The sequence below is a fragment of the Gigantopelta aegis genome, chromosome 2 (assembly GCF_016097555.1).
Source record: "Gigantopelta aegis isolate Gae_Host chromosome 2, Gae_host_genome, whole genome shotgun sequence".
Taxonomy (NCBI): domain Eukaryota; kingdom Metazoa; phylum Mollusca; class Gastropoda; order Neomphalida; family Peltospiridae; genus Gigantopelta; species Gigantopelta aegis.
In genome coordinates, this window is record NC_054700.1 from 45,906,535 (window position 1) to 45,978,623 (window position 72,089).

General features: G+C 39.6%; 1 protein-coding gene and 1 pseudogene across 1 annotated transcript in view; one reads left to right on the forward strand and one right to left on the reverse strand.

Moving 5' to 3' along the window:
- LOC121378592 (TD and POZ domain-containing protein 3-like) overlaps positions 1–1,590 on the reverse strand; it is a 16,374-nt gene extending 14,784 nt beyond the window's left edge. The window contains exon 1 of the mRNA XM_041506847.1: positions 1,420–1,590. Coding sequence (XP_041362781.1) covers positions 1,420–1,514 — 95 coding nt within the window. The 5' untranslated portion in view covers positions 1,515–1,590. The remainder of the gene's footprint in view (positions 1–1,419) is intronic.
- Positions 1,591–31,622: 30,032 nt separating this feature from the next.
- On the forward strand, positions 31,623–38,017 carry LOC121388712 (annotated as a pseudogene).
- Positions 38,018–72,089: the final 34,072 nt, after the last annotated feature.

Sequence of the window (72,089 nt, forward strand, 5' to 3'; positions counted from 1 at the left end):
GTCTTGAGTTACCTCTAGCCCTCCCCTTATTGAGCTACTGATGTTACTACTACTAAGTAGTGCTAGTGCTACTGCTACTATTACTAAGTAGTACTACTGCTACCTTCACCACCACCACCACCACCACTGTGTATATATATATACACATCTGTGTGGTCCTTAACCATATGACCGTAAATAAAATGTGTTGAGTGCGTTGTTAAATAAAATATTTTCTTCATGTCGTTCCAGAGCTAGACGGACATTCGGACGGTTATTTTCGCTTACTCAGCCAGAGATAACTCTGTAGCGAAAACACAAAATGGCTTCTTACAACAGGGTAGGAAAAGGTTCCAGCTCTAATACAACAATGAGAGAGTGATCATAACCGTCCAAATGTCCGTCTAGCTCTCTAATGGCAGAGTTCTCAGGCTATTGGGTTACCACACACATTGCTAATTTCGACACCTGTACTACTATTATTATTGTTACTACTGTTAACACTACTATTACCAACTTGCAGGCCCATAATACTACCACTACTACTATTACTACCACTACTATTACCAAAGTGAAGGCCCATAGTAGTACTACTACTATTACTACTCATACTATTACTACTGCTACTACTACTACTGTTACTACTATTACCATTATCAAAGTGCAGACCCATAGTACTATTACTACTACTACTACTATTACTACTGCTACCACTACTATTACTGAAGTGCAGGTCCATAGTACTACTACTACTATTACTACTGCTACTACTACTACTATTACCAAAGTGCAGACCCATAGGAAATGGAGGGGGGGGGGGGGGGGAGTGGCCTGTGGCCTCCTCAACTCAAGATTTGCACACCCATTTTGTGATGATTATTGCAGTTTGTTGCAAGGGGTGGAAGGTTAATAACATGTCCTTCAAGTAGGAGCTCAGTGGTAAAGTGGTTGCCCGAAGCACGGCCAGTGTGTCCATTGGGCTATTTCTCACTCCTGCCAGTGCATCACGACTGGTGTATTAAAGGCTGTGGTATATGCTATGTCTACTAATAGGTTGGTGCTTATAAAAGATCCCTTGCTACTAGTGAAAACATGTAGCGCATTTCTTCTCTAAAACTAGGCCTGTCAGGATTACCAAATGTTTGACATCCACTAGCCGATGTTTAATAATTCAATGTGCTCTAGTGGTGTCGTTAAACAAAATGAAACTTTCAACTTCGATTATTGCAGTTCGTTGCATGTGTGTAATGGTAGGGGAGGGGTGTGCGACCAGAAGGGGGATTAATAGTATGCCCTAAAACAGGTTTATTAAAAACTTTAACATTGTCACCATTGCGATTTTGTTTGGAGTACAGCAACCTACTAAATATAGTCACTAGCGAAGAAATAAATGAAGAAACTGAATCAATATAATATATGTCGATTCTGATTATTACTCACTTATTGTTGTCGTACTGCGATGAAAAACTAATGATCCTGGATACCCATTGCTTGATGGTTCCACCCGAACCTTTGCTAGCATCCGCTGTTGCCATGGTTACCAATAGTCGTTAATTATTTCTTAAATTGAGGAATTTAGTAAAGACTACTTCGGTACAGGTCACTCGCTTTCTAGCCTGCCTACCCCAGTTTGTTTATTTACGCTGTGACGGTAGTGTTTATGTATACATATTATATGTACAAGCCTATACCTGCTGGCGATTTCTTACCGTGTTGCGATGCGATGTCGGGTTCGATCGGTCAGGCGTGATCAAGTGCGGTAGCTATAGCCTGAGAAGGCCTACTCAGCCGCTCGAGAGCTAGAGGTCATTACGACGATTATAATCGCCCTCCCAGTCAGTGATAACTCTATAGCCAAAACACGGAATTGATGCATTCCACTGGGGAAAATGTAAACAAAATGTTAAAAAAGGAGGCACTTTAATTTTTTTTTTTATTATTATTTTTTTTTTGGGGGGGGGGGGAGTTGGGGGGGGAAGTAGGTTTCCCGCTTTCTACTGTGGAATCTGCTCTTGATCGATAGTCCGTTCCAACCTTAACACGAGCAGTTAAAGCTTCTGTCTCGTGTACATACTTACCAGGGCCGTACCCACCTACCCCCCCCCCCACCCCGAAAAAATCCGGAAAGCATTATAGAAAATTAAAGAAAATTATCTTCTTAACTGTTCAAGGAGTTTTAGACTATTAACTACTCAGTTGCCCCCCCCCCCCCCCCAAAAAAAAAAATCCTAGCTACGGCCCTGCTTACTTGACCCATTCATTTATCTTAAAGAAAGATCCTCCGCCTCAGTGTGAGCACTGTCAGTGTCTTCTGACGGTGCGACACATTTTGGTGGAGTGTAAGCATTCAACAGCAACTCGAAAAGATATATTTGGACAAAGAAATGTGGTGGAATCATTTCGATTCCATCCAGAACTTTTATTGCAGTTTTTACGTGATACGGACTTTTATTCTAAATTTTAATTTTATATATCTGTGATATTTGTATTTTTTGCACAGTTCTTTACACTGTTTTTATTTGACTCTTGAATTTTTATATTCATGTTGATCAACAAATTTGTTTTGAATTACCATAGTTTGACACCCAATAGCCGATGTATTTTTCGTGCTGGGGTGTCGTTAAACATTCATTCATTCATTCATTCATTCATTCATTCGTGTACATATATTTAATTATTAGTGACGGACGTATCCAACGTGAAATCGAACAGGGCCCACAACCTGTTGCAATAATATCTTCTCTCTCTCTTGTTTTTTTAAAGATGTTTTCAGGGTTTTGTGGATATTTTGTTTGCTTTTGTTTTATTGGGGTTTTGTTAGTTTTTTGGAGTGGGGATTCGGGGTGGTAGTGGTTTTCTTTTGTTTGTTTTGTTTTTGTTGTTTTGTTTCGGTTTTGTTTTCCGGGGGAGGGATGGAGGGGGCATGTAATTCAAGGTGTAATCCTTATATTTCACAAAACAAATATGAATATTCAGGTTATTATGCAACCTTCAATCTTCCGTTTTAGGTGAGGGTGTCATAAAGTTGCGATCTCGAGGTTTATAATATAATATTAATATTAATAGGCCTATTATATATATATTAGTGCACCACGACTGGTATATCAAAGGCAATGGTATGTGCTATCCTGTCTGTGGGATGGTGCATATAAAAGATCCCTTCCTACTAATGGAAACAATGTAGCGGGATTTCATTTCTATGACCGTGTCAAAATGACCACATGTTTGACATCTAATAGCCGATGATTAATAAATCGATGTGCTCTAGTGGTGTCGATAAACAAAACAAACTTTCTTAGCGCAGGACGCACATTAAGTCACACTTTGTACGTCCGTTCGGACTGATATAATATTAACCAGTATAGTTAGGGGAGAAAGAAAGAAAGAAATGTTTTATTTAACGACGCACTCAACACATTTTATTTACGGTTATATAGCGTCAGACATATGGTTAAGCACCACACAGATTTTGAGAGGAAACCCGCTGTCGCCACTACATGGGCTACTCTTTCCGATTAGCAGCAAGGGATCCTTTATTTGCGCTTCCCACAGGCAGGATAGCACAAACCATGGCCTTTGTTGAACCAGTTATGGAGCACTGGTCGGTGCAAGTGGTTTACACCTACCCATTGAGCCTTGCGGAGCACTCACTCAGGATTTGGAGTTGGTATCTGGATTAAAAATCCCATGTCTCGACTGGGATCCAAACCCATTACCTACCAACCTGTAGACCGATGGCCTAACCACGACGCTACCGAGGCCGGTAGTTAGGGGAGATGACGACAATATTACTTTGTAACAGGTGGACCAATGTAATTAGTTGAAGCAGGTGTATTAATTATATAGACTAATAGAAGTGGTTGTAGCGGACGTAGCCAAAGTCAGAGAATAATATATAATTAATCATTTAGAACAGACCATCAACATTCATGTTCCAGGGGCGGATTATGCTTTAGATGGGGGGGGGGGGGGGCGAAACAATATGTAAATGTTTATAATTTTAAATTATACATTTTACGTGGACATCAATTTGGATCTACGTGGTGGGGTTGTTGGGGTTTTTTTTTAGCCGGGGGGGGGGGGTCCGTGCAACTGGGGAAACCCCCCATAATCCGCCCCTGATGTTCTCACCGTTTAACGCCATTTTTCGATGTATATACGTCACACAAAACTTGTAAAAGTGAAAAACCGGTTGCTATATCGCTGATTTTGTGTTACAAAGTATTAATAACATGACGACAGTCCAAGATATACCATGAAGGTTTTGTGGTGTGTGTGTGTGTGTGTGTGTGTGTGTGTGTGGGGGGGGGGGGGGGGGGATATAAAACGGTTCAACCTGATATTTATTATGTTATGTAGTTATGTATAGTAAATGTGGAACGTGGTAACTTCGGACTTTGGTAACTTCGGCCTGGTAACTTCGGACCCGAGTAATCTCGGCCCCAGGTAATTTCGGACCGGTAATCTCGGCCTCTGTATTAATGAAAGCAACTTATATCTGGGTTATACGCAAACGAAAGTTTGTTGTTAAACAATCTGATATTATTATTTCAAGATGAGTTTGTTATTTAATTAAACATTATTATATATTCATTGTACATTTTGTTGTGTATTAGTTTATTAACTTTTAAACATTTATTCTGCTCATACCCCGTCCCCTTCTTACTATGGTTTGATTTGGTAGGTGTTCCGGACTCAGTATCCGTACAAATAATAATGTTGAAGGGTGGCACAACAGACTAAATAAACGTGATCGCCCACATATGCCATTTTATATGCTGATTAGCCTGCTATTCGAAGAGGCCAGATTGGTACCCTTGCAAGTTCGATTGGTGAGCGAGTCAAAACTGAAACGTCACCAAGAAAACAAATACCGGGATCTTCAAAGAAAAATCTTTAAGTACTGGGGAGAATATGTGGAAGGCACACGTAGTGCGCTGCAGCTTCTACGTTCATATTCCAAATTAAATGGACCCGTCCGGTAGAATGAGATATGTGGTCTACAATTCTCTGACATCTGCGAACTTTCAGTTTACTTTTAGAAACTGTATGCCTAGATTACTGATTAATAAAAATAGTGCTTAATCGTTTACATAATATTTGATGTTATCACAAATTGTTTTAGTTTATTGATGTAAGCATATAAATTTAAAAAAACGCAACATTTATTTATTCAGGATTTTACTTTTACGTTTGGAATATATATATATAAGTACATGTACATGAGAAAAAAGGAGGATGTAGTGGCCTTACATCTACCCGTTGTGCCCTTGTGTCACTCTGGGCTGGAACCGGTACCGAGATGCGAACCCTGTACCTGTCATCCTTGTAAGACCGACGTTTGCTTAGGCACTGCGCCGTCGAGACCAGTAGAAAAATGTCATCGGAATTCCTCTTAACTAAGCCGATGGGGTCCGAGATTACTCGGGTCCGAAGTTACCAGGCCGAAGTTACCAAAGTCCGAAGTTACCCCTATTCGTAAATGTCACTAAAAAAAACCCCAAACAAACCAGGAAGTACATGTACCAACTTTTCAAAAGAAGTAAGGGAAATAACTACAATATGCACAAATAATAGAAAGCATCAAGAGTTATCTTTCTTGGCATGATGTTGTTTGCTGATACTGCCATGGTCGGTCATGATTAGTGTTTCACCTCATTTTAGGTTATTGGATATCTAGGGATAGGGGACGGATATTAGGAATGTTTTGCTGTCATTGTTGTTTGTTTATTCGGTTTTGTGTTATTTTTTTAATAATCTTTTCTTCTTTCTTTTAATCCTATACCAACTTCCATAATATACATATATTTATAAAAAAGAAAAAAAGAAGAAGTTAAAAGTATATCTCATTGAAAACGTTTCTTAACAAATTATCATCTAATTGTATAGATTAAATCTCGGTTTTAATACAAAGTTAGAGTTCAAGTTTTGTTTTGTTTAACGAGACCACTAGAGCACATTCATTTATTAGTCATCGGCTATTGGATGTCAATAATTTGGTAATTCTGACATAGTCTTAGAGAGGAAACCCGCTATATTTATCCGTTAGTAACAAGAGGTTTTTCATATTATGCACCATCCCACAGACAGAACAGCACATACTGATATAACAGTTGCAGTGCACTTGTTGAGACGGGGAAAAACCAATCAGAGAATAGGTACATTGAGAAGATTCGATCCTACGACACAATCACCTAAGGCGACTGGGCTAGATGCTGCAACAGATAAGGTAGACAGAATGAATTTGTCATTAGTGATCGATAATACACTACACAAATACTAAAGGTAGAATTGTGCATTTTTTTTTGGGGGGGGGGGGGGGGGTGGCATACAAACGGACTATAAAGGGAGCTAACTCTTCAAACCTTGTTATTATAACAAGGCGAAAAACGTTATCGTTTGTGATTTACGTTCGATAACCCGTGTTGCGTTGTGAGATATTCATAGGCGTTGGGGGGGGGGGGGGGGGGGGACCAGGGGGCACTGGCCCCCAACTCTGAAACTAGAGGCCCAAATATGAAATCTCATTTAATATGTTAACCCACCCCCCTCCAGTTGCCGCCATCTTCCGACGCCTATGATATTGCGTGTTTAGTTTTACGTTGTACACTATAACATTAATGTAGACCAGTTAGACGTTGTTGAGGAAATAACAGCTATAGTAATAATAATAGTAGTAGTAGTAGTAGTAGTAGTAGTAGTAGTAGTAGTAGTAGTAGTAGTAGTAGTAGTAGTAGTAGTAGTAGTAGTAGTAGTAATAGTAGCAGCAGCAGCAGTAGTAAACAACTAGTATAACAAAATGTTTTTAAAAAGAACACAAAAAGAACATTCCTATTAGGCTTTCGTTATAAGATGTTATTTAATGTAGTGGTAATCAAGGCAAATATAAGATGTTATTTAATGTAGTGGTAATCAAGGCAAATATAAGATGTTATTTAATGTAGTGGTAATCAAGGCAAATATAAGATGTTATTTAATGTAGTGGTAATCAAGGCAAATATAAGATGTTATTTAATGTAGTGGTAATCAAGGCAAATATAAGATGTTATTTAATGTAGTGGTAATCAAGGCAAATATAAGATGTTATTTAATGTAGTGGTAATCAAGGCAAATATAAGATGTTATTTAATGTAGTGGTAATCAAGGCAAATATAAGATGTTATTTAATGTAGTGGTAATCAAGGCAAATATAAGATGTTATTTAATGTAGTGGTAATCAAGGCAAATATAAGATGTTATTAATGTAGTGGTAATCAAGGCAAATATAAGATGTTATTTAATGTAGTGGTAATCAAGGCAAATATAAGATGTTATTTAATGTAGTGGTAATCAAGGCAAATATAAGATGTTATTTAATGTAGTGGTAATCAAGGCAGACATAAGATGTTATTTAATGTAGTGGTAATCAAGGCAGACATAAGATGTTATTTAATGTAGTGGTAATCAAGGCAGACATAAGATGTTATTTAATGTAGTGGTAATCAAGGCAGACATAAGATGTTATTTAATGTAGTGGTAATCAAGGCAGACATAAGATGTTATTTAATGTAGTGGTAATCAAGGCAGACATAAGATGTTATTTAATGTAGTGGTAATCAAGGCAGACATAAGATGTTATTTAATGTAGTTGTAATCAAGGCAAATGAAACGGCAACGCTGTATATAGCTTTTGGTAAAACAAAAGCAAAACAAACCACTCCAGTATATCGTGATGTTTCGAATCTATTATATTTGCTCTGTTTTCTTTCCCTTAGTCCTTGCTAATCTCTGAATGATTTTCCCTTTACTCTCTCTCTCTCTCTCTCTCTCTCTCTCTCTCTCTCTCTCTCTCTCTCTCTCTCTCTCTCTCTCTCTCTCTCTCTCTCTCTCTCTCTCTCTTCCCCCCACCTCTCTTTCTCTTAGCCTCTCTTTCCCTTTACATCTCCCCTTTATTTTTACCTTTCTCATTTCTTCTCGTCTCAATATTTCACTTCGTTGTATTAGTTTGTTTTCTCTATCTATCCATGTCTGGGGTTTTTTATGTTTATGTTGTACTAACTCCATATAATATCATGGGACATTTTGTTTTAGCGCCCCGCGTGTTTTTTTGTTTTTGTTTTTTTTTGTTCTTTTATTAGGTCACTGCTTTTCTTTTCTCATAACTCCTTCTCCACATTGCCAATATCACGCTACATAAAAAAAAAAAGCCAACAGATCAGCCATTTTGAACCGAGAGATCATTCAACCAATGAAAATCGTTAGAGCTGGAGAACTGAACGGCCATTGGCTGCAGAACCCAGTCTGACCCGGCGAGAAAGCTGATTATTTAGCGTTGACTGAACTGGGAGACTCTTTCCCACTGTTTATTGTATTTCGTTCCCATTTACAGCACCGTCGATCAGGACTGAGCTGGGCGAGAACTAATGCATTTTTACACGCTAGAGTTGGCCATCGTGCCATTGTCCATAAAATTTCCATTTCGATAATTCAAAATGGCGGCGACTCCCCTCGGTTCGTCCGACTCCAGCGAAAGAGTTAATAGCATGGAGGTATAACAATAAAGTCTATAAAACGAATATAAATTAATGGCTCGTGTTCATGGGTGCCCAGCACGAGGATACTTTTGTAGTGTAGTGCTCGAAGTATTTGCTGTGATGGTTGTCGAGAGGATGGGTTATTCGAAATAACCATTTAGTCTGGTTTCAATAGCACGTTCAGCTACAATTGAAGAACTGCGCAGTGACTGCTGGTGTGACTTCCCTCAGATTTTAGTTCTAAACTATATTATTACAGTGCGCTGTGTTTATCTATAATACTTCATGTAAAGAGAAATATGACACTGTTTTGTATTTGTTTGTGTGTTTGTGTGTGTGTGTGTGTGTGTGTGTGTGATTGTGTCTGTGTGTGTATGTGTCTGTGTGTTATTGTATGTGCGTGTGTGTGTGTGTGTGCGCGTGCGCGTGTGTGTATTAACAGGTTTGTGTTGTGTTTGGTGAGAGTGAAAGAACAAGAAAGAGACGAAGAAAGCAAAATAAAAATTAAAATGTGAGAGATGAAGACAGAGAGAGAAAGGGGGGAGAGGAAGGGAGGGACAGATAGAGAGATACACACACACACACAGAGAGAGAGAGAGAGAGAGAGAGAGAGAGAGAGGGCGAGAGAGGGAGAGGAGGGAAGGAAGTGGAGAGAGAAAGAAAGAGATATGGATAGAGAAAGAGAAAGCGAGACAGAGATAGGATAATGGTGGTATGTGTGTATGTTTATATTGTCTCTATAGCCGATCTACTTGTTTAATCAACAGTTCTTTCCGAGTCCAGATAATGAAGCCATTATGTTGAGAAGACTGCCATATGGTAGTTAGGGTTGCCCCAGAGTTCAACATGAAATATAGCCGCATTCAATCAATCAACTAAATGTTATAGTCGCAAACAACTCACAAATACTAGTTAAACCAAAACGAAAGATTTGCATGGGATGCTAATTCTCTACATTCACGACATATTATATGCATTAGCATTGTTTTCTTTAATGACTAGAATACGTACGTTTATATATCTACATGTTTCTTTAATACATCTTTGTGTCTGATATTGGCTGTATTCAAAGGCCTGTTATTAATATTTAAGCACCTCATTAAACTTTTAAATTGAGACCTTATAAAGCTATTCATCCCACTAGACCATAGCATTGACATTGTTAAGCGTCAGAAGTCAATTTAAAATGGGCGGGATCTAGTTCAGTTCAAGCACACTGTCATAGGCACACACATCAGCTATCTGGGCTGCCTGTCCACGACAGTGGGTTAGTTGTTAGTAGTTAGTGAGAGAGGGTGGGGGTGGGGAGATTTAGCTCACTAGGTAGAGCACTCGTCTGATGTGCTCACGTCGTACGATTAAACAGTCTCAGTAGATCCATTCTCTGATTGGGGTTTTCCACCGTCCCAACCAGTGCACCACGACTGGTATTTCAAAGAAAAGTGGTATGTGATATCCTGTCTGTGGGAAAGTGAATATAAAAGATCATTTGCTACTAATGGAAAATAGATCTGGTTTCCTTTCTAAGTGACAAAATGTTTGACATCCAGTAGCCGATGATTAGTAAATCAATGTTCTAAAGTGGTGTCGTTAAACAAAACAAACTTTCGGAATATGTCCGGTTTTTATTTACATATTTTGTATCTGATATCGACTGCAATCACTTCATTAAACTTTTGAATTGAGACCTTATAAAGCTATTCATCCCACTAGATCATGGCGATAAAATTAGTAAGCTTCTGGAGTCGTTCTAAAATTTTCCACTTGCTTTTTAATGGTTTTCATTGTTGTCGATATGGAAACAGTTTTGCGATCATTTAATATCGACTCTCTGTTCGCGGTGTTTTTTTCTTTCTACACGTGTAACAAACTCGTTCTCGGTATCAGCACGATTCTCTTTCACCTTTTGTTCCGGGACAGGATGGCTCTAAACCAGCAGACGGCTTTGTTGGGCACATCTGTTATTTCCCACACGGTTTCAGCTTGCACATTTTCCGCCCGGACGATCCTGCTTTCCGTATTGTTGTAAACGGTTTGAATGCGTGCATATGCATACAGTGTGGCGAGGCGAGTTATTATTTGGAACGTCATTTCAGTGTTGAAAACTGACAATTTATAATAGTTTGTTTTGCTTAACGACACCACTAGAGTACATTGATTTATTAATCGTTTTCCTGTTGGATGTCAAACATTTGGTAATTCGATGACTGGAAAACTGCTACACTGTTTCATTACCGGTATTGGTGCACTGGCTGGAACGAGAAATAGCCCCATGGGTTCACCGAAGTGGATGTATCCCAGATGCTATATTACTATTTAGTGGGTTCCTAGGCCTTTGATAAACCAGTCGTGGTTCACTGGCTGGAAAGAGAAATAGTCCAATCGGCCCACCGATGGTGATCGACCCCACACCGACCGCGCATCGAGCGAGCGCTGTACCACTGGGCTACGTCCCGCCCCTAAATTGCAAATTATATATGTCAGTAGGGGAATGGCGTCCATAACCTAAGATAATTGAATACAGCATCACGCGAACTGCTCTCGGTACTTAAAAAGGACACTTCTAACCTACAAAGGGGCGGGACGTAGCTCAGTGGTACAGCGCTCGCCTGATACGCGAACTGCTCCAGGTACTTAAAAAGGACACTTCTAACCTACAAAGGGGCGGGACGTAGCTCAGTGGTACAGCGCTCGCCTGATACGCGAACTGCTCTGGGTACTTAAAAAGGACACTTCTAACCTACAAAGGGGCGGGACGTAGCTCAGTGGTACAGCGCTCGCCTGATACGCGAACTGCTCTAGGTACTTAAAAAGGACACTTCTAACCTACAAAGGGGCGGGACGTAGCTCATTGGTACAGCGCTCGCCTGATACGCGAACTGCTCTAGGTACATAAAAAGGACACTTCTAACCCACAAAGGGGCGGGACGTAGCTCAGTGGTACAGCGCTCGCCTGATACGCGAACTGCTCTGGGTACTTAAAAAGGACACTTCTAACCTACAAAGGGGCGGGACGTAGCTCAGTGGTACAGCGCTCGCCTGATACGCGAACTGCTCTAGGTACTTAAAAAGGACACTTCTAACCTACAAAGGGGCGGGACGTAGCTCAGTGGTACAGCGCTTGGCTGATACGCGAACTGCTCTAGGTACTTAAAAAGGACACTTCTAACCTACAAAGGGGCGGGACGTAGCTCAGTGGTACAGCGCTCGCCTGATACGCGAACTGCTCTGGGTACTTAAAAAGGACACTTCTAACCTACAAAGGGGCGGGACGTAGCTCAGTGGTACAGCGCTCGCCTGATACGCGAACTGCTCTAGGTACTTAAAAAGGACACTTCTAACCTACAAAGGGGCGGGACGTAGCTCAGTGGTACAGCGCTCGCCTGATACGCGAACTGCTCTGGGTACTTAAAAAGGACACTTCTAACCTACAAAGGGGCGGGACGTAGCTCAGTGGTACAGCGCTCGCCTGATACGCGAACTGCTCTCGGTACTTAAAAAGGACACTTCTAACCTACAAAGGGGCGGTTCCCGTCAGTGGGCCCATTGGGCTAGTTCTCTTTCCAGCCAGTGCTCCATAGCTGGTGTAACAAAGGCCGTGGTATGTACTATCCTCTCTGTGGGATGGTCCATATAAAATATATCTTGCTGCTAATCGAAAGGAATAGCCCATGAAGTGGCAACAGCGGGTTTCCTGTGTCAATATCTGTGCTTCCTTTAACCATATGTCCCATGCTATATAACCGTAAATAAAATGTGTTGAGTGCGTCGTTAAATAAAACATTTCTTTCCTTCCTTCTAACCTTCGGAGGGTGGTGGCTGGGGGGGGGGGGGACTGAATCTGTCTCCGTGTCTTATTGAGTATCTGCTTCAAATCACCATCACATGCTTTGGGGGATGGGGGGGGGGGGGGCTTTCACAATAAGAACTCTTCGAGTGGAAGGGAGACTGAAGAGGAGGGTGGATATACTGTTTGTTTATGATCCGCACGTGTTGCGCCATCGATTGGCACTCTGGGGTGTGATCTCGCATAAAAAAAGCATGTCAAGACCACCACAGAGGGCAAAGAGGCGGGCATCACGTGACACGTGTCGACTAAACATTAAAGGTAAAGTGACAGATGCGTCTTGAATTGAGTTCATTCTGACGCAGATTAGAAACCCGATCCCTTTCAGATATCAAGTAAGCATTCACGAGAATCAGAGTGATAAAATGGAAATAAAATTATTCCCATTAATAGTAGGGTTTTTTTTAATTTCGCCCGCGCGGATATAATTACTGCCGTTTATAAATCTTTTCTATAAATAAATGTCGTAGCATTTTACAGTGCTTTTAATTAATGCAATTGTGAATAAATCTGAAATATGTACCATAAGTTGTAATACACGGATTACTAGTATATATAATTAGCATCTCGTATTATGTGGGTGGGGAAGTTATCAGGTTTTATGTTTGGCATTACTATGGGATGTATATGTTTTCATGGATGCATAGCATAGCATAAAGAAGCTGATATATGTTAATTGAATACAAGAACGAAAATAAATTCATCATCTTAAAGTTTGTTTTATTTAACGACGCTACTGGGGCACATTGATTTTTATCTTATAATCGGCTATTGGACGTCAAACATATGGCCATTCTGACAGTTTTGTTTAGAGGAAACCTGCTGTCGCCACATAGGCTACTCTTTTACGACAGGCAGCAAGGGATCTTTTATTTGCGCTTCGCACAGAAAGGATAGTACAAACCATGGCCTTTGTTGAACCAGTTATGGATCACTGGTCGGTGCAAGTGGTTTACACCTACCCACTGAGCCTTGCGGAGCACTCACTTGGGGTTTGGAGTCGGTATCTGGATTAAAAATCCCATGCTTTGACTGGGATCCGAACCCAGTACCTACCAGCTTGTAGACCGATGGCCTAACCACGACGCCACCGAGGCCGGTCCTCATCATCATCATCATCTTCGTCTTCTTCATCATCATCATCATCATCATCTTCTTTTTTCTTTTTCTTTTTTCTCGTTCTAATCAGTGCACCACAACTGGACAAAGGCCTTGGTATGTACTTTCCTGTCTGTGGTAAAGTGTATATAAAAGATCCCTTAGCTACATTAGGAAAATGTTGCGGGTTTCCTCTGATGACTACGAGTCGTTAAACAAAACAAACAAAATCATATTTTTGCTTCTTCTTCTTCTTTATCTTTATCATCGTCGTCGTCATCATCATCATCACCATCACTATCAACATCTTCTTCATTTTCTTCTTCTTCTTCCTCATTTTCTTCACAATCTTCTTCATCTTGTTTAAATTACCATTATCATCAAAATCATCATCATCATCATCATCATCATCATCATCATCATCATCATCACCGTAATGATGATCGCCAACCTTTTCTTTAAATGGTCATCATTAATGCGTAAAATCAAACTTCTGTCTAGTTTTAAGTATGACCGACTTAAATAATTTGGAGTTTTTGTTTTTTATTATCCTATCCTTATCCTAGCTAGACCCAATACATTTAACGCTCATTTTTAAACAGAGAATAATAGACCAATCCCAACAAGCCATTAGAGATTCCACTAAATGCGCACACTACTTACATTATATTGATATTTATGCTTTGCAATATTACTTGTCTAAGTACATCCCAGAGCGATTTAGGAAAGCCATAACAAGATACCGTCTATCACCACACAATGTAGCTATTGAAACTGGCAGATACAATAATACTGACAGAGCAAACAGATTATGTTTAATTTGTGATAAAGATATTGAAGATGAATTTCATTTTGTACTGGTATGTCCATTTTATAGTGAATTAAGAAGGTCATATATTAAACCCTACTATTGGAAAATCCCATCTGTTCACAAATTTATTCAACTATTTTCTATTAATAACATTAAGCAGTTACGCAATTTAGGAAATTATCTGTATCAAGCTACCCATTTAAGAAACAACACTATGTAGTTATCTCATTTACTTATTTATTTAATTATAAAAAGTATTATTCATTTATTGTTTACTTACTTTCCACTGAACATTATTTCATTGTGTGTCACCATTGTTCACCTGGGTATTTGTGTATTTGTGTATTTATATATTTATATATTGTCTTCTTGTAACTGATGAGCTTTTAGCTCAAAGTCAATAAAGAATGAAAAATGAATGACGAAATCATCAGCGCATTGAAGGCCACGTATCCAATGTGTCACAGTGAGTCGCTGTCACATGTAGGAAGACTGCCACTACCCTGGCGATACGTTCTTCCTACTTCTGTACGGAAGGAAAACTGTCACTCCCTAGACTCGTTTGACAGATCGCTCAGTTATAGTTTTGTGAAATATCATGGTGCAGGAAGAAGGAACAGTTGCAAAGCTTCCTTGTTACTCTTTGGGGGTTTTGTTTTTGTTATTTGTTTTTTCCTACTCTGGAATCAAATAACAACAAAAAAAGGATAGACAGGATAAGCCAAAAACCCAAACAGTCCCCTCGACCCCTTAAAAAAGCCACCAAAGCCAAAAACTAGCCAATAAAAAAAAACCTAGCGAGACCTCTCCCCCCCTCCTCCACATACACACCCGCCCCACCCCCCTCCCACCACGAGACACAGAGAGAGAGAGAGAGAGAGAGAGAGAGAGAGAGAGAGAGAGAGAGAGAGAGAGAGAGAGAGAGAGAGAGTAGGAAGGAAGGAAGGAAGGAAGGAAGGAAATGTTTTAGTTAACGACGCACTCCACACATTTTATTTACGGTTATATGGCGTCGGACATATGGTCAAGGACCACAAAGGTATTGAGAGAGGAATCCGCAAGCAAAATATTGATGTATTTTAACAAAGCCGTATAATCGTAGGTACAATACGAGTAAAGTTATCACCTACAGTTTGTATGTAGTGTTCAAGTATGTTTTGTTCACTGATACAATCACCATTCGCGATGATTCATGTCATAATCCTCAGCTATCTGGAGGTATGTCGTATTTGGTGGTGGTGTGTGTGTGTGAGAGAGAGAGAGAGAGAGAGAGAGAGAGAGAGAGAGAGAGAGAGAGAGAGAGAGAGAGAGAGAGAGAGAGAGAGAGAGAGAGAGACAGAGACAGAGACAGAGACAGAGACATACACACACAGACAGACAGAGGCAGACAGACAGACAGACAGACACAGAGAGAGAGAGACAGAGACAGAGACAACAAAGACACACAGAGAGACGAAAATGGTAAACGACCCAGAATGCACCGAGGGGCCATTTCTTTGGTACACAGTCTACTTCCTTTCAGCAACAAAACAACACGTGATGTTTCTGATAGTGAAGGGACACCTCAGCAAACATTTCAACAGAAGAGAATTACTTTTCCTTGACCTTTGACCCTCTTAACAGTTGACTGTTGCATCTCGGGTACATGTGACGTTGTGCAATCGCCGTGTAGACTGGTACCGCTTGTCTCGGGTACACATGTTTGTGAGTGCCAGATTCAGGGTTAATTTGTTTTGTTTAACGACACCACTGGAACACATAGATTTATTAATTATCGGCTATTGGATGTCAGGCATTTGGTAATTTTGACATATAGTCTTTAGAGAGGAAACACGCTATATTTGTTCATTAGTATCAAGGGACCTTTTGTATGCACCATCCCTCAGGCAGGATTGCACATACCACAGCCTTTGATATACCAGTCGTGGTGCACTGGCTGGACCGAGAAATATCCCAATGGGCCCACCAACGGGGAAGGGTTAACACATACACGTCTGCTAGTTTAGATACATGCGCTCCCATCCTCGCTAGTCATGGGCGTACGACCCGGGGGGGGGGGGGGGGGAGGGGGGCAATTGCACTCCTAAATTCGGGCAAAACAGTGGGAAAACAGAGGGGAAATTCGGGCAGTTTTTATCTGGGTAAAATTTCGGGCAAATCAACCCCGCCAGTCCCCATACGCCCATGTCACTAGTGTAGTGGTTATGCCATCGACTTTTAAAGCCGGTGGATCCATTCAAATGATTCGTTCCAACCAGTGTACCACAGCTGGTCAAAGGCCGTGGAATGTGCTTTCCTGTCTGTGGGGAAAGTCCATATAAAAGATCCCTTGCTGCAATAGGAAAAATGACTACTTGTTAGAATTACCAAATGTTTGACATCCAATAGCCGCCCATTGGGCTATTTCTCGTTCCAGCCAGTGTACCACGACTGGTATATTAAAGGCCGTGTTATGTGATATCCTGTCTGTGGGAAGTGCATATAAAAAAAAAATCCCTTGCTGTATTATAAAAAAATTTCGCGGGTTTCCTCTGTTGACTACGAGTCTAACAGCCGACGAGTAATTAATCAAGGTGCTCTAGTATTGTTGTTATAAAAAAAACTATTTCTTTTTAAGGCTGGTAGGCAATGGGTTTGCGTTCCAGCATCGGCTTCAACCCAAAGGCCATGGTATGTACTATCATGTCTGTGAGATGGTGTGTATGAGAGGGCCCAAGCTGCTAGAATGACGGCAGCGGGTTTCCTCTCTCAGTATCTGTGTTGTCCTCTCCATATAACCGTAATTTAAAATGCGTTGAATTCCTCTTTAATTAAAACGTCTCTTCCCTGTGCTATCTAACACCAGTCCTTTGCTAATCATAACTAGTGGCCAAAAATATAGCAATTTATATAGTCATCATACCATGTCATTATATATAGTGATTGAAAGAAATAAGGGAACACATCAATTTGTAGACCAAATTTAATTCACAACTAGCGTAGTAATGTCTGAATTTCGTACCAAGTTGTAATGTGGGATTGAATGTCTGAAGTGTTGAATGTGCTGCCTACATGTTCCCAGTCAATTTCTGACGATATGAATTGATTTTTGATGCAGTTATTATTTCTTGTTGCTATCTGTGTGATCCTTTATTTCTTTCCATAACTATATATAGTGATTGCAGAATAAATATGCATTTTGTCATAGCTAGAACACAACCAATGGGATATAAATTAAAATAAATTAAAATAAATAAAATAAATAAATAAAATAAATAAAATAAATAAAATAAAATAAAATAAAATAAAATAAAGTAAGTAAGTAAGTAAGTAAGTAAGTAAGTAAGTAAGTAAGTAAGTAAGTAAGTAAGTAAATAAAATAAAATAAATAAATAATGCGAATCCACCAATGGGAATCGATCCTATGACTTATTGCACCTCAGGCCAGTGATCCACCACTGTAATAACAACGACACAGAATTTATAATAAAACTCATCTCGTGTTTTTTACGGGGATGGTGGGTGGGTAGGGGTTGGGGAGATTAAATAAGAGGATATTAATTTTGCTCGTTATTAGATTTACAGATATCAATAAATAATAATTGTGCAATTCATGTTCTTAGCCCCAAGCAGCGAACTGTTATATCAGTATCTAATCTAGCAAATAAAATGAAACAGTCGAGTGATAACGAATTTCTTTTAATCATGTGTACATCCAAACATCATATCATCTAGAACAATACTTTATATTAAAATTATTTTTCTTGCATGTATTATTAATGGGCAGGATCTAGCGCAGTCGATAGAGCGCTCGACTGAAGTGGTTGCATCGTGGGATCAAACCAGCTCAGTGGAGTTAATTATCTGAATGCTTTTTCCCCAGTGCTCCACGACTGGTATATCAAAGGCCGTTGCATATGCTGTTCATGTGTGTAGGAAAGTACATAATTATAAAATATCCCTTTCAGCTAATGGGAAAATGCAGCGGGTTCCCTCTAAAACTAAGGGTAAAAATTAATAAATGTCATACATCCAGCAGCTGATGATTAATAAGTCAAAGTGCTAAAACACGCGACTTTTAATATACATATTCATCGTCATCACCATCATCACCATCATCATCTTCATCATCACGATCATCGCCATCATCGTCGTCATCATCATCACCACCACCACCACCAACATCATCACCACCACCACTATCATCACCACCACCATTGTCATCACCACCATCATCATCATTACCACCACCACCATCACTATAATCGCCACCATCATCATCATCATCACCACCATCATCACCACCACCACCACCACCACCATCATCACCACCACAATTACCACCACCATTACCACCACCACCACCACCACTACCACCACCACCATCATCATCATTATCATTACTACCATCACCTTCATCATTACCACCACCACCATCATCATCACCATCACCATGATCATTATCATTATCGCCATCATTTTCATCAACATTCCCATCACCACCACCACAATCACCATCATCATCACCACCATCATCATCATTATCATCACCACCATCATCCCCATCATCTTCATCATAATTATCATTAATTTATTGTTGGTTTTGTTTAATCAATGAGAGATAGACAGTTAAAATAAATAAATAAATAAATAAGAAAAGAAATTAATATTTTGAGAGAAAAAAAATCTGTTTCATTTTATGAAATTATTTTTAACTAAGCGATCCATTTAATGGCTTTGATGACGGTTCATCCGAGGGGATTAGAAATTATGTCCATTGACCTTTTGATTGCATCCATGCATAATATTGATTTAGAACAACAAAAGAATGGAATGAAAATTATTCCCACCTCTTAATTTAATTTTCTTCTCCCTGACGAATTCCCAGTATGTCCCTGGAGGACAGAATTTAGTTATACATTCTGGTTTTTATTATAAGGCGTCTACTTGAGCGGTACAGATTCAATGCTGATGGCTGAAAGTGAATGTTATTACCTTTTTGTTCATTTAACATGCAGAGCAACTGCCAGTACACGATTCCTGGTGTCAATTTATGAACAATGACTTCTCCCATGACACGTGACTCAATTAGTTACGTCTCCTCGAATACAGGATCAAACCCTCTCGGTGCCACGGTTTGTTGTAAGGTGACAATGATGACAAAGAAGAAGAAAAATGTTTTGTTTAATGACACCACTAGAGCTATTGGATGTTAAACACTTGGTAATTTTGAATAGTAGTCTTCAGAAAAAACTTGGTATTTTTTCATTAGCAACAATACAAGAAATCTTTTATATGTACTTTTCCACAGAAAGGACAGCACACACCGTGGTCTAGTGGGCGGGGGTCACAATGACTAGTGGAGAGGAGGCACAAGTCAGATTTTTTTTTTTTTTATAGAGGCAGACCTTCCCCCCCCCCCCCCCCCCCCCTCCACATACACACCGGTTCCTACGGGCCTGATATGGAAGCAAAAATTTAATTAAAACACCCAAAAGGCCAACAAACAAACAAACAAAAACATTAGTTAATAAACTAGCTAAAATCCATGCCCTCTGCAGGAAGCAATGTAATAACTGAAGAAAGAAAAAATCCGAAATCCGAAATCCGTTCCTTCATTTAATTGCCGAAACAAAACAAAAATAATTCTCTACATTTTGACATCCCAGAGATAGGGGAAAATCTCCCGTTGACAATTATTTTGATGGGCGGGCCGTGAGAAAGGCCATTGTTGTGACTGGGACAGTCCCCGCGTGTCTGACAGGCGTCTGTAATTCGAACATCTGATCGCCTGTGACAGATTGTTAGGCGCGCAGATCAGAGTTCGGCACAGGCCGCCAGTGCTCGACCGGGCGTTACGTTTCCATGGTAATGACGTCTGACTGGCTGAATGTGACACGGCTGAAGGAAACTAATAAAATTTGGAGTCGCGCGAGCATTGGTCGTTTTAGTTGAGAGCGGGGTTTTTTGTTGTTTTTTTGTTGTTTTTTGTGGGGGTTGTTTGTTTGTTTTTTGTTGGGTTTAGTTTTTTTGTTGTTGTTGTTTTGTTGTTGTTTTGTTGTTTTTTTGTTGTTGTTTTTTTGTGTGTTTTTTTTTTTGGGGGGGGGGGGGGGTTGGTGGAGGGGAGTCCTGCGGTATTACGATTTAATGTTTTTATTTGTTGTTTTGGTTTTGTTTTATTGTTTCTTGATTGATTTTGTTTTGTTTTAGTTACAAATTGTTTGCTTACTTCCTTACATACTTTCTTACTTACATACTTTCTTACTTACTAACTTACTTAAATATTTACTTTCTATTATTTGTGTCTGTAGGTGGTTTTCTCTGTTTTTCTTTTACTTGGTGTTGTTGGTTGTGTATTTGTAAGTTACCTCTTTTTCCCCCTTTTGCTTCGTGATGGTGGTGTGTTTGTAAGTCTCTCTCTCTCTCTCTCTCTCTCTATCTCTCTCTCTCTCTCTCTCTCTCTCTCTCTCTCTCTCTCTCTCTCTCTCTCTCTCTCTCTCTCTCTCTCTCTCTATCTCTCTTTCTCTCTCTCTCTCTGTTCATCTGTCTCTCTCTCTCTCTCTCTCTCTCTCTCTCTCTCTCTCTCTCTCTCTCTCTCTCTCTCTCTCTCTCTCTCTCTCTCTCTCTTCCCCCTTAATACTTCCATTTTGATTAAGTAAAACTGCCATTTATCCATCAATTAATAGTCTGACAGATAATTTTTAAAAAGCAGATAATTTTCTTAAATCGATTACTGGCCAACTCACAAGAATACCATTATACAATTAGCCATCAATTTCTACGCGGCTTTGCTCTTTGGAAGAAGTGATTTGGTTACATTGTTATTGGGTAAACATACATTACCGGTACGGATGGAGTGACGGGCTTGACGTCTGTCTAGACTGCCAGCTACAACAGCGCCACCTTGTGGTCATTAACTCTGTCTTAACGAGACTACTTGGACCCATTCTCAAACATAATGTAAAATTTCAGAATCACATTAGGTATGTCTGCTGTTACCAAAGCAGAATACGTACTTAACTATTATATATACTATTATATATACTATTATATATATACTGATAAAAACAATCATGGGATCACAATAACACTAAGAGGAAAGAGTGGCTGCAACTATAACCCGCATCCATAGTGTTAGAAACACACTAATAGAACACATACGTATAGGCTACGCATAGTCGCTTATATATGCATTCACACACATCCCCACGACACACATCAACACAAAACACACGTACTTGTACACACACACACACACACATGCATGCACATAAACACAAAACACAAGTACTTGTACACACTTACTAGTACACACACACACACACGCACACACACACACACATACTAGCACACATGGACAAACAAGCATACGTGCATGCATGCGTGCGTGCGTGTGTGCATGCAAAACAGCATACAAAAAGAAATAAACAAAGGAGAAAGAAAAAAAATTCAAAGCAACCTAAAACTATTACTAGATCATGAATTCAGTAGCCAAACGTTTTACATTAAAACATAATTAGCTGCAAACACCCTCATCGTCTACTTAATGACATCACTTTGATCTTTAGTTAGACCTTTCACCTGCAGCGGGTACAGGCCTACGTTTTTCTAAATTATATTTCTTCAACAGCTTTTCTAATCGTTATCAAAGTGTGTCTCAGTTGCGTGCTCTTAACATCCCCCCCCCCCCCCTTCCCCCATCTCCGCGTGTTATAATAACAAAGGACATTTGTTTGTTCCACCGGACAATAAGCCATTTAAAATTATTAGTCTGTTTCTCCTGGCGTCCAATTATTCATTTCACATCACAAATTATCAGTAGCAGACGCCTGTTCTTCATTATGCTGGTGAGCAGTCGCCATTTTTATGTAGATTTCGCCCCGTATCGACCGTCTTCACTTCCACTTGTCCTAGATCGTTAAGCTTGGGCATCAGCCAATCGCATTATAGATAACACAAACACAGTTATCTCATTGGCTAATTCGGCGGTCGTACTGGCGCTGGCTTTGTTTGGCTTTCGGATGTTTCGCATCAACTCCATTATTTGGCTTTGAAGAGATTTATTGTTGTGTGTTTGAACCTCTGAGAAACGAAAAACACAGCACAATGGTTGCAATTATTCGACCAGAAAATAGCACGTGGCTTTTATGAAATCTCTGAACAACAGTTATTTTAAATGGAATTTATTTTATGCATCATTTATAAACAATAAGAAAGAAAAAAGTATTTATTCTTGCCCATTTTTGTTTTCTTTTTGTTTGTTTGTTTTGTTTGGGGTTTTTTTTTTGGGGGGGGGGGTTTGGGGGGGGGGTTTTGGGGTGGGGTTTTTTTTTTTTTTTTTTTTTTTTGGTGGTTTTTTGGTGGTTTTTTGGTTGTTGTTTTTTTAATTGCCGTCTCTCGTTATTTAGTCTCTCTCTCTCTCTCTCTCTCTCTCTCTCTCTCTCTCTCTCTCTCTCTCTCTCTCTCTCTCTCTCTCTCTCTCTCTCTCTCTCTCTCTCTCTCTCTCACCACCAACCCAAATACCACATAACTCCAGATAGCTGAGTATTATGACTTATGAGTACGAAAATTATATTTCAGTATGCAAACCAATAAAACTGAGTGAATGAAATGTGCTTGTGAAGCTATATTAATATCATGTACTATGCAGACACACCCATATTGATATAATGGCGGGCGGGTCACTCGGTGTGTATAAAAGTGACCTCGTGATTCATTCGACTGAAAGCAACTCACTGGTTTAAAGGGACACACCCTAGTTACGGCTAGTTGTTAACCATTACGGCGTTGTTTTTCGCTATTAAACCCATTTTTTTCACAAATAAAATTGCACTTTACTTACCGTTTATTATTTAGAATATACATTTCCATTCACCTGAAGTGTTTTTTGGTAATCCTGGTTTTTGTAATACCACAAAATGCATTTTTCGTATTTCATAAAATCGTACGCACGTCTGAGAAAAAAAACGTTGAGCAGACAAGGTCTAATCTATTTTTAGAGGGGATATTTCCATTTCAATGTCACAGACGTTGGTATATCACGTGACCGTTATCATTTTGGTTCGGTTTGTTTTCTCGTGCACGGTTCGCGCAATCAACATCCGATTTGTTGTTGTTCATTTGTGAGATTTTTCTTCATAGTTCGTGAACATTTTCAGTAACAATAAAGTTCAGACAAGTAAGTGTCTCAATACAAAACGTTACAAACCCTTAAAACCAATAATTTAAGTCTTACGATATCTGGAGAGGGGATACAACCAGGACAGAACAGTTGGAACATGTCCAGAAGAGGTTAAAGAAACACACCCCAAGTCTGTGAAATTTGTCGTGACGTAGGCATTGTTGTGCTTCGAGCGACATCTACCGGTGACATCAGAATACTAACTTTCAAAATTATTTCAAGCAATTGGGACATGGGGATTCCCATGGTATTTATCGATATAAAACCTGCTTTTTCACTCCATTTGATAAAAACGTGATCTAAGTGTGTTACAGGTTTGTAGATTAACCAAATTATAATTTATTTTCGCTGGATGGAACTAGGGTGTGCGGCTTTAATTATAGCCTCTAGATTTTGTAAACCACCTGAGGCTTATCTATCGATTTTCCTCAGTGAATCCTTGGGATGTGGGGTGGGGATGGGAGGTGGGGGGGGGGGGGGTATTTGTCACTGACAATTAACGGATATCAATACAAGCGCATGTATATTTGTCACTGACAGATGACATTTTTCTTATAAAATAAAATAAAATAAATCATAGACACTGATATAATATGTGCGTGCGTTCGAAATATGTGTAAGCACTATAGTTTTGGGAAATTACTGGGTGTTAAGGAATGTTGTTTTCAAAATATTCATTATATAAATTGTGTGTGTGTGTGTGTGTGTGTGTGTGTGTGTATTTGTGTGTGTGTGTGTGTGTATGTGTGAATGTGTGTGTGTGTGTGTATGTGTGAATGTGTGTGTGTGTATATATATTTTTTAATGCTCGTACATCAAACGCAAAATTACGCATGTGCAAATATACGTGAAAAACATAGACACTATTTAGTCAAAACAATGCCTACATACACAATATTATGCACAGAAAGACTCACAGAAAGACACACACAAAAGAAAGAAAGAAAGAAAGAAAGAAAGAGAGAAAGAGAGAGAGAGAGAGGGGGGGGGAGGGGCAGGCAGGCAGGCAGGCAGGCAGGCAGGCAGGCAGGCAGGCAGGCAGGCAGGCAGGCAGGCAGGCAGGCAGGCAGGCAGGCAGACAGACAGACATACAGGCAGAGACACATACACATACACATAAAACAAACATACAAACACACACAACGCTAAATGTACTTGAAAAGGAAGTGCGATATTAAATATCCCTTCATTTCGAAGTGCTGGGTTCCAGCTTTGCACTTGAACATACATTGCACACATGCACGTGTGTAAACTGAACCTATATGCAAACAGAAAGCCGATTTATGTTTATCCGCAAATACCAGACATTGTAATGATAACGACTCTGAAAGGTCTCGCATCCCAGATATTTTTTGCGTCTCTAGTTGTTCTAGCAGTATTCAGCTATCAGCGAGTTTTGGACAAAATACACCGGAATTGATCCAACCCGACAGCTGTTTGCGAGATATTCATTTCTCTGAGTACATGCAATTACATGCCACGGAGCACGCTGACTGCGACTTCGGGGAAAATCAATTACGGAATCAATTTGCCGAGAGCTCTCTTTATTAAATACTTGATGGCGGACGCCGAGAAAACGTGAATTTTTAAAAAAAAAAATTGATTTCGCGCGTGCCACAAATAAAGCGACTTGCGCTCCATCTAGCTACAGCAATACACATTACATGAATATGATACCCTTAATATACTGTGTTCGAGTATACTGGCCCTATTAATTTTGAGCAGTGGAGTTCTTTAGAGGGTGTATGGGTACCAGGCCCGGATCCAACACCCTCCCCTACCCCCTGGTTAGTTAATTGGGAGTTTTTCAATATATTTTCCGGGAACCATGACTCAACCCCCCCCCCCCATAAACTTCAGTGGCCAGTCTAGACCCTCCCCCACAAACTTCGGTAGCCAAAATATAGAATCCCCCCACCCACGGTGCTAACATTCCTGCACGCGCACATTGTCTTTAAAACAGAGAGTATTAAGTTTTACATTTAATATACCCATTGTATATAACTTGAAATAATATACATGTATCGTCAAAACATTTATGTCTTCGCTAAAATATGTATGTAGATTTATTTAAAAAAAAAAAAAAAAAAAAAAACCCACTAAAAACTACCAGTTTAAATGATTGGTGGGTTTTAAAAAAAAGTGTTTTTTAATGTTTAAGAGTGGGATGCATATAATTATATCCATTACTATAGCCACTGATTACATCCTCAAAAACATCCATCAGACATTTAAGTTGAAAAGAATCGGTAGATAGTGAAAGTTCAAACAGTCATACACTGCCCGTTAGAAGTTAAAGTCGCAGACCCTAGTTTCAACCAGTTTAAAATGGACACTCTATAAAACGTTTAACAAACTGTATAAACAAGAGTCTGTGACGCTGAAACGGAGAAGTACTCTTTAAATAACAGACCAGAACTCGTCTCCATAACCCGTACTTCTCAGAAGATTGTGCGTTTTTTTTAAAAAAGGAAAAAATATGTATTTCGTGTTATTAAAAACCACCATGATCACAAAAAACTCCTAGAACGTAGGGAAATGGATAATCTAAACAATAAAATTTAATATCTGATTTCAATGATTAAAAAAATGGCTCAAATAATGAAAAATACGCCGTGTTGTTAAAATAAAACTAGGGTCTGTCTCTTTAAACATTTATTTAAATGTCCTTAAATAATTCAGAGACACGACTCCTTCCTCTATTTTGCCGGCCATACATACAAGACCTTTCTTTCCTCAACAGATTGTGAGCCACGTCTCTCGTTTATTTGAGACCCGCCACGGGGAAACCCATTCAAGCAGGGCAGACCTAATGAAATACGGGGTCTTAAAAGTGGCAAAGCTGCCACTAGGTGCAAATAGAGATAGCTGATATCCACCCGGCAAACACAATGCCAGCCAAGACAACGTGCGGACGAGCGCGGCACCGCTCCACGTGTTTAAACTCCACTGGTACTCGGTTAAGTGTCAATTACAGCGGAACACTGAAGGGGAAACCGGGAATCAGCAGTGATTTGTCCCCGTGTAGGGCTTAGCAGGTCGATTTCTTTCTTCTTCTTTTTTTTTTGAAGACGTATTGAGTGCTTATATTTATGGAACTTTGCCTTGTCTGGCGACAATAAAATGGGTGGTTTAATAACACCCACCCACCCCATGCCAGGACATGTCACAAAAAGGGGATCATTGCTTAGTTTAATCCGTGCCAAGTTTTTTTTTTTTTCGTTTTTTCTTTAACAGTGGTCCAATAGACGTGCCTTAGCAACACCCCTCCCCTCTTACACGACTCTCCGGTCAACCACGCTGAAAACATTTGGTTGCTAGGCAACCAGATTGTCATGGGGTTGCCACGCAGGCGATGTTGTCCGTGTAATGACGATTAATGTGCGGAGTGTCGAAGAGGGAGATCAAACTAGCGGACATGTTGAAAGATTTAAAAAAAATACTTAATAGTTTATTGCGTACTTAACGTTTTGTTTGTACACTTTGGGCTTCTATTCACAGTAAATTAAGGATCAAATGAATGACTTGCTGACAGGGAGTCCTTTTTTCACTTCTTAAGCATGTATTTAAAACAGGCAATAAAGAGAAATAAAATTAATGGTATTTCATAGGTTTTCACCTAAACATTTTACACTTCGTTACAAACTGAAATATATCTGTCAAACAACTATAACAATCCAGAAATATCATTCCCGGAAAAAAGAAAGAAAAGGGGAGAAAAGAAAGGAAAAGGAAGGGAAGGGGGAGAAAAGAAAGGAGGGGAAAAGGAAGAGGGGGAAAGGGGGGGGAAAAAAAGGAGGGAAAAAAGAAAAGAAAAGGGGGAAAAGAAAAAAAAGAAAAGGGGGGGGAGAGGAAGGGGGGGGAAGGGGGAAAAGGAAAAGAGGAAAAGGAAAGGAAGAGGGGGGGGAAAAGGGGGGGAAAAGAGAGGAGAAAGAAGAAAAAGGGAAAAAGGGAGAGGGGAGAGAAAAGGGGGGGGGGGGGAGGGGGGGGGGGGGGGGAGGGGGAAGAGAGGGGGGGAAAAAAAAGGGGAAGGGGGGGGAGGAGAAAAGGAGGGGGAGGAAGGAGAGAGGGAAAAGGGGGGGGAAAAAAGGAAGAAGAAAAAAAAGGGGAGGGGGGGAAAGGGAGGGGGGGGGGGGAAAAGGAAGGGGGGGAAAAGGGAAGGAAAGAAAAGGGGGGGGGGAGGGAGGGGGGAAGGGGAAAAGGGGGGGGGAAAAGGAAGGGGGGAGAAGGGGGGGGGGGGGAGAAAGAAAAGGAGAAAGGGGAAAGAGGGGGAAGAAAAGGGGGAAGGGGAAAGGAGAAAAAGGAAAGGAGAAAAAAAGAAAAGGGGGGGGAAAGGGGGGAGAAGGGGGGAGAAAAGGGGAGAGGGGGAGGAGGGGGGGAAGGGGAGAGAGGGGGGAGAAGAGGGGGGGAGAGAGAGGGGAAAGAGGGGAAAGAGGAGAAAGGAAAAGAAGGGGAAAGAAGGGGAAGGGAGGGGGGGGGGGAAAAAAAAAGGGGAGAAAGGGAAAGGAAAGGAAGGGAGAGGAAGGGAAGGGGAAGGGAGAAGGGAGGGAAAGGAAAGGAGGAGAAGGGAAAAAGGGGGGGGGAAGGGGGGGAGGGGGGGGGGGAAGGGGGAAAAAAAGGGGAAAGGGGAAGGGGAAAAGGGAGGAGAAAGAAAGAGGAAAGGGGGAAGGAAAAAAGGGGGGAGAAAGGGAAAAGGAAAAAAAAAGAGAAAAAGAAAGGGGGGGAGGAAAAGGGGGGAAGGGGGGAGGGGGGGGAGGGAGGAGAAAGGAGAAAAGAAGGGAAAAAGGGGGGGGAGGAGGGAGGGGGGGAGGGGGAAGGAGGGGAAGAGAAAGGGGGGAAAAGAAAAAGGGGGAAGGAAAAAAAGGGGGGGGAGGAAAAAAAGAGGGAAAGGAGGGGGAAGGGGAAGGAAAAAAGGGAAAAAAGGGGAAGGAAAGGGGGAGGGGGGGGGGAAGAAGGGGGGGAAAAGGGAAAGAGAAAGGAAAGGAGAAGAAGGGGGAAAAGAGAGGGGGGGAGGGGGGGGAAGGGGGGAAAGGAAAGAAAAAAAGAAAAGAGGGAAAGGAAAAAAAAAAAAAGGAGGGGGGGGGGAAGGGGGGAAGAGGGGGGAAGGGGGGAGAGGAAGGGGAAAAAAAGGAAAAAGAGGGGGAAAGAAAGGGGGAAGGGGGGGAAAAGGGGGAAGGGGGGGGGGGGGGGGAAAGAAGGGAAAGGGGGGGAAAAAGGGAGGGGAGGAGGAAGAAGAGAGGAGGGGGGGGAAAGGGAAAAAAGGAGAGGGAAAAGGGGGGGGGGGAGAAGGAGAGGGGGAGAAGGAAAGAAAAGAAAAGGAGGGAAAAAAAAAAAAAAAAGGGGAGAGGAGGGGGAAAAAAAAAGGGAGAAGAAAGAGAAAGAGAGGGGGGAAGGGAAAGAAAGGAGAAAGGGGAGGAGAGAAGGGAAAAAGAGGGAGAGGGAAAGGAAGAAGGGAAAAAGAGGGGAGGGAGGGAAAGGGAGGAAAGAAAAAAAAAGAAAAAGAAAGAAAGGGGGGAAAGAGGAGAAGAGGAGGAAAAAGAGAGAAAAGGGGAAGGGGAAAGGGGGAAAAAAAGGGGGGGGGGGAAGGGAAAAAAAGGAGGGGGGAGAAAAAGGGGAGGGAAAAAAAAAAAAAAAAGGGGGAAAGAAGGAGGGAAGAGAAAAAAAGGGGAAAGAGAAAGGGGGAAAGGAGAGAAAAAAGGGGGGGAAAAAGGGAAAAAAAAAAGGGAGGGGGAAAAAAAAAGAGAAAAAGGGAAAAAAGGAAGGAAAAAAGGAGGGGAAAAAAGAAAAAGGGAGGGGGGGGGAGAGGGAGGGGGAGGGAAAAAGGGAGGGGGGGGAGAAAAGGGGGGGAGGAAGGGGAAAGAAAGAAAGGGGAGAGGGGGGGGGAAAAGGGGAGAAGGGGGGGAGAAAGAGGGGAAAGAAGGGAAAAGAAGAAAAGGAAGAGGGGGGGGGGGGGGAGGAAAAGGGAAGGGGGGAAAGAGGAGGGAGGAAAAAAGAAAAAGAGAAAGAAAAGAGAAAGGGGAAAGGGAAAAAAGAAGGGGGAAAGAAAAAGGGGGGGGGGAAGGAGGAAGGGGGGGGGGAAAAAGGGAGGAAAGGGGGGGGGGGGGGGGGGGGGGGAAGGAAAAAAGAAAGAAGAAGAGAGAAGAAGAAAGGGGGAGGAGAAAGGGAAAAAAGGAGGAAAAAAAGAGGGGGGAGGGGGGAAGGAAAGGGAGGGAGAGGAAGGGGAGGAAAAGAAGAAGAGGGGAGAAGAAGGAAAAGGAGGGAGAGGGAGGGGGAGAAGGAAAAAGAAAAAGGGAAGGAAGGAAAGAAAAGAAAAAGAGAAAAGGAAAGGGGGGGGGGGAAGGAAGGGGGAAGGAAAAAAAAAAGGGGGGGAAAAAAAAAAAAAAGAGGGGGGGAGAGGGGAAGGGGGGGGGGGGAGAAGGAGGAAAAGGAAGGGGAAAGGGAAGGGAAAAAAAGGGGGAAGGAAGGAGGGGGAAAGGGAGGAAGGGGGGGAGGGAAGGAGGGGGGAAAAGGGAAGGGGAAAAAAAAGGGGGGGGAAAAGGGGAAAAGGGAGAGGGGGGAGGGAGGGGGGGGGGAGGGGAAAGAGAAGGGGAGGAGGGAGAAGGGAAAAAAGGGGGGGGAGAGGGGGAAAAAAAAAGAAAAGGAAAAAGAGGGAGAAAAAGGGGAAAAAAGGAGGGGGAGGAGAAAAGGGGGGGGGGGGAAAAAAGGGGGGGGAGAAGGAAAAAAAGGGGGGGAGGGAAAGGAGGGGGGGGAAGGGGGGGGAAAAAAGGGGGGGAAGAGAAGGGGGGGAGGGGGAGAGAAGAAGAAGGGAGAAGGGGGGGGGGAAAAGGGAAAGGGGGGGGAAGGGAGAAAAAAGGGAAAAGGGAGGAAAGGGGAAAAGGGGGGGAAAAAAGGGGGAAGAGGGGGGGGGGAAAGAGGGGGGGAAAAAAAAAAGAAAAAAGGGGGGGAAGGAGAGGGGGGGGGGGGGGGGGGGGGGGGGAAAGGAAAAAAGAAGAAAAGAGAAAAAAAGGGAAAGAAAAGGGGGGGGAGGGGGGAAAAAAAAGGAGGAAGAAAAAAGGGAAAAAAGAAAAGAGGGGGGAGGAAAGGGGGGGGAAAAAAAAAGGGAAAAGGGGAAGGGGGGGGGGGGGGGAAAAAAAGGGGGAAAAAGGAAGGGAAGAGAAAGGGGGGGGGGGAGGAGGGGGAAAAGGGAGGGAAGGGGGGGGGAAAGGGGGGGGGGAAAAGGGGGGGGGGAAGGGGGAAAAGGGAAAAAGGGGAAAAAAAAAGGGGGGGGAAAAGAAGGGGAAAAAGGGGGGGAAAAAAGGGGGAAAAGAAAGGGGGAAAAAAGGAGAAAGAGAAGGGAGGGGGGGGGGGGAGGGAGAAGGGGGGGGGAAAAAGAGAAAGGAAGGGGAAAAGGGGAGAAAGGGAAAAGAAAGAAAAAGAAAAAAAGGAGAAAAGAAAAAGGGGAAAGGAAGAAGAAAGAAAAGGGGGGAAGGAAGAAGGGGGGGGGAGGGGAAAAAAAAAAAAGAGGAAAGGGGGGGGGGGAAGAAAGAAAAAAGGGAAGGAAAAAAAAGGGGAAAAGGGGGAAAAGGAGGGGAAGGAAAAAGGAAAAAAAAAAGGGAAGGGGGAAGGGAGGGGAAAAGGAGAGAAGAGGGAAAAAGAGGGAAAAGGGGGAAAAAAAGGGGGGAAAAGAAAGGGGAAGGAAGGGGGGGGAAGGAAAAGAAAAGGAAAAAAGGGGGGAAAAAAAAGGGGAAAGAGAGGAAAAAGGAAAGGAAGGGGGGGGAAAGGGGGGGGAAAAAAAAAAAAAAGAAGGGGAGGGGAAAGAAAAGAGAAGGAAAAAGGGGGAAAAAAAAGGAAAAAAAAAGGGAAAGGAGGAAGGGAGGGGGGGAAGAGGGGGAAAGGAGGGAGGAAGGGGGGGAGAAAAGGGGGGGGGGGAAAAAAAGGGGGAAAAAGAGGGGGGAAGAAAGGAAAGAAAGGAGGGGGGGGAAGGAAAAAGGGGGAAGAAGGGAAGGGAAAAAAGGAAAGGGGAGGGGAAAAAGAGAAGAGAAAAAAAGAGAGGAGGGGGAAAGAGGGGGGAAGAGGGAAAAGAGGGGGGAGGGGGGGGGGGAAAGAAGAGGGGGAAAGGGAGGGGAGAGGGAAGGAAAGAGGGGGGGAAAGGAAAAGAGAAGAGGAAAAAAGGAGAGGAGAGAAGGAGAAAGGAAAAAAGAAGGGGGAAGAGGGGGAAGGGGAAGGAGAGGGGGGGGGAAAAAGGGGGAGAAGAAAAAAAAGGAAAAAAAAGGGGAGGGAGAAGGAAGGAGAAGGGGGAAAAAGGAAAAGGGGGAGGGGGAAGGAGAAGGGAGGGGGAAAGAAAGGAGGGGGGGAAAAAAAAAAAGGAAGGGGGGGAAAAAAGGGAGAGGGAAGAGAGAAGGGAGGGAAGAAAAAAAAAAAAAAAAGGAAAAAAAGGAAGGGGGAAGAGGGGGAAAAGGGGGGGAAGGAGGGGAGGGGGAAGGGAAAGAAAGGAAGGGGGGGAGGGGGGAAGAAAAAGGAGGGGGGGGAAAAAAGAAGAGGGGGGAAAAAGGGGGGGGGAAAAAAGGAAAAGGGGGGGGGGAAAGGGGAAAAAGAGAGAGAGGAAGAAAAAGAAAAAGAGGGAGGAGGGAAGAAGAAGGAGGGGAAAAAGGGGGGGGAAGGGGGAAGGGGAAAAAAAAAGAAGAAAAAAAGGAAAAGGAAGAAAGAGAAGGAGGGGGAAGAAAAGGGGGGGGGGGGAGAGAAAGAGAGAAAAAAAGGAAAAGGGAAAGGAAAAAAGGAGGGGGGGGGAGAAGAAAAGGAAAGGGAGAAGAGAGGAAGGAAGGGGGGGAAAAAAGGAGGGAAAAGAAAAAGAAAGGGAGGGGAAAAAAGGAAAAAAAAAAGGAGAAGGGAAAAAAGAAAAGGAAAGGGAAGAAGAGGGAAAAGGGAGAGAGAAGAAGAAAAAAAGGGGAGAGAGGGGGGGGAGAAGAAGGGAAAAAGAAAAGGAAAGGAAAGGAAGGGGGAAGGAAAAAGAGGGGAGGGGGGGGGAAAAAGGAAGGGAGAAGGGAGAGGAAGAAGGGGGGAGAGGAGAAGGGGAGGGAGAGGAAGAAAGAAGGGGAAGGAAAAGGAAGGGGGAGGGGAAAAAAAGAAGGGAAAGGAAGAGAAAGGGGGAAAGGGGAAAAGAGAGAGAAAGGAAAGAGGGGGAAGAGGAGAGGGGGAAAGAAAAAAGGAGGAGAGGGAGGGGGAAAAAGAAGGAGAAGAATAAGAAGGGAGGGAAAAAGAAAAAAGAAAAGGAAGGAAAAGGGGAAGGAAAAGGAAGAAAAGGAAGGAAAAGAAGAGGAAGAGGGAGAAAGGGAAGGAAAGAGGAGGAAGGGGAGAAATAAGGAAGAAAAAAGGAGAGGGGGGGGGGGAAAAGGAGAGAAAGGAAGGGAGGGAAAAGGGGAGAAAGGGGAAAAAAAAGGGAAAAGAAAGGGGAAAGAAGGGAAGGAAAAGAGGGGGGGAAAGGGAGAAGGGAGAGAAGGGGAGAGAGAGGATGGGAGAAGGAGAAAGAGGAGATTGGGAAGTTCATTCATTCATTTATCATTCATTCAATAATTATTCAGTATCATATATTCATATCATGCTAATTTCCATCCATCCATCCATCCATCCATTCATAAATCAATTCATCTGTGTGTGTGTGTGTGTGTGTGTGTGTGTGTGTGTGTGTGTGTGTGTGTGTGTGCACGCACATTCCTTTCCTCTCTCGAACTCCGCTATATAGATTTCGGTCTGAAATGGATCACAGAATCTGAGAAATGTTAATTTCACCTTGTCGTGTATTTAGTTTCACACTGCGGAGATTTGGTGTGTTTGAAAATCACCTAACTGAGATTGATGAGGTCACAAGAATATCACGTGACATGGCTGAACACCTCCATTCATCACAGACAGACATGTTCTGTGTCACGGTTCACTTGATCTGGTTTCGGATGACCTGTCAAGTAAAAGGTCACCTCCGGGGGGATTAAGTCAAATTATACGAATTAGTGGCCCCTTCTAACAGCTGCAGGGAACATTAAGCCATGACAATCCACCGCAGTTCCGAATGTGTTCTGTGCCAGAAATAATTTAATGAGGTTTTATTTAGTTTTTAAATATTCATGTAATGCATAGGGGCGTATGCTGGGCGGGGGGAGGGGGGGGTTCTGAGTGTCCGGACACCCCTCCACCTCCTCTGATGCTAAAACAATGTTCACAGTGCAAAATTAGGCTATTAATTTTGGTGTCCAGTTCATATTCAACCCCCCCCCCCCCCCGCCCCCTCCAAGTCTAGACCACGCTACGCCCCTGATGCAGGTGATGAGGATTTTCTGTCTGTATAATTTTCCAGTTATCTCTTATCGGTGATTGGTTAAATGAGCTCTGCGACTTTGAAAACTGTGTAAATATGTTAATGACATACAATTACCCACATATAAATGTATTTATATGCTGAAAGGGGCGGGACGTAGCCCAGTGGTAAAGCGTTCGCTTGATGCACGGTCGGTTTAGGATCGATCCCCATCGGTGGACCCATTGGGATATTTCTCGTTCCAGTCAATGCTCCACAACTGGTGTAACAAAGGCCGTGGTATGTACTATCATATCTGTGGGATGGTGCATATAAAAGATTCCTTGCTGCTAATTAAAAAGAGTAGCCCATGAAGTGGCGACAGCGGGTTTCCTCGATCTCTCAATATCTGTGTGGCCCATAACCATATGTCTGACGCCATATACATGTAACCGTAAATAAAATGTGTTGAGTGCGTCGTTAAATAAAACATTTCCTTCCTTATACGCTGAAAGACTCTATTTCAACATGTACATTAAGATATTATATTTCCTGTCTTGGACATATCCACCTGGCAATCTCGGAGAATGCGCCCAAGACGCTCGTGCTTGAACCTGCAGTGGACGAGTCAAATGGTTGATTGGTTGATTGATATCACCAGACTTTTCTTTTAATGAAATGTTTTTAAATGGCTGCACAATATAGTGCAAGCATGCGTTAAAGTTTGTTATGTTTAACGACACCACTAGAGCACATTGATTTATTACTCATCGGCTATTTGATTTCAAATTTGACATTATAGTCTTAGAGAGGAAACCCGCATGTATATGATACTAACGAATTAATAATGTAAAATTAGGGCCGTAACTAGTCAGGACATGGGGTGAGCCCCCTACCCCAAAATATACGAAAAATCTGCATTTTAAGTTTCGAAACGGCATTTTTTATTAAGCTGCTGGGGAAAATTATATTTATGTGTTCATATGGACGCCATATAATCGTAAATAAAATGTGATGAGTGCGTTGTTAAATAAAAAAATGTCTTCCTTATGTGTCCATATTGTTTGTAAATGCCCCCAACCCCTTCCCCCACTGTAGACTAGATTTGGCCCTGAAACCTGCCGCGCTGACAATAGACACGCCAAGCACAGCTGTGGAACATGTTATATGCATGTATATAATTATGTACTGGGCGACATTTCGTGCGATTGTGAAAGCGGATAATCGTTACACGTTAGAAAACAACGATAGGCACGTGTTACATGCACCCAGCCGCTCCAGGCTTTATAATGTACAAATGTATTGAGCGGCATGCTTTTTCTATACCACTCTGCATGCTTGTTCTATACCAATCTGCATGCTTGTTCTATACCACTCTGCATGCCTTTTCTATACCACTCTGCATGCTTGTTCTATACCACTCTGCATGCTTTTTCTATACCAATCTGCATGCTTGTTCTACACCAATCTGCATGCTTGTTCTATACCATCCTGCATGCTTGTTCTATACCAATCTGCATGCTTGTTCTACACCATTCTGCATGCTTGTTCTATACCAATCTGCATGCTTGTTCTACACCATTCTGCATGCTTGTTCTATACCACTCTGCATGCTTTTTCTACACCAATCTGCATGCTTGTTCTATACCACTCTGCATGCTTGTTCTATACCAATCTGCATGCTTGTTCTATACCAATCTGCATGCTTGTTCTATACCACTCTGCATGCTTGTTCTATACCACTCTGCATGCTTTTTCTATACCAATCTGCATGCGTGTTCTATACCACTCTGCATGCTTGTTCTATACCAATCTGCATGCTTGTTCTATACCAATCTGCATGCTTTTTCTATACCAATCTGCATGCTTGTTCTATACCACTATGCATGCTTTTTCTATACCAATCTGCATGCTTGTTTTACACCATTCTGCATGCTTGTTCTATACCACTCTGCATGCTTTTTCTATACCAATCTGCATGCTTGTTCTATACCAATCTGCATGCTTGTTCTATACCACTCTGCATGCTTTTTCTATACCAATCTGCATGCTTTTTCTATACCAGTCTGCATGCTTGTTCTACACCATTCTGCATGCTTGTTCTATACCACTCTGCATGCTTTTTCTATAACAATCTGCATGCTTTTTCTATACCATTCTGCATGCTTGTTCTATACCAATCTGCATGCTTGTTCTATACCACTCTGCATGCTTGTTCTATACCAATCTGCATGCTTGTTCTATACCAATCTGCATGCTTGTTCTATACCATTCTGCATGCTTGTTCTACACCATTCTGCATGCTTTTTCTATACCAATCTGCATGCTTGTTCTATACCATTGTGCATGCTTTTTCTATACCATTCTGCATGATTTTTCTATACCATTCTGAATGCTTTTTCTACACCATTCTGCATGCTTGTTCTATACCATACTGCATGCTTTTTCTATACCATACTGCATGTTTTTTCTATACCATTCTGCATGCTTTTTCTATACAATACTGCATACTTTTTCTATACCATATTGCATGTTTTTTCTATGCCATACTGCATGCTTTTTTATACCATTCTGCATGCTTTATACCATATTACAAACATGCTTTTTCTATACCACACTGCATGCTTTTTCTATACCATACTGCATGATTTTTCTATACCATACTGCATGCTTTTTCTATACCATTCTGCATGCTTTTTCTATATCATTCTGCATGCTTTTTACCATACTACAAACATGATTTTTCTATACCATTATGCATGTTTTTTTCTCTACCATACTGTATGCTTTTTCTATACCATTCTGCGTGTTTTTTCTAAACCACACTACATGCTTTTTCTAAACCATACTGCATGCTTTTTCTATACCATTCTGCATGCTTTTTCTATACCATGCTGCAAGTTTGGTTGCCAGCATACATATGTATACCGTAGGAACAGGGGGAGGGGTGTCTGTAACTCCCACTTGAGGACGAAAATGTACGCTTTATTTTCCTACTATTTATAAATAAAGACACTAGAGACTTCACTAGAGATTGTCTCCGTTCCTCCCTACTCCATGTAGTTTTGTATATAATATATAGGTAAGTAGGTAGGGTAGGTAGGTAGGTAGATACGGAGGTAGGTAGACAGGCAGATAGATGGGTAGGTGATAGGTTGGTACTGAGAAAGATTGTGACGCAGATACGGTAGATAACATTTAAATAATTTGCATGGGGGTAGGGATGGGCACATGAACCAACTCAGTAAAAAGGTCAGCTGAATATTTTTAGGGGGGGGGGAGGCAGGTCCCCTGGTCTTCCCCCTTGGATTTGTTTGTGTTTTACTGGGGGAATATAGGTTTGTTATTATTAATTTGTTTGAGTTTTGGGGGTTTTTTTTTGTTGTTGTTGTTGTTTGGGGTGGGGGGGGGGGCGTTTCCTTGGGTTTGGTTTGTTGTTTCCTTCTTTTCTCTTTTTGTTTTGCTCTTTTTTTCTGCTGGATTTTTTTTTCTTTTTTTTTTTCTTTTAATCTTTTTCTTTCTTTTTTAACTATTGAGGGCATGGGTGTAAAGTCCAGTTGTAGTTCTAGTACATCCAGCTGTCGAAAAAAACTCAACAATATCGACAATGTAGAAATTTGTTTTAAAACTGGCATATTACGTCGATTCTGTGCTACACGAATAAGAACCTGTCAAATATATATCACACAATTAATATATCTTCATTTACAAATTTGCAGTGCAATACTTCTACGTAAAAAATAAAAAATAAATAAACGAAGAAAAGTCTTTTTTTCGTGTTTTGTTTTTTTAATTTTTTTGTTTTTTTTTCTCTGAGAGAATAGAACAAGCATATTGCACTAATCGATTAGAAAATCTCTTGGTTACAGAAATCTCTAAGATCTTTTCCCGTAAGAATCCCCGTGTACAGATCGATGTTTCCAGGGTTGCTGCCTGGTTTCCCGGGAATAGCGTGCATGTGGCCATAACACACTACATTTACAGTAAATCTACTTGTGCGGTTTTTTCTTTAGTGTCCTATCTCAAATGATGAAATGTAGTTGTAGCATGAAAGAAATAAAAAGCTTTCGGGGTTTCCATTTGGCATGTGTAAAATTACACTTTCAATTTAATTCCTTAAAGCAGAAATGTTGAACATTCGAGGGGATGGAGAAACAAGCACACACACACACACACACACACACACAGAGAGAGAGAGAGAGGGGGGCAGGCAGACACAAAGAGACAGCAAGAGGGTTAGAGGGAGAGAGAGAGAGAGAGAGAGAGTGAGGGAGAGAGATAGAAGGAGGACGAGAGAGAAAGAAAGAAAGGGATGGCCAAGGTCAAGCAGAGACACAGATAGAGACAGAGGAGTTAGAGACAGAGCGGGGAGAGGGGGAGATACGTACTGAGAAAGAAAAACTGAGTGAGAAAGAAAGATTAAGTGTGGGGCAGAAAGAGAAAACTTAAATAATAAAACGCACTAAAATAAGCCGATCGACAACTGTGACACACCCCACCCCCTTTAACTATGTAGTACCCGCCCTCAGTTTTCCACGTATGTGTATAATGCCAAGAAGAAAAGAAAAAGAAAGAAAATAAAATGTTAAGAGCGCAAATGAAAACAGGATCCAAACAGCGTTAGCGCCCGGGGTCACTTTGCTAAAAACAGCCGTTTATATAGAAGCCACATGGATGGATGTAAATACCTAGGCGCCTTTCTTTGAAGCCGGGTTGCCATGGTAACGTCACAACCTGATTAACAGCCTAGGGATGGTTAGCGATCTGTATAATGTACGAACGCACAGGACTTGTCAAAATAATCACCAGCAGATGCCTTCACGCATATAGCAGGTATCTCTCCCAGCAGATGTAGCTGGTCGGCATTTCTTTAAATAATATCCCAGTCGGACCCGAACTGTCACGAAGAAAGCCGAAACCACAATTTAAGGTCTCGGTTGAAAAAGTGTTAGATTTACAATCATTCAAATTGTACATGGCAAAATCGAGAGCAAGCACTTGTAATGGAAATTGTACATGTCCTGTAACATACATACATAAATGATAAAGATAACAAACTTTATTGCTTATAAACATTCCATTGTACATATGTAGGTGTTTTGTACTGATCCTATCTGGGTGTTTTTGTACAATACAATTTAATAATGAATGAACTAATGTTTAACGACACGCCAGGAACAAAAATATATCGGCTATTGTATATTTATTGAAATGGGTGTTTTTATTGCTAAATTTTGTTTTGTATAATTATTTTTAAAAATAATATGGATTAAAATTATTAATAAGAATTATTACTATGATATTTAAATGTGTAGTAGGTCATTTTAATAGACCATACACACAAACACACATACACACGAGAAGGATACACGCACAGAGAAAAAAAAGAGGAAAAACAGGAGACAAAAAAAAGAGAGAGCGAGAGAGAGAGAGAGAGAGAGAGAGAGAGAGAGAGAGAGAGAGAGAGAGAGAGAGAGAGAGAGGGGGAGGAGGGAGGAGGGAAGGAGGGAGGAGAGGGAGGGGGAGGGAGGGAGGAGGGAGGGAGGAGGGAGGGAGGGAGGGAGGGAGGGAGGATAGGGAGGAGGGAGGGAGGGAGGAGAGGGAGGGAGAGGATGAGAGGAGGAGAGAGAGAGAGAGAGAGAGAGGAGAGAGAGAGGAGAGGAGAGAGAGAGAGAGAGAGAGAGAGAGAGAGAGAGAGAGAGAAACAGACACAGACAGACAGACAGACAGACAGACAGACAGAGAATGAAACTGATACATACAGAAAGACGGAACTACAGAAATAGATAAACACAGAATGAGAGAAAGATATGAGGAGGGAGGAAATAAAAATATAGATGTGAGAGAGAGAAAGGGGTAGAGAAAGAGTAGGAGACAGCTGAGGAGGAGATAGAGGAGAAAAAGAGATAAATGCGAGAAGGAATATCTCATAAGAAGGCGTTATATTGGTCTTTTTCTCTTCTTTCATATATTTTATTTCAATTCAGTCGAATTCAAATTTTTTTTCAAACCATTTAAAGTTCAAGCATGCTTTTATGGGATGTTCTAGTATTCAAATATTTAGAGGGGACACATGACACAGATTAGCAACCCTACCCTCCCCCAACCCTACCTCCCCCAACCCACACTTCCCGAGCTACTCTCTCACTCTGTTTGATCACGTACTGGGATGCGAACTCTTACTTCATAAAAACAGGCCTTTTCATTTTTCCCCCCCAGTTTATACCCCCTCCCCCATATATGTGTTTATGACCTGCCCTTGTTAGCTGTATTATTATAGCTGGTACAATTCACAATTCAGTTTCATAAGCAAATAAAATATTCCAAGTTCCAGACGCGGATCGGGGTTTCGGAGGAGGGGGGGTAGGGGGATACGCTCCTACTGCCTCGAACTTCATAGTGTCTCGAATATCACGTATTATTGTATGGAAATAATTTATTTATTTCTCTTCATGTTATATTTTGTTCGTCAAGGTATTGTTTATGGAGGAAGAAATTTATCTTCATAATATACGCCTAATACATGGTAGTATACATGCAGGTGTCCTTTTTTACTTTTTCTTTTCTTTTCTTTTCTTTTTTTTTTTTCTTTTTTTTTTTTTTCTTTTGGTTTTAGTTGTTGTTTTTGACGTTGCACTTTTCCATAGACAAATCTTCTAACAGTCTCTATATTTATTGCGACATGGGTTCGAAACCCACCAGTGTAGTACATTTTGTGATTTCATTACATTAGCTATAAAATCCGCCGCTCTGAAAACGAATTTCTCAGCCGGTCAGGAAACGACAGATGTAACTCGACCCGTACCGACACAAAGCGCTCGCTGCGCCGAGCTTGATCGATGTGTGTGTCCAATGAGATTACGAGTTTTGGGTTCTCTTTGATGCGATTGGCTGTGTCTACGGTCGGGTGATCGCAGTGAAAACCGCTGGGAGCGCTGGGTAAGCTGCCAACTATTTTCCCCATGCATCTGGGTGATTAAAGAAAAAGAGATTTTGTTGTCGGTTTCTGTTTTTATTAGTTAGAACGCTCTGTTTAAGTGACCGTGACAAGGAGAATTTCTCTAATACTAATGTAAGCGCGATCATGAAAAGAGAATGAATTATTAATTGTTTGGTGTAGTAATTTGCGTTTGATAACATACTTTACAGCACGTCGTCTTGGGAAATGTAATCGTTTTTAGTTCATTGTTGTTTATTCAATGTGATATTATTAGGTCTACATATTTCGTGTTTTTGCTGTTATCTCTGTCTATGTCACTGTCTGTCTGTCTGTCTCTCTCTCTCTCTCTCTCTCTCTCTCTCTCTCTCTCTCTCTCTCTCTCTCTCTCTCCCCCCCCCCCCCCCCCCCCTCTGTGTGTGTGTGTGTCTGTCTGTGTCTGTCTCTGCTTGTTGCTCCTGCAACTGTTTATCTGTCTCCAACCCTTTCTTTGTCTGTCTATTCGGACTCACCCCCTCGCTTTTTGTTTCCCCCTCTCTTCTCTTTCTCACTTATTTTCTGTCTCGGTCTGTCTTTCCCTCTCAATCTCTCAATATCTGTCTCTGTCGGTTTCTATTTCAATACGTCTGTCGATCTGTCCGTCCGTCCGTCTGCCCCTCCCCCTCTCCCTCTCTCCCTCTCCCCCCCCCCTCTCTCTCTCTCTCTCTCTCTCTCTCTCTCTCTCTCTCTCTCTCTCTCTCTCTCTCTCTCTCTCTCTCTCTCTCTCTCTCTCTCTCTGAGTCTCTCTGTGCCTTCTCGCCATCTAATTTTCCGCTGTGTCTTTGTCAAGCCTTTCATCTCCTATGTTCACGTTTGTCTAACAGTGTTTGAGCTAACCCGAGCCCCTGTTTGTGTAATAACGAGAAGAGATAAATCAAAATGAGGGACTGGAAGATGAGAGCGCCGGTCGTTTAATAGTGATAAAGATCACCAGCCAGGAATCGATATCGATCTGTGTGTTTATCTTCAGTTATACAGACTAATTTCCAAACCACGAGGGTATCACAGACAGAATCTTGGCAAGCTGATAGGCAGGCGCATGTATATTTCATGTTGTGATACATACATTTATATTTACAAGCACAAACACAAACACAAACACAAACACACGCACGTACACTTACACAAGATTACCAAATATTTGACATCCAATAGCTGATGATTAATAAATCAATGTGGTCTAGTGGTGTCGTTAAACAAAACAAACTAACTTTTTAACGTACACATAAACATAGTATTGCAATTTGTTTTGGCTGCATGAAGAATGGAGAGAGATAAAGACGAAGAAAGAAAGAAAGAAAAACGAATGAATGAATGGAACAAAGAATATAAGAAAGAAAGAAATGAGGAAAAGGAAGCAAGAAAAGAAAGAAAGAAGCTAACAAACACTTAAATAAAACAAAAAACAACGAAAAAGGAACATGGAGTTGGAAAGAAAACATAAAGACATACGGACAGACAGACAGACAGACACACACATACAGATAGGAACACAGACAGACACACAGACAGACAGACAGAGAGAGGGTGGAGAAGGGATGAAAAGAGGGGTTTGGAGAGAAAGGAAGATGGAGAAACAAAGGGGTTTCAAAATGTTTAATCCAAATGAAATACCATTCAAGAAATTTTATTTCTCTTTATCTGTCTTGCTGTCTATATTTGCTTTTTGCCTATTTTCTATTTCTTTCTCCTCTGTCTCCTTCTCGAGTAATATTTAAAACCCTCAGAACTAAGAGCCAACAACGAGTCATTGTCTGCACCTCACAGCCAGGGACTTTGAGAAATTCACCACCGACATTTGATAGTCGACAGGGAAAGACGAAACAAAAGCGATAACAGCTTGCTTGCATAATGAACACTTGGTAATCCCCTCTCAGGCACATTATGGGCACTGCTGCAAAGCGATACAATCCAACAGGGGGTGAGTTGGGGGGGGGGGGGGGGGTCAGCAAGAGGAGAATATGCCCCGAGGAAGGCGCTGTTTATGACTAGCTGACAGACACGGGTTTACGTTAGGAAATGTAATATTTGTCAGCTTCAATGAGAGGGGGGCACAGTGTAGGTTGCAGAACACAGAAACCTTTGTGTTACATGCTGGGAAAGGGTCTTTTTGTTGGGAATATGGTAATTGTCAGTGCTGTACAGTGTTAGCTGTAAATGAAAAAAATAAATTAATAATAATCTTTTTCAGTGATATGTTCTTTTTTCTTTCTTTGTTTCTTTTTTAATAATATATTTTACAGGTGCCTTCTGTTATTTTGGGTAAAAGCTTACAGACAACACTTGTGCTGTCTGGTTGTAGAATTTTTATAATTAAGAAAGAAAATTGGTGTGTGCATTCGGATTATTCTATTTATAATCTGAATTATAGTTATTGAGAAACAAAACCCACCAAAAACAAACAAAACAACAACAAAAAACACACCAAAAACTCCAAAAACAACAACCAATTAACTTTTTTTAATAATAATAATATATATATATATATATATATATATATATATATATATATATATATATATATGTTTAAAAAATAATCAAAAATAAAATAAATAGATAAATAAATAAATAAATAAACAAATAAACAAATAAATAAATAATAACACACCACGCACTATCCACGCACCCATATTTCTTCAACATCCCTCCTGAACTACAAATCGTTATTATAATTGCATTACTTACTGTTATTGTTTTTCTTAAAACAAATCGAAGCTAATTAACTGTCAGCAGAACTTGAGCATTAATAACTAAAAACGTCACTTCTTGTTAATACAGCCCTCGGGCTATGGGGATGAAAACTGGCCAGCATGTATTCCAAAATCTAAATCTTCCCAAATCAAGTGATATTAAACCTTTAAAGGAATAATCCCATTTTCTAGTACAATAGCCATATTTTCACAGAAGAATGTTAATTTCTCTTTTGAAGTTGCCCTCTCTGCCTTTGTGCTGTCACTCACAATCTAATTTGCATAACTGATTTGATGCGGGTTTGGTTATGGTTGATTACTGCCATCGTAAAGCCAATTATTTGTGCTGGGGAATTAAAAATATTGTAAAAACGTTAAATAACAAAAGTGTTATTTTCTGTTTATTGCATTTGCATATATATTTTTATACAGTGTTGCTGTTTCTTTCTTCTTTTTTCTCTAATTTTTTCGTTTCATTTATTCATTCATTCATTTATTCATTTATTTAGGCCTATTCATTCATTCATTCATTTATTTGTTGTTTTGTTGGGGGAGGGTTTTTTTTTTTGGGGGGGGTTGGGGGGGGTTGTCGTTCGTTCGTTCGTTAATTAATTAATTATTCATTCATTCATTCATTCATTCATTCATTCATTCATTCATTCATTCATTCATCCATCCATTCATCCATCCATCTATTCATCCATCCATTCATTGCATGTCTGTGTGTTGTTGTGTACAATACGTGTGCATATACACATATTAATTGTGTTTCTTTTTTTCTAAACATTGAATACTACTATCTGATTAATCAGTTCTTTGAATACTACTATCTGATTAATCTGTTCATTGAATACTACTATCCGATTAATCTGTTCTTTGGATACTACTATCTGATTAATCTGTTCATTGAATACTACTATCCGATTAATCTGTTCTTTGGATACTACTATCCGATTAATCTGTTCTTTGAATACTACTATCTGATTAATCTGTTCTTTGAATACTACTATCTGATTAATCTGTTCATTGAATACTACTATCTGATTAATCTGTTTATTGAATACTACTATCCGATTAATCTGTTCATTGAATACTACTATCCGATTAATCTGTTCATTGAATACTACTATCCGATTAATCTGTTCTTTGAATACTACTATCTGATTAATCTGTTCATTGAATACTACTATCTGATTAATCTGTTCATTGAATACTACTATCTGATTAATCTGTTCTTTGAATACTACTATCTGATTAATCTGTTCATTGAATACTACTATCTGATTAATCTGTTCTTTGAATACTACTATCCGATTAATCTGTTCTTTGAATACTACTATCTGATTAATCTGTTCTTTGAATACTACTAATTGATTAATCTGTTCATTGAATACTACTATCCGATTAATCTGTTCTTTGAATACTACTATCTGATTAATCTGTTCTTTGAATACTACTATCTGATTAATCTGTTCATTGAATACTACTATCTGATTAATCTGTTCTTTGAATACTACTATCCGATTAATCTGTTCTTTGAATACTACTATCTGATTAATCTGTTCTTTGAATACTACTATCCGATTAATCTGTTCATTGAATACTACTATCCGATTAATCTGTTCTTTGAATACTACTATCTGATTAATCTGTTCTTTGAATACTACTAATTGATTAATCTGTTCTTTGAATACTACTATCTGATTAATCTGTTCTTTGAATACTACTATCTGATTAATCTGTTCTTTGAATACTACTATCTGATTAATCTGTTCATTGAATACTACTGTCTGATTAATCTGTTCTTTGAATACTACTATCCGATTAATCTGTTCTTTGAATACTACTGTCTGATTAATCTGTTCTTTGAATACTACTATCCGATTAATCTGTTCTTTGAATACTACTATCCGATTAATCTGTTCTTTGAATACTACTATCTGATTAATCTGTTCTTTGAATACTACTAATTGATTAATCTGTTCTTTGAATACTATCCGATTAATCTGTTCATTGAATACTACTATCTGATTAATCTGTTCATTGAATACTACTATCTGATTAATCTGTTCTTTGAATACTACTATCTGATTAATCTGTTCATTGAATACTACTATCTGATTAATCTGTTCTTTGAATACTACTAATTGATTAATCTGTTCTTTGAATACTACTAATTGATTAATCTGTTCATTGAATACTACTATCTGATTAATCTGTTCTTTGAATACTACTAATTGATTAATCTGTTCTTTGAATACTACTAATTGATTAATCTGTTCTTTGAATACTACTATCTGATTAATCTGTTCTTTGAATACTACTATCTGATTAATCTGTTCTTTGAATACTACTATCTGATTAATCTGTTCTTTGAATACTACTATCTGATTAATCTGTTCTTTGAATACTACTATCTGATTAATCTGTTCTTTGAATACTACTATCTGATTAATCTGTTCTCCAAAGAACTGGACTGGAGTTCCTTTTACTTGTACTTTTTATCTGTTTATCCATCTCACTGGCGTCTTGTTTACTAAAGATCGCTAATTTCTGTAATATTTGTAATGTAGAAATCCACTACCCCGTTGATGACTACTTGGTCTATTGCGTGTCCATTTCACTCTGTGTCGGTTTCGCTCAGCGCCAGTAACGTTCGATATCGATGACGATTCGCTTCCTGGTCATCTCAGCGCGGATTGCAATTAAATCGTTCATCTTCGTTACATATATCCTCCAGCTAAACACATGGTTTGTTTTAGTATTATTGCTGTTTTGTAATGGTTTCCTTCTGGGGTTTTTGGAGTGGGTGTTTTTTTGTTGTTGTTGTTGTTGTTTTGTTTTGTTTGTTTTGTTTGTGGGGTTGTTGTTGTTTTTTTTGTTGTTTTTTTTGGGGGGGGGTTGTTTCTTTGTTGCGTTTACCCCTCTCTGGTTTGCGTTTGCTTTCCATTTGCTTTGCTTTTGTTTTTGCTTTTGTCGGTAAAGCGCTTGCGTTGTAGTGTAGGAGCGAATCACCTCAATGGACCCATTCTGTAATTGTTTTTCTTTTCACGTCCCAACCAGTGCCCCACGAGTGGTATGTCGAAGTCCGTGATATATGCTGACCTGTCTGTGGGAAAGTGCATATAAAGAAGCCCGTGCATGTAAAGAGTCTGTGCGTATAAAGAGCACGTGTGTATAAGGAGCCCGTGCGTATAAAGAGCCTGTGCGTATAAAGAGCCCGTGCGTATAAAAGTCCGCGCGTATAAACAGCCTGTGCGTATAAACAGCCCGTGCGTACAAAAAGCCCTTGCCCGTGCGTACAAAGAGCCCGTGCGTATAAAAAAACACGTGCGTATAAAGAGCCCGTGGGGACGTTCTTATAAAGAGCCTGTGCGTGTAAATATTATCTTGTGCGTATAAAGAGCATGTGCGTATAAAGAGCCCGTGCGTGTAAATATCTTGTGCGTATAAAGAGCCTGTGCGTATAAAAAGCCCGAGTGTATAAAGAACCTGTGCGTATAAAGACCCCCTGCGTATAAAGATCCTATGTGTATAAAGGGCCCCTGCGTATAAAGATCCTGTGTATAAAGAGCCCCTGCGTATAAAGATCCTATGTGTATAAAGAGCCCCTGCGTATAAAGATCATATGTGTATAAAGACCACCTGCGTGTAAAGATCCTATGTGTATAAAGAGCCCCTGCGTGTAAAGATCCTATGTGTATAAAGAGCCCCTGCGTGTATCCTATGTATATAAGAGCCCCTACGTGTAAAGATCCTATGTGTATAAAGAGCCCCTGCGTGTAAAGATCCTATGTGTATAAAGAGCCCCTGCGTGTAAAGATCCTATGTGTATAAAGAGCCCCTGCGTGTAAAGATCCTATGTGTATAAAAAGCCCCTGCGTGTAAAGATCCTATGTGTATAAAAAGCCCCTGCGTATAAAGATCCTATGTGTATAAAGAGCCCCTGCGTGTAAAGATCCTATGTGTATAAAAAGCCCCTGCGTGTAAAGATCCTATGTGTATAAAAAGCCCCTGCGTGTAAAGATCCTATGTGTATAAAGAGCCCCTGCGTATAAAGATCCTATGTGTATAAAAAGCCCCTGCGTGTAAAGATCCTATGTGTATAAAGATCCCCTGCGTATACAGATCCTATGTGTATAAAAAGCCCCTGCGTATGAAGATCCTATGTGTATAAAAAGCCCCTGCGTGTAAAGATCCTATGTGTATAAAGAGCCCCTGCGTATACAGATCCTATGTGTATAAAAAGCCCCTGCGTGTAAAGATCCTATGTGTATAAAGATCCCCTGCGTATACAGATCCTATGTGTATAAAAAGCCCCTGCGTGTAAAGATCCTATGTGTATAAAGATCCCCTGCGTATACAGATCCTATGTGTATAAAAAGCCCCTGCGTGTAAAGATCCTATGTGTATAAAGAGCCCCTGCGTGTAAAGAGCCCATCCAATAGCCGATGATTATGTTGTTTAACAAAACAAACTTTAGCCCTTTTTTGTGGGGTGTTTGGGTGGATGGGCCTGTGTGTTTAGGGATGGTGTTTTCTGTTTCTTTGGAGGTATGGGAGGGTTTTTTCCCCATCTTTTTGTGTATTGCTTCGGGCTTTTTGTTTATTAGTAGCTACAAATATTTATTTTAGATACCGACGGTTGGCAGATGGGTCTTATCTTGGAAACAAAATAATTAACTGCAGTGTTGTGTGTGTAGAAGGAATAAAACAAACAAACGTTAATGAAATAAAACACTCTAAGGTTTTTGACTAATTTTACACGTCGGTGCACCTGCATGTCCTACAAAGTCATAACTTGCTATAGACTAAAGGCATCGTCACACGATACGAGTGCCTCGACCGAGCATATTTGATTCTGACAGATATAACGATTTCACATCTTGCAATGCAATCGGCTATTCTCGTGTTTTGTGTTTGTGATGTCAGGCACAAAATATGGCGTAGGATGCAGGAAACGGATATGTTTGGTTTTGTACTTAACATTAGCGAAATCTTATCGCAGGGATCCCTTGTGTACCTGCTATAGCAGTGCCAGAGGTCATGCTAGTAACCAAATAATACGATTAGTGTGACCGTGGGTTTGAGCCTTTAAAATATGGAGGAAAAAGGGAAGAGATAGATTTAGACAGAGTCAGGAAAAAAGAATCTCTCTCACTCATTCTCTCACTCGTACTCGTTCATTCATTCGTTAGCTCTCTCTCTCTGTTTAAGTGACCGTGACAAGGAGAATTTCTCTAATACTAATGTAAGCGCGATCATGAAAAGAGAATGAATTATTAATTGTTTGGTGTAGTAATTTGCGTTTGATAACATACTTTACAGCACGTCGTCTTGGGAAATGTAATCGTTTTTAGTTCATTGTTGTTTATTCAATGTGATATTATTAGGTCTACATATTTCGTGTTTTTGCTGTTATCTCTGTCTATGTCACTGTCTGTCTGTCTGTCTGTCTGTCTGTTTGTCTCTCTCTCTCTCTCTCTCTCTCTCTCTCTCTCTCTCTCTCTCTCTCTCTCTCTCTCTCTCTCTCTCTCTCTCTCTCTCTCTCTCTCTCTCTCTCTCTCTCTCTCTCCCTCCCGTGTGATTTGTATACTGTGTGTGTGTGTGTGTGTGTGTGTGTGCGTGCGCGTTTGTGTGTGTTTCTTTTTAATTATGTCTGTTTGGGTTTTTTAAATTGTTGTTTTGTTGTTTCTGTTTTCACTGTTTGTACGTGTCTGTTCAGCTAAACCTCACACAAAGACAACACATTTGTATAATACTTTTCTTCTTTTCCTTCAGTACTTTACGTTTTTACTTTTGTACAATTATTTTGTTTTGTTTTTTAATTCGAAAAATTTACTTATATGAAGATTTACATCTTTTTAACATTACGTATCAAAAATAAAATTCTACTACACCATGTTATTAAAACCTGATATTAAATTCGTATTTCTAATATTATATAATGGGTCTACTGACAATACCGATTTTTGTTTTCATAGTATCATGTTATTAAATCCTGATATCAAATTCGTATTTCTAATTTATATGATATTGACAATACCGAGTAAAAAACCAAATGCAAAAATAAAATAAAATAAAATAAACAATACAAAACAAAACAAAACAAAACAAACAACAGAAATAAAATACACACACAAAACACACTGAGTTAATAATCGCTAGAGAGAGAGCGAGAGAGAGAGAGATAGAGAGAGAGAGAGAGAGAGAGAGAGAGAGAGAGAGAGAGAGAGAGAGAGAGAGAGAGAGAGATAGAGACAGAGAGACAGAGAGACAGAGAACGAGAGAGAGAGAGAGAGAGAGAGAGAGAGAGAGAGAGAGAAGAGAGAGAGAGAGAGGAGAGAGAGCGAGACAGAGAGAGACAGAGAGACAGACAGACAGACAGAGTGAGTGAGTGAGTGAGTGAGTGAGAGAGAGAGAGCGCGAGAGAACGAGAGAGAGATTCTCTTTTCCTGTCTCTGTCTAAGTCCTCCATATTTTAAAGGCTCAAACCCACAGTTACACTAATCGTATTATTTGACTACTAAAGTACTGTCGGAAATAGAATAAAAATGATTTTCGTCGATTATTTCTTACATATTAAACTGACAAGTAAATATTTTGTAAATATCTATTTAATAATAGTCTACCTAATTTAGCATTTACTTGTTTGGGCGCTCATTGATGTTCAAGGTGGTGTTTACTCTTGAAATTAAACGGAAAAATGTCAGTAAACAGGTGATCTGTGTACTTTATTGGAACAGACTATAAAAATGTTGGTCAACGTGTCAATTTCATTGCTGTTACAATATGTGAGGGACTATTTCTGATGATGGTTTGCCCCTATCCCTCTCCAAAAGAAAATATTTGTAGTCATTTATAAGTAACTTTTGAGCAAAACTGTCAAGAGCCATTATGAGTGATCCATTATACCGGTATTAAAGGTGCTATCTCAATGTTGCCCAATGACATTTAAAGGAGACACCTTTAACAATTTGCCCATAAATGATTATAGGAAATAATTTTATCTACTGGTAGAAAATACACATTTTTATTGGAGAATCTTTATCACAGCTCGCATTATCTAGCATCTTTAAATTGTTGCAAGATTGTGTAAATTTCTAATGTACTTATATTGAATTTATATTCAATAAATATGCTTGTCATAATTAATAATTTATGTTGCAATTCAAAATAATCAGTTAACTTGCAGTTTTAAATTAAAAGTTTGTTTAAGGGTAAATGAAATTGACACATATCGATCAAAATGTCTTATAGTCTGTTCCAATAAAGGTCACAAATCACCTGTTTACGGACATCGTTTACTTTCAAGAGTAAACACCACCTTGTACATCAATGAGAGCCCAAACAAGTAAATGCTAAATTAGGTAAAGTATCACTGAATGGGTATTTACAAAATATGTACTTGTCAGTTTAATATGAAAGAAATAATCGACGAAAATCATTTTTATTCTATTTCCGACAGTACAATAGTTTGTCATCTGACACCCAATAGCCGATGTGTATTTTTGTGCTGGGGTGTCGTTAAACATTCATTCATTCATTCATTCCTTTATTCAATAATCGCTATGTATGTTGTTGTTGTTTTTTTGCGTCAATCGGTATTGCTGCGTAAGTGTATAATGACATATAGCGATTGAACTGGAGAGTAAATTATTAATTGTTGGAGATGTCTGTTTCAGAGTCATTATTGCTGGTATAGGGATCGCGTGGCCAACTCCTCGTCTATTACAGTCTAATTAACAACGCCGGCAGGGTAACTGACAAGCAGTACATTTCAAGTAAGGAGAAATCGATAACCCATTGGTTCCAAGGCGAGTGCACGCGCAGACAGTTCAAATTGTCCAATCGTAGACAAATCTAATCTCTCTCTCTCTCTGAGAGCATGCGGGTAATAGACAGCTAGGACAGATTCTTCAAAATGCCGGTCATGATGGCATAGCAGGTTTAATGCTGGTGGGTGATGGGATCGCGTCCCAGTACTGGCTCCAATTGAGAACACATCGATTTACTAATCATCGGCTATTGGATGCCAAGCATTTGGTAATTTTTGACTCGTAGGAGGAATCCCGCTACATTTCCCCATCAGCATCAACGGATCCTTTACATCATGTTTTTGTATTTTCAATAATATAATTAGTCCTTATTTAGTTAGTAGAATAGAATGATATTTGTATGTGTTTTGTTTGTACAAATATGTATCATGTTTTACATCCAGTTCCGTCGTATGTGGAATGTTTATATGCAATACAAATTTTATCTTTATCTTTTTATCTACCAGTACCCCACGACTGGGATATCAAAGACAGCGCAAAGTATGTGGTGTTCTGTCAGTGTGGAAGTGCATATAAAATATCCGTTGCTGCTATTGAAAACAAAAATTAGCGGATTTGCTCTTAGAGTAGTAAGAATTACCTAATTTGATGATGAATAAAACAATGCACTCCAGCGGTGTGAAGTTAACGTTTGTTTTGTTTAACGACCTCACTAGAAAACATTGATTAATTAATCATCGGTTAGAGTATGTCAAACATTTGATAATTATGACACGTAGTCATCACAGGAAACCCGCTACATTTTTCCTAATGCAGCAAGAGATATTTTATATGCACTTTTCCCACAGACAGGAAAGCACATACCATGGTCTTTGACCAGTTGTGGTGCACAGGTTGGAACGAGAAAAATCCCAATCAGTTGAATGGACCCACCGAAGTGGTTCGATCCTGTGATGCAAGCACCTCAGGCCTAGCGGTGTAGCAAACCAGGACATGCTGATATCTGACTCAATATTTGTATTCAATCTGGACTCAAAACTCAACGCAAACAAAACACACCAGACCACGTTTTCATAAACAACAGATCGGTCTGTATATACATAATTGCCGATAGTCAAGAGGCTGTTAGTGTTTGTCTAGCCACTGAAATTACATCCAGTCTAACATTTCATTATCCTAGATACGATAAAAACCTTTCCACAAATCTCTTCTGAAATGGAAGCTCATTTGAATATTCGCAGTGCGATCTCTTTTAAATATAACGACGAGATTTCGACGAATCCCGTTTTCCTGCGCCTTGACTTTCTGCTGTGAAATGATGCAATCACCAGAAGCTGCCACGATGCGAAGTCATCAGCGGCTTACACCGGTAATTAATCAGGCCAAGGGGGACGCCTAAGAAGATGTAATAACTTCATCTGGCGGGAGAGCGAGCCGATCGATATTCCATTAAACGCGACGCTGTCGTCGCCGAATCATTGCCCACATGGCCCGGCATCTTGATGGATTCATCGCCGAATGTCACCGCGTTGGCTTCTGTGCAGCGTGGTGAAAATGCAAAGTTCACTATTTAAGAAAGTGCCGTGTTTTGCCCCCGCTGGTGACAAGAGATCGATAGACAGCTAGCTTGGACGATTCCAGTAGATTTTTCTAGCTGGTTTTTTTCCCCCCTCTGTTCTGTTTCTGGATTGTGGGGTTTTTTCTTCTGTGTTTGGCTTCTTTTTTTTCCTTTTGTCTGTTTTTCCGTTACTCTGTCTGTGCATGTGTCTTCTTTATTTTGTCTCATCAGACCATAACGTTTTCTTTCGTTATTTCTCTGGTTATTTCTATCGTACATACTCTCTCTCTCTCTCTCTCTCTCTCTCTCTCTCTCTCTCTCTCTCTCTCTCTCTCTCTCTCTCTCTCTCTCTCTCTCTCTCTCTCTCTCCTCTCTCTCTCTCTCTCTCTCTCTCTCTCTCTCTCTCTCTCTCTCTCTCTCTCTCTCTCTCTCTCTCTCTCTCTCTCTCTCTCTCTCTCTCTCTCTTGCAATCGCTCTTCAAACATTGTAAAACATATGGAGGACATAACACGGTGTCAGACATGATTTTAGTAATAAGTCTTCCGAAATCCCATATGGCTTGGTGTTATCAAGATAATCAAAAACATATGCGCCAGAATTATCAAAATTACAGTTTTTTACAGATTAACTTCACACCATATGGCATATGGTCTAGGTCTTGTTAAAAATGAACATTAAAAATCATCGTCATCATAATATAACAGCTACTCTGTTCTACTGGAAGACCCTTCCTTAATTTTCTTTTGTTTTTTTTTGTTCCACACACCATAGTTGTTTTATGTGTAAGAAGCTATTAATAGTCTTATCCTCTTATTATCTTAATACGTCTGGTTTTTCAATTTGAAAATAATGCATGTTTGTAGAAATTATCTTGTAAATATTTAAGTTACAAACACATTGAAGTAACGGGTTAGGTTTTGAGAGATTTTGGTCTTGTTGTTTTTTGTTGTTTGTGTGTGTGTATGTGTGTGTGTGTGTGTGTGTGTGTGTGTGTGTGTGTATGGGGCTGTTGCTTGTGTGTTTGTTTGGGGGGTAGGTTTTTTATTATTACTGTTTTCTTGTTCTTTTGTGACTGGAGGGGGTGCGGTTTTGAGGATGTTGATGTTTTTGTTATCGCAGATTTCTCGTTCCACCCAGTGCACCACCACTGGTATATTAAAGACCGTGGTATCCTGTCTGTGGGATGGTGCATGTTAAATATTCCTTGCTACTAATGGAAAAATGTGGCGGGTTTCCTTTCTAAGACTATATGTCAAAATAACCAAAGATTTGACATCCACTAGTCGATGATTAATAAATCATTGTGCTCTAGTGTTGTCGTTAAACAAAACAAACTTTAACTGTTGTTGTTGCACTTGTTGTCGTTGTCGTTGTTGTTGTTCTTGTTTTATGTGTCTACGATTTTTTACAATGTAAAACAACTTAGATTGTAAACACAGTAACTGAGTTTATGAATATCACTATACTCTCATTATGTCATAGTGGTCTCGCTCAAAACAGACTTTTGTTATCGAGACTAAGACACTGACAGCACCGCACTTATCGAAAAAAATATCAAAGTTTAATCATTATATATCGATCATCGAGGTCTGAGAACCAAGATCTTTTGTAGCCTTTCGTGTGTGTCCATCGATTTCCGTTCTCGTCTGTGCTGTAAAATATATATCGACCACGATGGGGAAAGTGTGCAAGATTTAACCCACATATCGACTTAGTTGCGAGTCAAGAGATTTAGTGGTCAATTGAACATTCAATCAATTACAAGGGGATCCGCGCTGGTTTGTTCGGATTGGTTGGCATTGATTTATAACAAAGATTACACAAGATTGATGGGTGCTCTTAAAATTGTGGTTGGATTTATAGAAGGAATACTGTCATTATTGCTCATTCGAGTCTTGATTCGTTGTTGTCAAGAAGGATATGATAGTGATGACGAATGTTCATCAAATATCAGTATAGTCAGTGTTAATGGAGAGTAACTTCATTCCAGGATTTAATAAATTTAAAATGATCTTTGTCTCCTTTCCATCCTCTTTCACTCTCTCGTTCACTGTCTCGTTCACTCTCTCTCTCTCTCTCTCTCTCTCTCTCTCTCTCTCTCTCTCTCTCTCTCTCTCTCTCTCTCTCTCTCTCTCTCTCTCTCTCTCTCTCTCTCTCTCTCTCTCTCTCTCTCTCTGTATCGTTGTCTGTCTCATACATACTCGCTATATCTGTATGTATATCTGTCGGTCTCTAATCTCAAATCTCTCAATTTCGACCCCTAATATTATTATGATGTATGGCTTTATTTTTTAAATTCGTAAAAAATATCTATTGCTTGACACAAAAGGACACTCCTACACATCATACAAATAAAGATAACAAATCTATAAATGAATTAATTAAAATTAACATAACTCCAATGCTTGGGGTAAAAGCGATACAAACCCATACACATACTAGTATACACAAACAAACCAGTACACAGTAAACTTCATAACAAAAACATGAACAAACACACAAAGAGTAATTTATTTCACTCGCTTATCGCATCTGTTTCGTCCCAAACTTGACACCTGTTTAATTTCCACACTCGGTGTTTAGACATTCCACACGGATCCGCTCACACGGTGGGGCCACTATCGGGTCAAATTACCGCCCTTGGCTGGCTGCGTTCAGAGCCATCATTCTGTATTATTTAACCAAAGCGCGTTATCCGAGATTTAATATCAGTCCCGTCTTATCATCTTGTACCAGTCTTCTCTGCGCCCCACTCACATGCTGGTATTAAATCCAGAGTTAATAATCGGAAAGACATGTATGACCTTTTCCGTTCTAGCCGAGCAGCTCGACGCCATTATTGTTCGCTGGTTCCGTTTTGGCGTATAGTTCACGACAATTGTAAACGGTTCATACGTTTTGTAACAATAATGTTAACATTCGTTTGGAAGATTTAAAGATTAATAAAAAGGTCAAGCAGATTTTAGGATGAAACGACACGTAAAAAAACAATCATACAAATTTGTTGTAAAATATATAATAATATATAATTTAAACAACCATAAAGAAAAATATTTTTAAGAAAGAAAAAACCTAATTCTCATGTGTTTTATCTCCCCCCCCCCCCCCCCCCCCCCACACCACCACCCGCTCAATTTTTCAGCTGTCACTTTTGTTATTTTTGGAATCATATAATATTTTTTAGAAATTAATAAAATGAAATGTTGAATTAATTTTATATCTTGCATAGTGAACGTAAAATGTATAATAAAAATGACTGAATAATTGTATATATGGGCTAAACAACAAGAACTACAAAGCTCTATTGGGGGTTTTAAATCTGGGCAACACGTGTAGAGTACGTTTCTGAAATAATGTCTGTAGAGGCGGATGCAAGGGGTTGACCAGGAGACTGGGGGTCCTCAAATATATTCAAGTCAGTGTCTCTTTTTGTAGCTTTTTATAAATTATTTTCACTTGGTTATCCTTTTCTCGAGTTGGTCCATTTGCCCTTTCCCCCATAGCCCCCACCCCAACATATTTTAAGATCTGCCCCTGCTGTGCGTGTTATGCTATATGCTTTCCAAAAATTGCTGAATCACATTACACTGCAGATCTATGAGCCACAAAACCCTGATCCTATCAAAGAACGAAAAAACAAAACAAAAATTAAAAAAGGATAGATAAAACACATTATATTAATTTACGTAAATGCATATGCATAGATTAGTTTTATCATTTCCTTCAAATAATTCCTTTGGGGCTTTTTTTCCTCGCGTCTGCTTTTGACAGGAAGAGCCTATTGTGGTTCATTCCTTTCAAGTGGCTGGTGTCAATTAGTCAACGGGCTGTAGCTGTCAGATACCCTGCTACGGAGGGTTATCAATGTCAGTTTTCTCAGCGCTGCGCCATTGGAGATTCAAAGCCGCGATAACAAAATGATGAATTTGTATTATTGTTTAATAATGGATTTTTTTGGTGTGTGTCTGCATATTTATATTAATGGAAATTGGATATGTCTGTCGGTGATGCGGTAGTATTAAACGAGAATGTGATTTTAATGAGCTTATTTTATAAATGAACGAAATACAAATCTAAAAATATGCCTTGTAACTATTTTTGTAGGAAAGGCTGGAGAAAGTACACATTTGCGTATCCATAATCAAATGAAAGCGGAGGGTGGGAGACTGATATTCGGGCAAAATGAGTTTGCCTGAAACCGTTTCACCATGTATTTCCATCGTTCTACCTACAGTACAAGTTGTAATCCATAATTGCGTAGTGTGATTCGTTTGCAACCCTATATAACCGTTTGGCAGCAATATAAAATAAATATTATTATCTAAATTCGGGCATTTATGTTTATTTAATTCGGCTAAACATCAGCCCCCCCCCCCCCCCCACACACACACACATACACACACAAAATAGGAGCCCGCACGCCTATGTGCACAGCTATTAAATTTAACAACATACTTACCTCCCTACCAATCTATCTACCTACTTACCTGTCTTATCTGCATGACTATACGTGACTGCCTGTCTGGTTGTCTATTTGAATACCTGCCGGCTTATTTATATGCTGTTAACCCTATCTCCTCCCTAGATATGTGTGTATATAGTAAACTTGTTTTGCTCAAAATTAGAAACAAACATTTTACAACTTATACTACTCATAACTCGCAGTTTCTAGTTCAAAACTCGTATCTTTAACTCGCAGCATGCTTTTAAAGGGACATTCCTCAGTTTGCTGCATTGTAAGATGTTTCCGACTAATAAACTATTTCTACGATTAAACTTACATATTAAATATATTTTCTTGTTTAGAATATCAGTGTCTGTATATTAAATGTGTTTCTGGTCGTCTAAATATTTGTAAGAAGCCCAAACTGGGTTTTGTTTTCAAATAATTTCATACGTACGAAAAAATATTTTTTTAGGAAATATGAAATTTAACCTAGTACAAATATTAGAACGACCAGAAACACGTTTAATATACAGCCACTAATATTTTATGCAGGAAAATATATTTGATATGTAATTACAATCGTTAAAAAGTCTCTGTTAGTCAATAACATCTTAAAAATTGCAGCAAACTCAGGAATGTCCCTATTAACTTAAAATGTGTAGGTTGGGTGGATGGGAAACTCAAACATGAGCTACTCGTAAGATAAAAGATAACAACTTTATTGCTTATAAACATTCCACATAAGGAACTCGATGCAAAACATGTTTTAAATATGTCAGACATATGACAAAGCTCTAAGTTTTATAGACGCAAAAGTTAAACTCGCGTGCTTTAATATTCAAAACGTTACGTCTGTCTGTCTGTCTGTCTGTCTCTCTCTCTCTCTCTCTCTCTCTCTCTCTCTCTCTCTCTCTCTCTCTCTCTCTCTCTCTCTCTCTCTCTCTCTCTCTCTCTCTCTCTCTCTCTCTCTCTCTCTCTCTCTCTCTCTCTCTCTCTCTCTCTCTCTCTCTCTCTCTCTCTCTCTCTCTCTCTCTCTTTCTTTCTTCTTCTTATTCTCATTCTTATTCTCACTCTTTCTTTACCCTGTTCTATTACAGATCCAAGCTCTACTTGTTCACAACAAAGAAGACGCTACTCGATATTAACGATCAATTACGGGACAGACTCTGCCCGTAATGCCAGTGAGCGATGTTCGCCGGCCTGACAATTAGACATTAATTCGTAATGAGCCATCTCGCTCGCCGGACCAGCGGCCATTGCCGTGTTCACGAGCAATTTCAAACAGACATTTCATACGAACCTTAACAGCGCACGATCAAATTAACAACACAGTGGAAAGTTTATTAATCTTTAATGCGTATTACATAATAGCCGTTATTGTATTACTACAATAAAATGATAATTGTAATACATTTTTAATAGCACGAGGTTGGAGAATGGAATTAGAAAATGTGATTGATTGTGCAGTTTTAAAAAACGGAGGGGTAATGTGTTTGGTTTTTAGGAAGAGGAAATTTGTTTCGCCATTTTGAAAGAAAAAAATGTTTTATTTAACGACGCACTCAACGCATTTTATTTACAGCTATATGGCGTCAGACATATAGTTACGGACCACACAGATATTGAGAGAGGAAACCCGCTGTCGCCACTTCATGGGCTACTCTTTTCGATTATCAGCAAGGAATCTTCTATATACACCATCCCACAGACAGGGTAGTACATACCCTGGCCTTTGATATACCAGTCGTGGTGCACTGGTTGGCCATTTTGCTTCATGTCAATAAAGGTTTTCTTCTTCTTTTGTGTGTACGGTTTTAAATTATAAAATAGAATAGTTTAATATTATGTAATATAACATTTCTTCAGTTTGCCTTTTAATGTTGTAACAAAGAAATGCAATTCTTAAATTTTAATTTAATTTGAATCTGTAGATATTAATAAAGAAATCTTATTATTCGATTAGTTAAAATTACACGTGTAGAAAATATCCACGTATGTATTGACATTGTTCCGGGAACTACACTGTAGTTAATTTGCATCTCATTTGCATTGATTTTAAATTCTGGGAAATATGATACCTGTGTGTGCTCTTGACTTATGACAGATAATATCATACCACTTATTGTCATAACAATGAATTTATCAATTCTTTATGACCAAATGTAGTCTCTTCAAAAACTGTTTACAAATAAAACATATCGGGGTATTTAAACAAGCGTATACGGTTCCAGATGGTTCATTTTTTCTAATATCGTTTTTTTCCTTCCCCACTCCAACTTTTATTTACATAGGAAACAAAACAAACTTAACTTTAACTTAAAGCCGCACACCCTAGTTCCATCCAGCGAAAATAAATTATAATTTGGTTAATCTACAAACCTGTAACACACTTCGATCACGTTTTTATCAAATGGAGTGAAAAAGCAGGTTTTATATCGATAAATACCATGGGAATCCCCATGTCCCAATTGCTTGAAATAATTTTGAAAGTTAGTATTCTGATGTCACCGGTAGATGTCGCTCGAAGCACAACAATGCCTACGTCACGACAAATTTCACAGACTTGGGGTGCGTTCGTTTCACCTCTCCTGGACGTGTTCCAACTGTTCTGTCCTGGTTGTATCCCCTCTCCAGATATCGTAAGACTTCGCAAAATTATTGGTTTTAAGGGTTTGTAACGTTTTGTATTGAGACACTTACTTGTCTGAACTTTATTGTTACTGAAAATGTTCACGAACTGTGAAGAAAAATCTCACAAATGAACAACAACAAATCGGATGTTGATTGCGCGAACCGTGCACGAGAAAACAAACCGAACCAAAATGATAACGGTCACGTGATATGCCAACGTCTGTGACATTGAAATGGAAATATCCCCTCTAAAAATAGATTGGACCTCGCTTGCTTAACGTTTTTTTCTCGACAGAACGTCTTGTGAAAAAATGCAAAAAAATGCATTTCGTGGTTTTACAAACATCAGGATTACCAAAAAGCACTTCAGGTGAATGGAAATGTGTATTCTAAATAATAAAATGTAAGTAAAGTGCAATTTTATTTGTGAAAAATGGGGTTTAATAGCGAAAAACAACGCCGTAATGGTTAACAAATAAACGTAACTATGGCGTGTCCCTTTAAGTGTCATGTTGGAACATGTTTCATTTAAACTTGTTATTGTTGTTGTCGTTGTCGTTGTTGTTGTTGTTGTTGTTGTTGTTGTTGTTGTTGTTGTACTTCTAGTTCTTTTTGTTTATGGAATATTGGGTTTTTTGAGTGGGGGTTTTTTTGTTGTCGTTTTGTTTTCTTGTTATTTGTGTTATTAAATGTCTTTGTATTTTGTTTCTTTTTGCTATTGTGTGTGCTTTGTTGGTTTTTATTTGTTGTGGGGTTTTTTGTTATTGTTTGGGGTTCTTTCTTCTTCTTTTTTTTTCGGGGGGGGGTGGGGGTGGGGTGGGGGTGAGGGTTGTATTACCTTGACGTTTAATTAGAATGCATAACAGATCTGTTGTAGCGAAAGAGAACGGGCGGTGGTGATTTCTTTCTAAAACTAAATCACAGAATAATTATACCTAATATTTACAACCTGGCCACAGAATGCTTAATTTGCATGCACTCTAATCTTTGCAAAATAATAAACATTGTCCTTTCTTTTCTTTTTTCCTGTACTTTCTCATTATCCTGTCTGTGGGATGGTGCATATAAAAGATCCCTTACTACTAGCCTACTAATGGAACAAATGTAGCGGGTTTCCTCTCTAAGACTATATGTTACAATTGCTGGTGTCGTTAAACAAAGCACTCTTCTTCATTTTCAGACAAATTCGTCATAGAGATTGCTTTTTTGTTGTTGCTTTTTTTGCTTTTTTTACCGTGTCTACCAATGCTGTCTGTTTCAAACAACGAAATGAACCTTTGTGACATGTGTCACTGTCAGTTCTCGGTGTGCATTTCACGGCGACAGGTGGTGAGAAAACTCAATGTAAACTATGTAACTGAATCAGCAGCAATAAAAGCTGACATCGTTTCCACAGCGGAGTTGAAAACATTGGCATTTTTTATGTTGGTGCTATAAAAAGCACCATGTTATAAATACTAGTACAGTAATTGATTAGTTACACAACACAAAAAAGGCAAAGAGTATTAATCTTCTTCCTTTTTTTTACTTTTTTATTTCTAAAGTTATTTGTATATCTATTTTAATGGTTCACGGGAATAACTTATAAATGATGTTGTAACAGGCCCCGGGACGGACATGCTCGAAACTTTAGTGGTATATGAGCATGTTAAAATTATTCGCACTCTCACCCAAACAGATAGTATTATAACGGTCGTGTATGACAAGGTCACAATGACACACTGACTTAAAAACCTATAATTATAGTAGATCGTTAAAAGTAGTTAGTAAATTATGCTTTTTTAGGCATAAATATTCCACGACTGCAGTTGTAAATGATAAAAAAAATTAATATCACCTTACTAATGTAAGATCACAGCTTACTCCCGTGGACCCTTCATTTGTCTGTCTGCCTGCCTGCCTGCCTGCCTGCCTGCCTATTTGGGTGTAGGCTATCAACTGTAGCTGTAGCTGTGTTTGTATTTTGCATCAGTACGTGATACTATATATAATATGGTGAGGCGACATTGTAAGTTTATGAAAACTGTAGCTGTGTTTGTATTTTGCATTAGTCAGTGATGTTCTATCTATTTTATCTATCTATCTATCTATCTATCTATCTATCTATCTATCTATCTGTCTATATATCAGTCTATCTATCAGTCTGTCTATCTGTCTATTTATCTGTCTATCTATCTATCTATCTACCTACCTATCTATTATTGTGTTAATGTTACAAATCTTTTTGTCTCCACATAAATTGCATGAACAAAATTATAATTTTAGCTAATAGTCATATTTAACTTTCAAAAGTGCAATAACCGACCATATGCCTGATAATAAGTAGGAAGGAGTGTTTTATTTAACTCAACACATTTTAATTACGGTTATATGGCGTCAAACATATGATTAAGGATCACACATATAACGAGAGAGGAAACCCGCTGCCGCCAGGCAATGGGCTCCTTTTTTCTGATTAGCACCAAGGGATCGTTTATATGCAGCATCCCACAGACAGGATGGTACATACCTAGGTTTTTGTTACACCAGTTGTGGAGCACTGGCTGGAATGAGAAACAACCCAATGTGCCACCGACAGGGATTGATTCTAGGACTGTTAACTAAAGTCAGTGCCTTTAGTCAGTTACTATAAATACTACCAATATTTGCCAACACGTCCATGTTAGCGAAAAGTGTTTAAAAAGATTACAACATAAACCCGAGAAACAAACACGTGAAATATTAGTATAAATGCTATTTACCACACGTTCCATTAGTCAAGTCTGTTTAAAAAGATTTAAAACATAAAACCGAGAAATAAACACGTGAAATAGCATTACTAACATGTCCATGCTAGTCAAAATTCTGTTTCAAAAGATTAGAACACAAAAACGGAGAAATAAACACATGAAATGGACATCATTACACGCGACATCAATCCGCTGATTAAAAGGTCATTAACCATAAATTACAAACACTGGAGGGGAAGTCATCAGCCCGACTGCATTTTACCCGGAGTAATGTTAGGCACGGTAATACGTTTCATCCGTCGAAAGGTTATTCTATTTCCATTCATCACGTGCTACTCGGCGCTGCAATTAGCATGAAATAATCGACCACAGGCGAGCGCGCGCGGCCAACACAGTAGCGCAGGTGGCGCGCCGTGAAATGTAATACGCTTTCTCGCCATCATCTGGCTCAGGGCCTGCTTTAGAAGAATTAATAGCAGTACTTTCCAGAGCCTTGTCGATGTTTGTCATGTCATATGAGAAGTTCGAGTGACCTTTGACCCTGAAATTGATAGCTCAATGTGACATGACATCTGTGTGGTTAAACAGTTTTAAAATTGAGGGACAAGGGTAGAGGGTGATACTCAGTTGGTGAAATAATGTAATGTATTAATATCAATTAAAAACAAAATTGATTAATTTTTGCGTACTTTTTTTTTTTTAAGTATTTTTGTGTTTAAACATACATACATACACACGCGCACACACGAGCACACGAGCATACACACGCACACATGTATGTATATATATATATATATATATATATATATATATATACACACACACACACACACATACACACAAACATACATACAAGGACATACATACATAAATGCACGGAAATCCTAAATATAATAAAAGCACAAAAGAAAAAGCTAATATTGTGTACCCAATGTGCTATACAAAGCACGATCACAAAATGGCCTTCGTGTTTGCCCGGCGTTATGTTTTGTGTTTGTGACATTTGCCATTATTGTCATTCCACCTGGTTAGGCTGACACAGGAATTGATCTCGCTACAAGATTTGCACCTCTAGTCACCGTCAGCCATTCTAGCCTGTCAGCGCCACTCAGTCGAGTGCGGGATTTATTATTCAACACTGGTTTTGGCCATACAATTGTACACGGTTTTTAACAACCAAAGTGCTGAGAATTACATTTAGTATTCCTATCGCAAGTAAAACGGAATGAGAGATTAGTTTATCCAGTTCTGTGTTCACTGTACTAGACACCTCTTCAAAATGTTTCTTGTACAAACATATTATTGATAACTGAAACCTATTTGCATTTACATAAAACAAACTGCACTGGCGGATTCACAGGGGGCACTGGGGTCCCGTACCCCCTCCCCCCCTTAACACACACACACATACACACACACACACACACACACACACACACACACGCACACGCACATACACACACCAGCACCACCCACTACACACGCCCATTTGAAGTGCCCTGGGGCGGGATTTAGCTCAGTCGGTTGAGTGCTCGCTTGAGGTGCTTGCGTCGCAGGATCGAACCACCTCAGTCAGCTGATTGGGTTTTTTCTCGTTCCAGCCAGTGCACCATAACTGGAGGAAGGCCGTGGTATGTGTGTGTTCCTGTCTGTGGGAAAGTGCACATAAAAGATCTCTTTCTGTATTAGAAAACATGTAGCGGGTTTCCTCTGATGACTAAGAGTCAGAATTACCAAATGTTTGACATCCAATAGCTGATGATTAATTAATCGATATGCTCCATTGGTGTCGTTAAACAAAACAAACGTCTTCTTCAACAAACACACATTCCCCTTTTTAGAATTTTGTAACCCCAGCACAGGCTGGATTTTTTTGTTTTAAATAATGAATAAAACTTGTATATAGTTAATTGTGGAAAGTTAGATACGAATGTACACGTATAGAAAACGAGTACCATTTCATTCTAATTTGTGCATTTTTACTGTACTATAAGAAGCAAATGCATTAAACCTTTTTATTATTATTATTAAAAACAAAACAAAAACAATTAACATTTAAATTAATTAATTAATTTATATAACATTCGAGTTATCTATAATGGTCTAACAAACTGCATTACTGGGGCCAACCATTGAGCTATTTCTCGTTCCAGCCAGTGCACTACGACTGGTATATCAAAGGCCGTGTTATGTAATATCCTCTGTGTGATGGTGCATATAAAAGATCCCTAGCTACTAACAGAAACATGTAGCGGGTTTCCTCTCTAAGACTATAATGTCCAAATTACCAAATGTTTGCAATCCAATAGCCGATGATTAATAAATCAATGTACTCTAATGGTCATTGGTGTCGTTAAACAAAGGGAACTTTAAACTTTTACTGGGGCCAGTGTCATGTTTCTCCAATGACTCACTATAAAGTCCACTAACACTGTTTAGTCTGGTATTTTGTCTGTGTTAATGTGTGACGCATCCTGTGACTAAATTATCAAGTATAAATCTTCCAGTCTGTTGTTGAAACCATATCTCACAGGAAGAAGCCAGCGTCTGTGTCATATTCGTCAGTGTTAGTTTAATTTATTACCCGTTATATCCGAACCTGCAGTCAGGGCCACCCTGTGACGTAATGGACAATGGACAATGACTAACGATTATTACGCAAGATTTTATGTAAATAGGTCGGTCGGCTTAGCTGTATAAAATGAATTATCTAAATGTCATAAACTCGTCGGCGGGGTAATGTGTCAGATTTGTGTAATATACTCTTCATTATGTGACGAATTAGTCTCGGTTCCGACACTCTTGTTATGGTTTTGTTATTGCCGGTGTTGCTATTGCTGCCGTTGTTATGGATGGTGCTTTTGCTATATTGTTGCATTTTGTTTGTCGCTGCTGTTGTAGTTGCTGATGGTGCTGTTGTTATTAATTCTAAAGTTGTTGTTGTTGCTTGTGTTCTTGTTTCAAGTTGTTTTTATTGTTGTTCAGGCCCGATGGAACATCATCACTAAAGGAGACAGACAGACACACACAGACACACAGACAGACAGACACATACACACAAAGACATACAGATACACACACACATACAGACAGACACACACACACACACAGAGAGAGAGAGAGAGAGAGAGAGAGAGAGAGAGAGAGAGAGAGAGAGAGACATATACTAAATATATTAAATCTTACATATTACAAAAATACAACCAATATAAACAGTAAAATATTAATGAGCCACTCCATGAGAAAATAAATTACCCTTATAATGACAAATCAGATTTTATATAACAAAAAAAATAAAAAATAAAAAAATAAAAAATAGACCAAACTCCTAAATACATTCATGTCATAAAACGGGGGGCGGGGGAGTGTATCAGAACTGCTGACAACTCAACTAAAATGGTTTTATTTGTTTATTTATTTATTTTATGATTTTTTGTTTCCGTTTTTTTCACCAGTTTCTGCAGGTCAGCACAGTGTGAATTTCTGACTGATATACTACAACAGTAAATTATTCTTTCATAACTACTGTAATACGGTTCACACTCAAATAGTAATGCTGCTTTTGGGTTTACGCCAAGTCCCATCATCGTAAAACCAACTGATGAAGAGAAGAGAGAGAGAGACAGAGAGAAAAAAAAAGAGAAAGAAAAAAATCGACACAGCGCGCGCCATGTTCTCTGGAAATGTATATTCATATTAATCTATGATGTCTGGGCTTCCACTAAATCAACCTTTGATATAAACGATGATACCGACACCGACACTAAAATGTTTTCTTCAGCGAGGCTCGATCAATTATTCATATTTGCGGGGAGAACCTATGCAATATATTATATAGTATATCCCGAGCTATTTGACCGAATATGTAATAACAGGGTGGTCGCAAACGATATAATACGTCATTGATCGGCGGCGGCTATTGAAATGCGACATAAAAGAAGAGACGATTGAAGTACGTGTCTATAATGTGAAGATATCTTATTCTGTCTTCTTTTTGTCATTCTGACTGGCAATTATGCAGCTTTGAGAAGTGTAACAGGCTAATTTGGATCTTTTTATACAACCATGTACAAGCGGAATTCAAGGTGTGTGTGTGTGTGTGTGTGTGTGTGTGTGTATGTGTATGTGTATGTGTGTATGTGTATGTGTATGTGTGTGTGTGTGTGTCTATGTGTGTGTATGTGTGTGTGTATGTTTGTGTGTGTGTGTGTGTGTTTGTATGTGTATGTGTGTCTGTGTGTGTGTGTATGTTTGTGTGTGTATGTGTGTGTGTATGTGTATGTGTGTGTGTGTGTGTGTCTATGTGTGTGTATGTGTGTGTGTATGTTTGTGTGTGTGTGTGTGTTTGTATGTGTATGTGTGTCTGTGTGTGTGTATGTTTGTGTGTGTATGTGTGTGTGTATGTGTGTTTGTGTGTGTGTGTGTGTGTGTGTGTGTGTATGTGTGTGTGTCTGTGTTACTGAGATGTGCAAAACACCAATCTTCACAATGCCATGCAAATCCAGTGTTTAACTGATATAATAAATGTAAATTAATGTATTTCTTTTTAATAACGAAGACATGGTGGGCTGAGTGTTTTTGGGAAAGAGTAACATAAGCATGTACGTATCATATTTATAATTTGTTTGGTTTTTTGTTTGTTGTTGGGGCGTTGTTGTTGTTTTTGTTGTTGTTGTTGTTTTGGGGGCGCTTTTTTCTTCTTTTGTTTTGTTTTTGTTTGTTTTGTTTTTTGTTGTTGTTGAGTTTGTTTTTTGTTGTTGTTGGGTTGTTTTTTGTTGTTGTTGGGTTGTTTTTTGTTGTTGTTTTTTGGGGGGTGTTACACTGCTAAAGCGCAAAGTTGCGAGATTCAAATGAATTATGCCCCGCGTCATGTGTGTGTAAAGAGTATTAAGTGTTCAGTGAAATGTAAATATATTTTCGTTTGAAATACACGTCGGTGCATAAAGCTGTTTGACTGTAATGATATCAAATTATCTATCATGTTTGCTTGAGTTAGTACACGTTGAACAGATTTCGTGAGTGGTGACACCCTCGGTGGACCCATTCTCTAATTGGGGTGTGGGGGTGTGGGAGGGGGTTCCCGTCCGAACCAATGCCACGCGACTGATATATCAAAGGTCATGGAATGTGTTATCCTGTCAAATAATATGCAAATAAAAGATCTCTTGCTGTTAATAAGAAAATGTAGAGTTTCCTCTGTTTCATCCAGTAGCCGATGATTAATAAATCAGTTTGTGTTCTAGTGGTGTCGTTAAACAAAAGAAACTTCACAAACAAGAAATAAATAAAATAAAATAAAAGTAACCCCCCCCCGTATTTTTTTTTTAAATCACAAAAAAACAAAACAACAAACAAACAACAAAAACAACACCAAACGAACACCGCAGCACCTTGACCAGGCGCCAACACGTCGGCCACAGCATGCGACCACAACGCAACACGCGTGAACTACGACGTCAGCTCATCGTACGATAAGACACATTCTATTTACACTTCTCCGTACAATGTTTGTAGACACAACAAGCTCCTGTTTACAACTATAAAACTGACGGCGCATTATTAAATAAAAATCCATTTATTTTTACCTAGTGTCACGCGCTATGTCCGACATACACTGCGAATTCTATTGTAGAAACCTATAATTTTGTACTGCACTTTATTGCTTACAATGGAGAAATTATGTTAGCAGGTTTTTGTGCTATCGATTTCCCGCCGCGGCCTTTCATCGCCTAGTTTTCAATTGCCATGTTTGTTTCAAAGAAATGGAACTGCGTAATATGACAAGACGCCTCATATAGGGATTGCCAGTGAATCAATATCAAAGAAACATATTTGCTATATTTATGAACGAGATTTTTTTGTTGTCGGTGTCAATAACTACATTAATAATCCATCTATAGTCCTTCCCGCAAGGAACGCTTTTTTTCGTACTATAGAATTTACTACAAGCTATTTATTTTTGAGATGGGGCGGGACGTAGCCCAGTGGTAAGGCGCTGCTTTGGTGCGCGGTCAGTTTGGGATCGATCCTCGTCGGTGGGCCCATTGATATATTTCTCGTTCCAGTCAGTGCACCACGACTGGTATATCAAAGTTCATGGTATGTGCTATCATGTCTGTGGGATGGTGCATATAAAACATCCCTTGCTACTAATAGAAAAATGTAGCGAGTTTGCTCTTTAAGATTATATGTCAAAATTACCAAATATTTGACATTCAGTAGCCGATGATTAATATATCAATGTGCTCTAGTGGTGTCGTTAAAAAAGAACTTTTGGTAGAAGGCTGGGACGGACTATAGAAATTAATCGTTTAAAGGTGGTTATATTTTAATAACTAACACGTGACAAAATCTCTGTCAGCTGTTTATTATTTCCAAAAGTGTGTTTGTATGTATTATGTGTATTAGTAACACAGTAGTATGGTGTTCGATCTAGTTTCTAGGATCGATCCTCGTCAGTAGTTCTCATTCCAATCAGAACTTTAAAACTGGGTTCTTTAAAATAAAAGGCCGTGATATGCACTGACGTAGGAAGCGGGGGGGGGGGGGGGGGGGGGGGGGGGGGGTGTTATATAGATATACATGTATTTATGTGTGTGTGTGTATGTGTGTGTGTGTGTATGTGTATGTGTGTGTGTGTGAGACACACACACACACACACACACACACACACACACACTTTGTTGGCACCTTCCTACGGCCGTGGTATGTACTAGTTATCCTGTCTGTGTGATGGTGCATATGAAAATCTCTTGCTGCTAATCGAGAAATAGTAACCCAAGAAGTGACAACATCGGGTTTCCTTTTATACGCTTCCTTGTATTATTTCAATGTTTGACGTCATGTAGCCTAACGGTAGATACAAATGTGTCGAGTGTGATTGTGGTGTGTTGGCATATATTGTGGGTGTTTTCTTTGTTTTGTTTTGGTTTGTTTGTTGTTGTTTGTTTGTATTTTTTTTTTGGTGGGGGGGTTGTTGTTGTTGTTGTTGTTGTTTTTGTGGCGGTTTCTTTTCTCTTCTTTTTTTTCTGTTTAATTTTTTTTTTAGCATTTTTTTTTTTTTCCATTTGTTTTTCAAAACTAAAGCAAATAAAAGCATGCCGATTCATTTGTTTCAGAAAGCTTTTGTTTTCTCATGTTACACTGAAATGTGAAGAAACGAGAAAGAAAAAGAAACCTTACAAACAAAACCTCCATCAATATTCTTCTGGCAGTAGCTGATGAACATCAAAAGAAGAAAGTGAAATGTAAACCGGGCTGATTGTACAGAACAGACACTAAACAAACAGCCGGAGATCCCTGACAGGCTGCCGCTGTTATCAATGGTTTTCAACATTTGCGGTCCCCCGAGAAGTACCACAAATACGGCAAAGATTCACAGAGTCCCAGTAATGACCGCCATAGGTAATCGAATAACGAGCTTACAATTAAGTCCATTTACAGCGTCTGGGGCTGTGATAAAATGGCTTTCTCCACGTCCGCAGTGCGTACGCTGGAATCAATGATTAATTAGCCGTGTAAACTCAATTTAAGGTAGGCTATATTCAAACGTCAGTGAACGTCAACGATTTTTTTTAAATAAATAAATAATTGACAGAAAATGGCCACAGATCACAATTATTTACGCTACATGTTTCTATATAGCATAATTGGCTATAGAAGTTTTAATAATGTCAGTGAATTTTGGGGGTACCTTTTCCCCGACTGGCGGTAAGCCTTGTGTGGCTCTTTCTCCCGGGATATTACTAGTAGTGTAAACAAGTTCAAGTTCTTTATTGCTTATACATACAGGATATGTACAGAATTATGGTAAAAGTGATTTAGTAAATAATAATAATATTAATAATAATAATAATAATAATAATCAATTAATTAAGGTTCTATTGACTTATATTATTTAAAGGGACATTCCTGAGTTTGCTGCAATTTTAAAGATATTATCGACTAACAGAGACTTTTTGACGACTGTAATTACATATCAAATATATTTTTCTGCATAAAATATTAGTGGCTGTATATTAAACGTGTTTCTGATCGTTCTAATATTTGTACTAGGTTAAATTTTATTTTATTTCCTAAAAAATATTTGTTCGTACGTACGAAATTATTTGAAGACAAAATCTTGCGAATATTAAGACGACCAGAAACACATTGAATATACAGACACTAATATTCTAAACAAGGAAATATATTTAGTATGTAAGTTTAATCGAAGAAATATTTTCTTAGTCGGAAACATCTTACAATGCAGCAAACTCGGGAATGTCCCTTTAATACATATACGTCATTATTAAGTATACTGAGAGATACACGCACACTCTGTAGAGCTAAATCTGGCCGGAGTAGGCCTACAGCCATTTTTACACTAAAAAGTACTACATTTGCATGAGCTGGAATTACCACTAAACGTCTTCATTGTTCACAAGTTTAAGTGTGTTTGTTTTGTTTAACGAAACCACTGGAACACATTGATTTATTAATCATCGGCTACTGGATGTCAAACATTTGGTAATTATGGTACCGGTATATAGTCAAACCCGCTACATTGTTTTCATTAGTAACGAGGGATCTTTTGTATGCACCACCCATAGATAGGATAACATATACCACGGTCTTTGATATACCAGTCGTGCTGCACTGGCTGGAACGAGAAATAGCCCAATGGGCCCAGCGACGGGGATCGATTCCAGACTAGTTGCACATGTTTGCAAACCACATGCTCTCTCCTGTCAACTTAGGCTCTAATAGTTGCCACTCCAAAGCTGTCTGCCATGAAATAATCACGGCAACGGCAAAAGAATTAACGTGCACATATAGAGCAAGCTGTTGTAGCGCACGCCTGTCTTGGGCACAAGAGCTGGCCTTGGCCGGCTCTCCTGTCCAGGACAGGAAAATAATCACAGTCACAGTCAACCAGCAGACTACTTGCGTGGATATATTTCCGGGGTTTGGTCAACCAAATGGGAAGAAAACTGTGATCTGTGGCCATATCTTCATTGTATTTGTGAAACTGAAAGTACAACTGTCATGCTTAAGGACAGGGATACACGATAGTTAACATTAGGAGGGTTTTTTTGTTGTTGTTGTTGGGTTTTTTAAATGATTTTATTATTTGTATTATTATTATTATTTTTAGATCACTGATGATGTTTGAACACAGCATACAACAAAATTTAGTTTACACGTATAACTAATGGATTCCTGCATTTGCACTGTGGACATTAATTTCATTTCAACTTATTTTCGTGCTTATATCCAATTAAGATTCAAGCACGCTGTCCTGGGCACACACCTCAGCCATCTGGGCTGTCTGTCCAGGACAGTGGGTTAATGGTTAGTGAGATAGAAGAAGTCAGTGTAGTTGTCATTGAGTCGTTAAAACTCGCTTTGGTTGCGAGCCGGTACCGGGCTGCGAGCCCAGTACTTACCAGCTTTATTATGTCCGATGACTTAACTATACTTAACTCCAAAAGAAACGCGAAAATTTTAAAATATTAAAAAACCCACATTTGAATAAACTATGTACAAATCGATTAAGTTGACCAATAGCCATCTTGTCAGCGTATCCAATTCCACATAACGCATGAAAAAAACGAGTACAGTGTG